Raw genomic sequence first — 72089 nt, 5'->3', positions numbered from 1 at the left:
TTCAACAAAAAGTTAATGAGTTTTAAGAAGCCTTGTTACAGCGAAATATAGAGCAACCAGGGAGCCATTTCTGAACACAATTAGTATATGCAGCACAGCAAGACACATCGCCCACAGTATAATTTAAAGCAAAAACATTCATTATGCAACAATTACAATTTCGAAATACAGGCTCAGTTGTGGAAACGAAAGGCGCACACGTAGAAACATGCACCTCATAAAACTAAAACGAATTAAGAATTAATTGAATATTAAACTAAGGGGTTTATCAATTAAAAGAACGTATGGTATAGGTTGCATAAACACTTGTGCTACGTTAATCCGATCCCGCCGACCTCCCCAGCGTTGGGACGAATGCTCTCCTGCTTCCCACAGCTGTCTGCAATGTTCACGGAGTATCCAGCTGAAGGAGAACTCAAGTGATGCCAGACCACCTTAGGGTAAGTGGCGAGAGGCTCCGTGGCCATAGCTTCAATGTATCTAATTACATAGGCTAGGGTAGCACTGTCGATACAGGCGTTTGACACGCGCCATCCCGAATGAAAAACTTGCGTACGATCCTTAATTTGTCTTATCAACCTGAACGAAATTGAATACTCAAGTAGGAAAACTTTGATCACTTGACAGCGCCTAAGAAAACGTACACTTTGCGTGTCATTGATCATTAAATATTGATTTTTGCCAATTTGTTGATTAACTGTGTATCAATGTCCGAGAAATATATCGCCTGTTGATTCTGGTAGCTTCGCGACCTTCTTGAATTCCAATCAAAGAGGTCCGAAACCTTCCAACGCGGCACGTGAATTGGCCCTCCCATGGGTGATGCGAGCGAGATATTAAGTCAGTTTCCTCGTGAGAAAAGAACGCTGGGGTTCGAACTCCGACACACGGCAAGTGGCCAATCAAAGCTATCTCAGGGCTCAATCAGAACAATATACATCGCCAAATCACGCAACCCAGAGCTTTTTTCACATGGTGTTGGCTGTGCTAAGATACAAAGCGAAGCTTGCGGGATTTAATTCCTGCCACCATGGACTTGGGTGAGAAGCCACGTTTGTCGTTAATAATTCACAATAACACTTTTTCGAACCCAAGGTCTAGTGTCACTGGGGGTAAACACTCCGCCTTGGAGCGGAAGCACTTGAACTAGCTCTCGTAGCTACTGTTGCAGTATTTATATAAAACATATCAAGTTGTTCTAAGCTCTATCTTGATCGTAAGGTCAAAAATACAATTTCGATACCTGATTGTTGATTACAAATTAATCTTTAATTTACTGAGTGCTATTTACATGACCACAATACCGATAAGAAATAGGACTATAAGGGGGAGGTAATACATGTCGCCCAAATTACCTTTGGCGCAAATAGGTAAGGTTGTGGCAATAAATTGCCCCAATTTCAACTGCTAACTATGTTGTACAGCGCGCCTAGAGACCATCTATAAGCTGTTATCGCTACTTCTTCACGGCTGCAACTGCGGGTAAATTGATGGTTGCTGTAGGCAATAGATGACATGAAAGGAAATTTTACGATCGGTGAATTGAATGATTATCGTTGGTTGATTGTCGATTATCGTTCGTTATTCTGGTGTTGTAAAATGATGCCTTTTGTGGCTAAAAGATGACGTAAAAGGATTTTTTTTACAATCGGTGAAGTGGATGCTTGTCGTTGCTTAATTGTCGATTATCGTTTGTTATTTTTGTAAAATGATGAATGCTGGGGCGTAAAAGTAATTTTATGATCGGAAAATTGGATGAGTATCGTTTGCTGATTTTCGATTATCGTTCATTCCATCTTCTCGGGGCCGCTGTTCATATTATCGATCAGTGATTTGTCATGTCCGTAGACTATTATTTACGGCAAATGTCGTGTAACTGAAATATTGCCCGTGCATACTGTAACATCAACAAAAAACAACTAATGTGAGCCTGAAGATCATCGATAAGATGTTAAAAAGGGATATGTATCGTGGCATTTGTCACTTGTACCCAGAGTTGTTTGGTGTCGAAGCAGTTATTGTTTGTTTGCTTGTTATTTAACGCGGCATTCAAAAATATTCCAGCTGGATAGTGGTGGTCTGTAAATAAGCGGATGTGGGCGAGACAATCCAGTGATCAACAGCGATTGACATACGCTTTTGGGATAAGCTGTCAGATATCAACCAAACCACCCAAACCTGTTAATCGAACCATATGACAAGCATTGGTTGCTAAAGATTCAGAATAGCTGTTAATACATTTTTAATATATTGTATATACTATCTAAAATTGTAGAAGATATTGAATTTTCAAGATTGATAAAATGCAAGTGATGAAGCCATGGAGGAAAAAGAGGGTGAAAAGAAAGTAAAGGAAAATGTGACAATGTATTCCATTCCTTTTGAAATGTTTCACCTGAATGGATAAATATTACCTTTTTCCATATGGATTGACATTGGCTTCTGGTATGTTCTGAAAACGGAATATGCCCAACGTTTTATGAATGGTATGAGCGGCTAGCAGACATGACGCTTCTGGATTTTGAAATGCTATTTTGCTAGATACACCCAGCGGACTGAATGCCGTTATGTGCCTATGTGTGCTAGACAGTTTGGAAGCGGATACTGGCGCTGGACAGATGAAAGTGTTACAGCCAACAGATTTGGCGGCATGGCTAGTGCCTAAATCGCGTGACCGTGGGGTTGATTTGCCTTGCTGCAATTTTTCAAACGTTCAGCACATGTCCAAGCTCTTGGACCTAGCTCTATCAGAATGGTAAATGTTTATCTGCCCCTTGCATAAAGCTGACACATCAGGGATGTAAATGTAATATTGTTCAAAACTGCGTTTATCCGAACCCTTTGTTCTTATGCGGTCCATAAATGAGAGTATGTAAAGTGTGAGTGAGTGAGTTATTTTGGTGTTTAGCATTATATCAGTAATATCATGGCGGGAACATCGATGGAATTGGTTGTAAAATACTTTCCAACTCAGTTTGACAATGAATCTCTGAAATAAATACCCTGAGGCGAAAATGCGTCACTCTGACACGTCTAGCTATCTCAACTGACTTTAAATAACTGCGTACTAGTACAAATGTTGTTCAGCAGTGGTCTTGGCTGAAACCCAAATCCTGTTGTCTACAAACATTTAACAGGACAGGAACCTCGGGGTGCTTGAAGATCACTTTGTCATTTAAGGAGCAAATCAAAGGAATGCATCAGTAAAATCCCAGTGTTGACATTTACGACATCGTAAACGTCAACCAGTAGCGTTTCCGGTACCAGCGGAAGTGTGACTTTGCACACGTTTCATTTTAGTGGAGTGTCAAACTGGCAGTCAGCAACACATTTCAAACTGATTTGGCATGTCATGGTTCATTACAAGACTATGAAATGTCCCATTGTATTATGCAATTGCACACGTGAACATTTAATAAGTCTGAGAGTGGCACAGTTGATTGTGACCGTGAAACTTAAAGAAAATTCGCCATACATCATCATTTCAAAGTGCATCTTTGCATGTTTAATGCTAGTATCAGACATTTGTTCGCTAAAGCAGAGGAGAATCGTGAGCTCGTTATTCAATCTGTGTCTTGGGGTGATTTAAGACATTATATAATACGGGAGTTTCATGAAAATTTTAAATGATGTCATAGCATGTGTTTCCATACGTGTGGCGATTAGGGTTGACAATATCCAACGCCAACATTAAATGTATAAAATGACTGGTTTGATTTAGTACAAAGTGGCTGACGTGAAAATGGGAAACACTACTGTCGTATTTTTCTATAGCACAACAAGAATTTTATTACCTGACAAAGACACAATAGCACCTTGTGTATTTCATGCATGTTAATACAGATTTAAACTTCAAAATAGAGCGTAGACTATGAACCAGGGATGCATAATCATCACCAAAGATTTATTCAAGTGTTAATAATTTCTTAAGTTTGTGTTAAATGTCGCTGACGCATATCAAAATATCCGAATATATTGCACCAGGATCATGCAACAAATTAATGAAAAGCATGTGCACATATCGTGCATGTGAACACCTACATTGCACGTTCCGTGTACTTTTGTTAAGAATTCGCCAATTTTCACTGAATTTCATCATTTACTGAACTCATGACAATGTGCTTATCAACGTTACGAATTTGTTTTACAATCCATCCGGTCATGTGTAAACAGTACTTTTTATAACTATGGAATATTTTGCAAGATTTAGAACTAGAGCCTAAATAAGACACTAAATTCACACTAGTGAGTCTGTTCGTTTGTGGGTAGTATATATACATGTTGATATTAATGTGAACTTTGGGTATACAGTCTCAGTGCACAGTACCCCGAGTCACCATGGTTCTGAAATCGAACGTTACATCTCCTTTCTGAGTGAGTGAGTGAATTTGGTTCAAAGCTGCTTTGGGCACTTTTTCGTTTTTTTTCACGGGTGTGTCAAATGTGACAGAAACATAAAGTGATGCACTTAAGTTAAACCCAAGATCACAGATTTGGTGCTAACATTCGGAAAACACTTTGGGATTTTTTTTAGCATTCGAACTAACGAATGAAACGTCTAACCACTGAATACTTCATTGATCAACTACTAATTACTGGATATGAACATAAAAAAATAAATTGGCGTTTAGTTTAAAATTGTCTTTCTTTGGCATTTACAACACACATTCAAGGCATTAAAACAAAAAGTACCTGTACAATTAACATGAATAAAAAATGGCGAATTACTCAGAATTGATGTTTTCTGTGACATTATAAAAGATTATCATGTTCCATTGGCTCCTGGTTTCAGGATACTGGATCCGGCACTCAAAGGACACAACGGCGGCCGATATTGAGCAATTGCGCTGTTATGTTGAATATATGGTTTGACATAGTCTCTCGATGCACAAACCTTCGCCTGTTCACATTTGATTACGAGGCTCATGTTTCCGGAATATTACGAGGCATCACTTAATGGCCGCCATTAAGCAGGTACATCAGCAATCAGGGTCGGTTTAATTACTGCGCGTACTGTCAGCGCTTTCATTGTGCACTGGGATTGTCATATATTGTACCTGTGCACCTGGCTGTGGATGTCGGTACAACGTCAATACAACGCCAGAGGACCGTCGGTGCAGCATCGTGCACTGATGAAACTATTGGAAAACTGCCAAAATTCACGAAACGAAGCGTTGATTCGTTTGAAGAAACTTTGGTTACTTTTGTTTGTTTGTTTGTTTGTTTGTTTGTTTGTTTGTTTGTTTGTTTGTTTGTATACTATCAGATTCACCACTAAAAATATCCAGCACAATATTTTTTATATTTCGAGCTTCTCGAATAATTAGTTTGTTCGTAAGGCAGAGGTTGGGTGCCTGTCACATGTCCATTGTTGGGTGGTTCGGTTGAATGTCACTCTGCGACGGGGTTGACTGTGTTGAAACAGTCAGGATGTGACCTGTCACCATCCGACTGGGTTGATTTTGTGTTACCGGCGGTTAGAGTGCCTCTGTCACAACACATTTATCGTTCATAATGTGAAAAAGCATTGATAAGGACATATGGGATACACGTGTAATAGTTTCATATTTGGACCTTAATTGTGTATCGGTTTGACTAGTTTCAAACTGTGATGTACAGACGTCTGTTATCAGTCATTATAGTTCCAGTTGTGCATTTTTGTACATGTATGCTGAGAATGTATGAAAGAATGTTCCTACATACCCGATGAAAGATCTAAGTTGAAATCTATAACAATTTCACAAATAACAGGGATTTTACTATATCCTATCCAAGGACATGCATATTGTAATGTTCCAGTTCTGTACTTGACCCAAACAAAATATCCTGATTTACTTGTTCGGGGAATTTTAAATTTCACAAAGTGTACTATTTATATACGTGAGTGAATACACTTACATGGCATTGGAAATGTCATTGTGTTTGTGAATGTAAGGATAAACATTTAAGGCGTATAAACGTGTTCTGATTTTGTGCTTCTACGGACAAACTTCTGAGGCGTTTGAAAGTGTAATTATAATTCACTTAACTTGGCTGTTAGGAAGCACATATGTGCTCCTCAAGTTTCAGGTTTCGCTGTATTCATGGTCTGGTAGGTATTCTCAGCCCGAAACAGTTACCACTATGCTCATTAATTCTGAAAGAGAAATTTGAGAAATAGGTTGGCAAGCAACACTCTGACATATTCACAATGACGCAACTAAAACACGTGTTTGTGTTGACGTCACGTGTCGTCCAGGCCACGTGGGGGGTAAGGGGGAAATAAGATGTAAACCACTGATTTCGACTCACGCGTTCCGCATTTTTGAGAAAACTAACAAATTAATCTGATATGAAAAACTCATCAAGTGTTTTTCTACACAAATCTGAGACATTTCGACCGATCTTTATCGGGCGTGTGCCTCCAGTCGACTGAATTCTTTTCTCGATGGTCGCCATTGTTCTTGTTACGTCACACGCGTGTCGATTACGATAGCTTCCGCTTCCTGCCAATGGGGCCGCGTGCAGTTCTCGCGCCGCGACATTTCGCGAGATTCGGTCTGGTGGACACCTCGCGGTAATTGTTCATAAAGCAACTTGGCAAGCATCTGATTTTATCAATTATTTCTCCATTTTCCTTCTTACAAAGAAATACGTCGAGACTCTGAAGGTGGTGCATTTCAGGGTATTCATTTTTCAGAAGCGGGTAAAATGAAATTAGAATTCAACAAAGGATTCAATTGTGTCTAAGGTGATGTAGAAATTAGGCATTCAAACTCCTCTAGACGTTTAACAGAACTAGCCGTCTGACTGATTTTACGGGCCATGAGTAATTTATGTCTTTCGTAAAATCAGAAGCAATTTTATTTTAATAGCTCCGTTACACAATATCGGGCCAGTGCTTTTTTCACAAAGGGAGGTAACTAGATTAAGATTGTTCGTGTCACAACAAAAGCATTCTTGGCTAAGCAAATACTTTGTATAAATGTTATAAAAGGATATGACAAGCCGATCTGTAAGTAAACAAAGAGACCGTCTATACTCACTAATTGAAACTGGTCGTTAACTGTGATAGAACTGTGATTTTGAAGCATCGATTTTGGATTTGAATGTTATGTTTTCATTAGTTATTCGCAGAAAAAATAGAGATAATTGTTTTCACATCCTTCAATCAGCAGGTTGCAATGTCAGGAATGGACTGTATGAACCTTGAATGTTTTTATGTGAAAACTTTGTAACAGGGTTCATTGAACGTTGCTATGAAATTGAAAGGTGAAAGTTATCAATTAATCAAATGTATTTCAAACCGATTCAGAATTTTCTTTAATATTAATACTCTACTTTACGAAAAGTATTTTAGGAAATATTCAGCTGTTAGAAAATACGAAAGACATATTATGTCCACTAATAAACAATTGTGCATGTCCAAGATTATGTATTTTGTATGCTTGTTTTACTAACGTTTCTGACAATAGCTGTCTGTGCACATTCTGCGTAACAAATATTTATGTTTTGCTAATTGTTCCAAGCCTTGAGGTAAAACAAGTGATATCATATTGCCTGTGAGTGCTCACAAGTTGCTCGTCTGTTGCATTCAAAGAATGTAAGGCTGCCTTCGGAGTCAACATGTTATTCAGTCTCTTCCCGGTGGGGTAGCCTAGTGGTTAACGTGTTCACTCGTCACACATGAGCGCTATGTACAAAACTGGTTCCTTGAGTCCTTCGCCGAGCTCTTGCCTGAATATTGCTAAAAGCGGCGCAAGACTAAACGCAGTCACTCCTGTTGTTGTAATGCTTGAATCTGGTTTAACATGGCTTAGAAAATGTCTTTCCAGTCTTTCACAAGTGGGAGGAAATCACAGTGATGTGTGCGTGAGACATTCTATAGACGCACAATTGAACTTCAAATATCAGATTCGCTTAATAGCTAGCGTTGGACGTCGGTTCTAATATTTTCCCTGCAACTATGATCAATGCATTCCGATGAAATAATTTACGTTGCAATCAATGATGTTTAACAAATATGCCGAACCGCTTGTTATGAAGGGAGCGAGGCATTGGGGAATGAGGGTGGAAGGTAATGCGTACGTAAGACATTCACCAAGATGGCGCACTGATGTAATCTACCCACCCACACTTCAACACATCCATCCATCTAATCTTTGTCAAGCAGCTATGGTTTAATACATTTCAGGCATTGGCTGTAGTAGTTATTGTTTATGGCCTTCGTTACACGGACCCATGAAGGTCCGGGTGAGAATATTGGCTTTCAGTAACCCATCATGGTCGTAAGGGGGGGGGGGGGGGGGGGGGGGGTGATCAGCTTCGTTGATTTGGTTGACACTAGTCATCGGTTTCCAAGTGCTGCTAATTACCGGATTGTCTGGTCCAGACTCGATTATGTACAGACCGTCCCCATACAGATGGAATATTGCTAAGTGCGGCGTAAAAATAAAATCACTCACTAACTGAGTTACCCGAATTTGGTAAGGCGGTTATACCAGTGTCTGTTTGCTCGTGTTAGCATTATTCATTGTCAGTTTACATGTAGTTGTAAGCTGGTTTCGTCTGAGGCTGTTAGACTGTGTTTAGCAGAGGTCGTATAATTGATTAAACAGAGGTCGTAAAGTGGATTTACCAGTAGTTGTATACATGACACATTTTATGGGTGACATTTTCTGTTTATTCTTTTCAGACCTCATTATATATTCTTGTTCTTTCACCAGTAGAATGCTAAGTCAGTACAAAGTGTGAATATATATATACAATTATTACCCATAACACAAATTTGCCGAATTCTGATTGGCGGATTTGCCAGGGTGTACGGCAATGTTATATTTATTATATAATAAATATCTAACAAAAGATACAAATGTAAACATACTGATAAATAATAACAGAAAAGTGAACCACTTTTTAAGGGTTATGGCAGACTAGATTGTAATATTACACAATATATCACAAACACTAAACCGCAATAATGATATAGTTATTTACAGTATGAAATCTATCCGTTTATTATTTGTTTTCTTCTTTGTAAGCCATAAAACAGGTTTGGGCACTAAAACATACATGGTGTTTAAAGAATTCAGCTAATTTATCATCATCTAAGAAATCTAAAAGGTTAAGATAGATAACACAGACATTTGAACTTTCACGTAAATCATAATACACAAGGCAATGTAACAGGACATGATTTCATCCTGAGCACTCTCACTGTACTGAAGACATAACCTCTAATTCACATTTAGATGTGCGTATCTGCAGGTTTCCAAATGCAGAGGAGCAGTACTAAGGAAGTGCGTTCTCATCTCCTGCCTCCAGAGTTGAGTCCGTCCTCGCAGATTGATTTATTGAAGCAACATGAACAACTGAAGGTAAAGACACTGAGGGAACCTGCTTTAGTTTACATCGTTTTTGTACATTGCATTACGATGTTGAAGCATCACAGTGAAAACCTTAAAGGACATATGCAACCAAAATTTAAAACATAAGTAAAACACAGTTATCGCTTGTTCATGATATATAAAATGTATTGGCGATTGTGAAAAATAATCAAAATTATAAGCGTATAATCGCAAATCGAAAGTGCAATATTTTGTATTCGGTGTCGACTTTAAACTGTCTCTCCACAGCTGGTCGTAAGAAAAGATGTACCTGGATCGACTTTAAACTGTCTCTCCTCAGCTGGTTGTAAGGAAAGATGTAACTGGATCGACTTTAAACTGTCTCTCTACAGCTGGTCGTAAGAAAAGATGCAACAGGATCGACTTTAAACTGTCTTTCCTCAGCTGGTCGTAAGAAAAGATGTAACTGGATCGACTTTAAAATGTCTCTCCTCAGCTGGTTGTAAGGAAAGATGTAACTGGATCGACTTTAAACTGTCTCTCCTCAGCTGGTCGTAAGAAAAGATGTAACCAGATATGTGGTTGCTGCGCGCCATCTCACCACTGCCACGTGCGACGACGGTCATAGTATCAACTACTATTTCGTCTCGTCCAGAATTCTTGCAGAAAGTCTGAGAGACCCAAGAGACCCAATGTAAAACAATAAACAAATATGTTTTCGTGATAAGTAAGAATAGGCACTTGATGATTGCAATGTGAGCTGTGCTGTAGGGACAGGGTGGCCTAGAGGTGTGCGTATTTGCCTGTCATACCAGTACCACGAGTTCGATTCCCAACACGATGTCTGAAGCGTTTTCGAGCTGGGTTCAAAGTGAATGTTCTTTGTCTTGTTGCACGTTTTATTCGCACCAGTCACGGTATCAGACTTGGACGAGGTTATTTGCATAATGCTATATAATGCAGGTTATTTCTGCACAGCCAGTTCCGGGGACTTAAGACATGGAACCCGAGTTCGTTAGGAAAGAACTCTAACTTTCAAATCTTGCCTGGTATGAAAGAATATTATTTTTATTTTGTTTCCTATGTGAAGGTGTCTGTTTGTTAACCTAGTTTTGGAAATGTTCGGTATATTTCCATCTTCTATAGATAATTGAACTTCAAATATCAGATTCGCTTAATAGCTAGTGTTGGACGTCGGTTCTAATATTTTCCCTGCGACTATGATCAATGCATTCCGATGAAATAATTTACGTTGCAATCAATGATGTTTAACAAATATGCCGAACCGCTTGTTATGAAGGGGAGGGAGGCGTTAAGAACGATGAGGGAGGAGGGGTACTGTAACTGCATGCAAACACTATCCTGACTCCAGGCAATTTGCTGGAAAGGCTGTAACGCATAACGGCACCAATTGTCCTATCAAAACAAAATTCCTCTTCAAATCAAAGTCATTTGTTCATTTAATGGGCTTTCGCAATCACCTAAGCTGTATTAAACATTAATGCAATTTTCTCGTGTAGGCTTTTTGCTGCTAGACTAGTCTTGTGAGCGCTCAGTAGAAAGTTCCCCCTTCGTTTGAACACAGCGTTCAATACTCCGAGCCTCTGCTGCCTTCTTCCGCTTCTTGACAGACCGCCTAACAGTGAAAATAGCCTTCCGCTAAAGAAAATAATCCCATCAAAACAAAAACTACACAGTCTTGTCAGGTGACGTGAATTGTAATCAAGGGAGAGAATTGGGAACAATCACCTGTTGGCGGCGTCTTTGATCTTCGCTCAGGTAATAACGAACGAGACAGTGAAATTGCCGCCTTGCTTGTCACAGAGGACAATAGAACCAGGGCCAAATCAATGGATTTCGCGTGTAATAGAATCACCGGATTAATGGAGCGGTTAACATGGTTAGCGTCGGGATTTGACCACTGATGTTCAATGTATACAGACACGGTTATAAATGGCTTTGGCCTACCACGTTACAACGACCAGATTTAGACACCAAGGTGCCGTCGACGTCCACCCTACGCTGTTATACCTCTCGCGATATCATTTTCAAATTCTTTGCAAATTTTCCCAGGCCGAAAATCGTTTGAAGATGCATCGCATTAAACCCACGGAGGCAGTAAAACAGTGTTAAATTATTCGGATGAATTTATGTAACGCGTCCATAAATGTTTGGAAAGCATTAACGATCAATTAGTCGCGGGGGAATGTGTTTCATATCGAATTTAACTCTGTGTTTGATTATCACGGGGAAATAAATACGCGACAGATACGGAAATATTTATTTCAGGTGTTCGGTTAAGTCATTAGAAGCGTTGAATGTTGGTAAACTGGGTAATAATGGGGTAGAATAATCACAACATGGACACTGACTTGAAGAATGTGTGTACCTTTGGCAAATTAGGAAACCTAATACACTGAAATTATGGAAGGTATTCTCGGAATGGTTCAGCTGTTTAGAAGTTATTCAGTATACTTTGGAAGCTGCCTAAACCTGCACTTGTCAGTAGTAGTAATCGGTCTGTGACGTTTAATAATTCAAGGTAATACTGAAAGTTGAAGGAAGACAATATGCAAAATAAGATCTTTGTAATCTCCAAGAATTTTTGAAACGATATTAAAATTTGATATGAAGATGGAGTGACTATTTCGAGGTTATATAAACTTAATTAGAGTCTGAATTTAATTATTGACGATAATATTACACAAGAGACATTCTGAGTGAACCTGAAAGAGGCAATATGCAAATCTGTAACGATTGTCGAAACGATATTAGAATATCATTGAAATATATCGTTTCAATTTGAATTAACGAGTTTAGTGGAGCCACACGGGACGTTAACGGGAGGTGTCTGAATATGTTGAGTGAGTGAGTGTAGTTTTGGAACCATTCCAGCAATATCACGACCGGAGACAACGAAAATTGGCTTCACAGATTGTCTCCATTGGGGTAATCGAACCCGAGTCTTCAGCGTGACGAGCTGACGCTTTAACCATGAGGCTACCCCACAAGCTCTTGAAAAAAACCATGATACTAAGCGGGGAAAGGGTATTACTTCACAATTAATTGCAAAATATGGCCATCCCATCATTACCATGGCGTCTTTCTTTCTACCACTGAAGTTTATGTTATGCTTTTAATATTTAAGAAAAATTCGTGGTTAACTGTTTCAACTGTTTTACAAATGGTAGAAAAAATTGTGAAAATGGCCCACATGACACAAAGACTTCCTCTGCTGTGTAACTCGACAGTGGAAACAAATCGAATAGAGGGAAAATGGTCTCTAACACGAATCCATTAAAAATGAATGGGTTGTCAGTAAATTAATCCCGATTTATAGCAAGCATATACCGGTGTCAAATGTCGACATTACATTGTAAGTATATAATGAGTAAATGTCTTGACGGCCGACTCTTGTAGAGGTGGTATGCATAAAAGTCAGATGTACACAATGGCTCGCACTACTGTGACCTCGTGTCACCGTTACCTGTCGAAGTTGTCAGTTTAAACCTGCCACGCGGTCAATAAACACTGGGAGTGGATCCTACTCTCGTGCAATGTGATTGTTTCTCTGAGGTCCGCGCGATCGTTTTACGGAAGCCCGTTCGGGCAAGAAGTTAAAGCCTCTTGAAATCAGACAACGTGTATTTCTGTTCCAAGATCTGTTAACTTCGCGAGACCAGCGTTTAACATAACCCGTTTAGACATGCTTAATTAACAACATTTTCGAAAATGATTAATACTTTATCAGCAGGTTAATTGGTGATTTTTTTCCACGCATATTTCAACTTGTACAAGGAATTCTAACTTAGGGATAGTTTCACTGATGTAAACAAGACGTTTTCATTTTTTTCGTGCGGCCAATTTGTTTGTGATACTTCACCTGCGAACTGTCTTTTACACGTAGTAAACCTCGATCAGAACAAAATATGCACCATCTCTTATTTCAAGTGAAATAGACTCTATCACACAGAACTGTGCAATTTCGTCTCCGCCTGTCATTGATCTTCTTCTAAATTTTCATGTGATTGAACTGACCTTTATTCACACATTGACAGCTGAAGAGCTGGAGCATTGTATCATCATATACGTCTCCAAATGTAGGTAGATCATAAAATATATGTATCAATATTTTCTCCTAACAGGCAGTGCAAATACCAGAGTCCACTTGTGAAACATGCTGTTTGGGTTAGATAATGTTGTTTTTCACACATTTTAGATACTTTTCATAGAGTTGTTCGTTTTCGGGTATTGGGAAGTAGTTAAAGAGACGTTTGCTTCAATGTAAATATATTTACTCTAATATTTACATGACGATGAGTTTGAAAAAAGTGCAAACTACTAACAGTTTATCTAAAGTCTAGTTACATATATGTGTGTATGTAAATACCCACTTTTATATTCAAAACTGTTATATTTGTTGTGCAATCAATGCATGGACCAAGTGGAATTAATAATTAAATAAAGGAGTGTGTTGGTGAGTGAGTGAGTGAGTGATTGAGTGAGTGAGTGAGCGTTGTTACACCACAGTCAGGAAAAACTGTAGCACGAATCAAACCAAACAACGATGCTGAATAACACGAACAACTATCCACACCTTCGCGAAAAACTAACGACCAATGCGATCAATTCTGTTACCACCGATCTGTTCAGCCGCTTGCATATGCACGCATTACTTGCACCAGGACATCGTTTCACAAAGCAATCGTAGCGCTAACACAAAGGTAACCGGAATTCCTCTGAGGACCAAATCTTATGAAAATGCACTACTTTTAATTTGGTAGTTTTCAAACGTAATTTCGAAAACGACCTGTTAACTGGTCTACGTTTGAAAATTACAAAAGAGTACGAACGGAGGTGCGAGAACTACAAACAAAACCTATGTGTTATCATAACCTGCTTTGACATACATTTGTGGAAGGAATAAAAACACGGAAGGTGATTTAAAGTTACCTTATAGTGCATCATAATCAACTATATAAGTTTAGACACAGTTTACCCACGTTTTTTGTGAGCGTTGAGTACACGCTCAACGATCCTAACACGAGAGTAAGCCAATTCTTCCGGGACTAGATTTTCGAAACTCTCTTAGCGATAAGATAGTCGTAAGTGACATACATTAATTTTAATTATACGACTATATTAGCGCTAAGAAAGCTTTGAAAATACCGGCCCAGGATTCTTATACATGCTAAGGCGCCGTGATTAGCTGAGCAGCTTACTGCTCTTGATATGATCCTGTTTTGTTTCCATCAGCGTCTAACTCGCACACACCCCACACATACACACAAATACAAACACCCTCACATCCCTCCCTACACACGTAAGCTGATTCTGTGTGACAAAACTGAATGTACTGTTTATAACTGTCTCAAAGCTACGTTACTAATTATTATCAACGTTTAAATAAGTCACAGTTGCAAGGAAGAGTTTTAGCTATCACCGAACATGTCATATCTATGCATGAAAATCCAAATTTCATATAAACTGGTTGCATCGACATCTCGCAGCTGACCTCAAATCATCGAAATTTCCAAACTCACGAAATTCCTATAGAAACAGAACCCCGTACATTTGTATTACGTCGCGTGGTGCACTGTTGTCTAGATCCTTGGTATGTATTTATGAAGAAAGGGAAAGAAAAAGAAGAAAGGGAAAGAAAAAGAAGAAAGGGAAAGAAAAAGAAAGTCGGATTACGTATTAATGAGGATTTAAGTGTTTTTCCACAAAACTCAGAGCACAATACTGGGTCGGACAGAGTCAGCTGACGGTCACGGACACACAAGTCGTTTTTGTTTCGCTCAACGCCATGTTCATTAATTTTCCAGCCATATGACAGTAACCTGAAGACTAGTTACGACTAGATTTTTTAAAGGGTCTTTTCGTGAGTATGGGTGATTCTACTCGCAAACAGAAGTGTGAAATATATATTTGATTTATTGGCACAATTTGTACAAACACTATCCTCATACACGGTGCCACAAGTTGTTTCTATGAACATTGATGTGCATATGGAACGTGTAATGAGAAATATACTCGTGTGTTATCGAATCATAAATATCCAATCTCTGACAGGAAAAAATACATAACACAAAGGATTGCACTTTACACTTCATTAAATTAGAAAGAGAGAGAGGGGCGGAGGGTTTGTTGGGATGGAGCGTGGTGACCAGGTACATACTAGTATATGTAGACAAGCGCTAGTGGAAACCAGCTTCAGACCTTCAATAAACTCAAATACGGAAACCAGTTGGATCCTGTTTGGAGGAGTGGGTAACGAAACGATCTGGAAACCGTCCAGAAATGGTGCACAATTCAGTTCCAGTTTTCATGGAACCCTGTAGTAAATTTAAAACATTGAAACCAGCTTGATCCTGCTTGGAGGTGTGGGTAATGAATCGTACTGGAAACCATCCGGAAATGGTGCAAAATTCAGTTTCAGTTTTCATGGAAACCACATTGAAACTATAGGAAACAACTTGGATACCAACTGGAAATGTTGATTTCCATGACATTTCTTCTCGGTTTCAAACCAACTTATCGTTGTAGTGTACTATATCTGAGGACGGTGTAGTATATTTCTCCATAGTTTTGATTTCATGATATATTTATACATATACTTGTACATATAACGATGGATAATCAATGGTCAATTAACAGCCACACTGTAGTATAACTTGAAACAGTCAATTAGATTCTTTTAAACGACGAGACAAAAACACCCTTCTAACTATCTCTTTATCACTAATGACAGTGTTTGAATTGCCAATATCATTTCAAAATAATCACTAAGACAAGAAACTATTAACATATCTATCAAATTACCCCCACCCGTATATTTCTGTACCGATCAATAACAAAGCAGAGCCTTTTTGTCGACAAATACAATTAACAAACCTATATCTCACTCAACGAATCTGTCACTTAAACGCATTCTAGTATCAGACGATTTAAACACTTAATAAAGCCAGCTATTAACTCTTCCTCTTATCACTGCTAATAATGTGTTTTATGAATCGGATTACAGGCTCAAACCTGCATTTGATCCTTCTCCCATCTGATAGACAGATAAGGTCTTTACTAGGGCTATTGGATACCTTAAAGTAGTAATGAGATAAAAGGGTAGCTCTATTAAAATCCGGACAACGAAAACGAAACCGGGAGCTTGCATCATCTCTTTGTTCGGGGCAATCGAAGCGTCTACCTTTCTTTATTTTGTGCCTGTTTAATGGCGTAACTTTCTTCAGGTTAATCCATCTACCCCTCCCGCTTCATTCTAAACTGCAATTTGTTACGATCTGGAAACCTTTTGATACTTAACTCGTAACTTTAAGTAACCGGGTTTACATTTATTGAGATCAGTCCTATCTATTCCCAATTAACTTATCACGAGTTGTTTTGACCAGTGTTATAAATGGAAGATGTGGCCAAATTGGGTGTGACTCGATAGACCTAAAACTGAAGAGATATTTGTAACATGTATATGGGCATTTTTGGGTATATCACATGCAAGCAAGTTAAATTGGTATCCAGTACACAAATGGTGTGATTTACATTTAAAATTAATTAAAACAGTAAGCATTTTATGTATGAAAGATTAATATACAATATGCCTTGGTTTACCAGAAAGGCTAAATAAAACTGGTATCCTGTAAGTTGTGGTATATGAAAATATTATACACCATATTGTGATGTACATGAACGGTTAAATTAAGCTGGTATCCTGTAACTTGTTGTATGTGAAAAGATTATACAACGTAACGTGGTTTACCTTAAAGGCATCCCGCAGCTGTACAGATTTTGTCTATGAAAAGATTTTTCAATATGATGCGTTTCTCATGAAAGGCAAAATAAATCTGGTATTCTGTTCGTATTTTGTGTATGAAAGGTGTTACATAATACAATGTGTTTCATGATCACATGACATGGTAAATAAAACTAGTGTTCTGTTTGCATTTTGTATATGAAAGGTATTACATGATAGAATGTGTTTCAAATGAAAGATTATACAATATAATGCGTTTTACACAAGGGGTTTAAAAAACAGGTTACCACTTCATATATCGGGTTGGAACGGATTACACAGTATGATGCGTTTCTGATAGAACTACCATACGTGTAAAGGCTTGAAAATGTACATTTCCCTTGTTTGTGGATTTCCATCATGATTAATAGTCACAATTATTTGACAATATTTCAGGGAACGACTTCTACAGTGTATAACAATGACAATGGTGTGGTAATGTACTGCTGGAATCGTATCTGAAAATGATATGTTTGTTATTTATTTCCACTGTGTAGTAACTCGTTATATCAGGCGCAATAACACCAGTGATTGATTACAACCATTGTGATAAAGGAGGTGATTCTTAGGATTATAATTATAGAAATGATTCGCTATGAACATGGACCTTAGAGGGTTTATAATCATGTTAGTGTACAAGGTCAAGTACGGAAATGAACATAATTATGTGACTTTTGTATCAGTTTTCTATTTCTTGATTCCCATGGTTAGGTGCTCTATTGAAATATGTATACAATGGAAGCTGCCCAAACCGGCATCTGTCCAATCCGGCAAGTTGTCAACACTGGCACAAAATCTCAGTGCCATCCACGGCTTGTGCATTTCTCATCAGCTCTACAAACCGGCACATTGTCTAAACAACCTTATTTCTTCAGTCCCAGTGAGTGCCGGTTTTGACAGCTTCCACTGTATAACTATCGTCGGATAGGGGCTAAGGCAGAACCGAATTCCATTTTCAGGGGACATTGGGGATTTGGGTCTGAGATAACATTTTATACACATGTATGTATAATTTTACTTGCAACAAACAGGTGCTAAATTGTAATTTTTCGTTAATGCCGATTGAAATAATATCGTGTTTCATTGATGACAGAGTTAAGTTTTAATAAGAGACTTTTTGACATTTCCTTAAATATACAGGCAAGAAAAGGGGTCAGCCATTTGTCTTGATTTCCTGGAATCGTAAGCTGTATATATTTAGAAACCATATTATTGACTGAAGAGAATCCATTTCAAACACACTGCATGATGCACCATCTTTAATCCAAAATGTGATAATTCCTTTTCAACAAGGGGAACAACTCGTGACAGAGCATCCTCGAGAAGCTTCTTACGCCGGTGCTATCAGATAATAGACCATTTTTCGGCAGAAAATCGAGACTGGGTATTCCTTAACACTGAACTTTTTTACATTCGGTGTTCATAGCTACCAAAATGAAGTATCCAATGAATTTACAGAGAATTGAGTCGGAAAATCTTCGTCATACAGTGGCTTAAGTCCGGAGAGTTCTAAAGTTTCAGCCTGTTCAGATGCATCTGGAATCTGTACAAGTAAATGAACAAGCAGACCCGTGCAAAGATCCAAAGCGGGCGTGTTCTAGCACTAACCGCTCGACTACCAATCTAACATCTTAATGCGTGAGACTTGTAAAGAATTTGAATAATTTATAGACTTTTAAACTGGCTATCGTAGCAATTATCAAAACAGGCATTTGGCGACAAAGAATCTCTAGGTCCCAGGCCGTCTCTCTGAAATACCGATGCAGCTTAAAACAGAGAGTTGTAAACCAGAGGTGACACATTTGATGAATAGTCCTGTCAGTCTCAACCAGCACAATTTGCGTCTAAACCTGCTCATCTTTTCAAAACAATCGAAGTTCCCCTGAAATTCCCGAGTTAAAGAGTCATGAAATCCGACTCCCCGTCCCAAACGACGACTCAATCAGGCTTCATTGAATAGCCTCTTTGTCACCCGACACCGGTAGTTTACGAAAACATGATTTTTGGCAGATTTTCCACAAGGCACTTTTCATAGTTGTCACCGGTTGACAGGGAGTTGTGCCTATGCCTCTCACCTTCTCTGACTCAACTAGCGAAAGTTTATAATCAATCTAGGGTGGGTTTCAGCGTCCTGACATTACAGGGTAATTTGAGATGGCTTTTAAAGAGGGACTATTGTTCTTCGCGGATGAAGCCCTTTCACAAGAGTGGCTACACCTGGATATCATTACGCTAACGTCTCACCTGGGCGGACGAGTGTCTATAGCTGCGATTGGTGTGACCTTCGATTCATGGGAAACTTTAACGTGCATAATATGAGCAACTGGTCGTGGCATTTTAGTGATGGGTGGCACTGGCGTGTAAATACCTAACGGAATTCCTGTATGAAGATGATTAGGGGTGTGGTCACTTAGGCTATTTGTCACCGAGAAAGCGTAGCTGTGGTCAGTTTTAGTAACGTCGATCACGTCGACAGGTACGACGTGGGGTATTCATTTGGTGATGACGTAACGTTGTACGTTATCAGGGTACGACAATATAACTGAACAGATAGGGTGTATCAAAAACTTCAACCAACCGTTCTGAAATAAATTTGAACGACAAATGAATTCGAAAGTGCAGGTGGCATGCATCTAAGGTATTTTTCAAATTAGTTTTTTAAATTACTCAATTTCATCGTAGTACTTTTACAATTACAAACTGTATTCAGTACTCCCAAATTAGAATATATTCTCAGAGCCTGCCAAGTGCGGAACTAAAATATTTGAATTAAGTAATGCATTTTATTACATCTTTACGATGAGTTATTGCTTTATTCAAAAATGCATTACACAAGTGCGTGTAGAGACAGCCTTTTAAAAAACAGGACAATAAACCATTTCATTGTCCGGGGCAGTCTGGTCTGAGGTCAACATTTATCTATCTGAGTGTTAATCTTTAGTAGACAATTCTGTTTGCACAGTGTTAAAGTTGTCTGGCTTTTGCGCCAAACTAACAGGCACAGCCTGCAAGCAAAGGCACTAGGCTTACAATGTCAGTCATGTGTTTTCTTTACATAGAAGATGTTTAGTTGGAAACTACTAATTATATTAACGTACTGCAGGAAATTCATTTCAAATAAATCGCGTTGCCCTTTGGTTGACTGGTTTGCTGTTTAACGTCGCGTTTCAGCTAAATGGTGTCGGTTTGTAAAACAATCGAATCTGGACCAGACAATCCAGTGACAAGCAACACGAGCATCGATCTACTCAGCTGGGATACGGCGCATGTGTTCACAGAGTCAGCGATCCTGACCACCCGATCCCATAAGTAGCCTCTTTCAAAGCATGGGTTGCAGAAGAGCGATTCTAACCCCGATCTTGTTGTTGCGATCTTGGGGTTGCTGTGCGTGCTCTCATGCAAAATGCTAATATTGCTATAAGGGGATTACTCGTCGCCGCGTAGTCCCTGACAACCTTTATTCAGTAATCATGACTCCAAATGACATGTCAATGAATGTAATTCAAATATTTTGTACAAATTGTAAACAAATTGTTTCAGGTTGTAAACGGTAAGGCCAGAGCAGAATGTTCCCAGGACGTGATATGTAAGGCGACGAATTGGTTGAGTGATAATGTAGCCAAAGTACCTGTTCGCAATGTTTCACTTATACCACACCACTCATCCCTTCAATCACCACCACCACCACCCACACACAGACGTGTCTTACCGTAAAGTATTCGACCCAAAGTTGTCCTTCAACTATTAATGAAACAATGCTGTGTGCAGCAGTGCCTCATGGTGCCTGATAACAGATTGGCGCAATCAAGCAAACACTAAGATTTGTTTCATAAATTGTACTACAAATTAAAAGCTGTCTGTTCGCCATCCCCCAGCTATCAGTACAGTCGTGATATTTATTGACTATCTGCCTTTACTACCATCCCCATGACGCTAAACTTCGCTCAAACATAATGGCGGCTTGGAATAAATGTTGTCCTGTGGGTAAGGGAAGTTGTGTATATCTTTAAAGAAAACATTAACCCAAACTTAAACATTATTAATTGGATCAAAAAAGAAAAAGAAAAAAACAACAACCCAGATTACCTATTTGTATATGTTTTCCTAGTTTGTATTTACGTTTACTGGGAAACATATCTACTGGATCACGGCTGAAGCAAGGTTTGATTTGGGATCAAGAGTAAAAAGGGTGACAGATCCAATACGGATCCTCCCCAGCTGGCGTGTCCCCTATGGTGTGTGCAGTCAGCAGTGTAGAGTGTTGCATGCCGTCGTAAAATCACTGCAGTCTGTTAACTTCGCCGCGTGCCTGCACGTACACGAAAGGGTGAGACGGGGCGCCGTTCAACATTATTGAAGTTAAAAAGCGGCATGCATGTTTGTTTGCGACCGTATGGGATCAGGTTAGACATACTATATCCATTACCGTATTACTGGTTCAACTGATTTGTGACCTGAGCTCTATGTACAGGACCACACTCCGCCACAACATCATGTGTGTGTTGAAGAGTGAGTGAGTGAGTTTAGTTTTACGCTGCACCCAGCAATATTTCAGCTATATGGCGGCGGTCTGTAAATAATCGAGTCTGGACCAGACAATCCAGTGATCAACAACATGAGCATCGATCTGCGCAATTGGGAACCGATGACATGTGCCAACCAAGCCAGCAAGCCTGGCCACCCGATCCCGTTGCTCGCCTCTTACGACAAGCATAGTCGCCTTTTATAGCAAGCATGGGTTGCTGAAGGCCTATTCTACCCCGGGACCTTCACGTGTGTGTGTTGAAGAACTGATGAATGTGAATTTGACACGTGATTTGATTGTTTCTTGTTTAACGCCCCACTCAGCAATACAACGCATCGATCTGTAAAATAATCGAATCTGAACCTACCAATCCAGTGATCAACATCATGAGCATCAATCTTCTCAGCTGGGATATAATCACATGTGTCAACCAAGTCAGCGATTTCCACCACCGATGTCGTCCGTCGCCTCAAGTGACAGGCATGGACTGTTTAACGACTAATTCTTATCCGGGCCTTCACTGGAAGAGACATGTGAAGATGTGGAGAACTGATCCAATATGACCAGGATGCACGTATAGGCGTCATGAGCCAGGCCTGTCATTGGGATGAGTGTCGGTGGTTCGATCCCTAGGCCGTGTCATAACACAGGACGTTAAAATGTTACTTGTTGCTACTCTGCCTGATCCTCGGCATTAAAGGATAAAACAAAGTCTGGTCGCCTTAGCGTATACTATGCAAGAAGTGCGATGGCCATAAATAGCGGAACCCATGGCATCGCAGGCGGTTACTGCTTCAAAACAGGTTTTACTGCAGGCGAGCCCGCACATGCACACGCACACGCACACGCACGCGCACACATTTTCGCATAGCGCATACACCCGCACTCGCACACGCTGACGACACAAACATACAACCGATCATATTCTTTCAAGTCTCTTTCCATTTGCTAATTTTAATTTCAGGTTTTTAGATTCTTCATGAGGTTAATTTGTTTCATTTAAATTAGTCACAAGGGAAAGAGTGGGCACCGGGTTTCAGGTACCCCTTGAAAATATTTACATAATTATTTCCATATAATATCATAACTCACGCTTTCCACAAATATACAGATAGAAATCTTTACTGTTTCTTGAAAATCTTCCTCATACATCTTTGCTTCCTTTAAATTGAATGAAAAATCATATAAAGCATGTCCGAGAAAGTATTCAACCGTGTGTTATGTTTTATACTTAACACATAATGGGCTGTACATTCCAATCAGAAAATAGCTTCTGACACATGGCGGTAGGGGTAGTGTACTTCAGTGCGAGAGGTTGCCTGTGCCCGTGTTCGTTAAGGTTCTTTGTCCGTTTGTTGTTGGCGATACCAAAAGTCGCACTCAGCTATATGGGGACGGTTTATAAATAATCGAGTCTGGAACGGACAATCCAAGGATAAACATCATGAGCATTAATCTACGCAATAAGGATACGGCATGCGTCAAATGAGCCTGACAACCCATTATCTACGCTGAGATAACTCCCACACTTTAACACAGACTGACGACAGTCATAGCGTTAAGATAGCCTTGAGGAACCATGCCTGAATCTTAGCGGATCTGTTCGGAATGGCGAACAGTGGGTTCATTTTGGAAATGTACTGCTCAGTTAATTATGTTAAATTATCTAATTACATCAGCTCACCGCAAATGACAAATATGTTATCACTAAACGAAGACCCAAGTGCGCTGCATGTTGTTTTATCTATTGCATGGACATGGTCAGCGCTGGCCACAGCTGCGTCTACACGAGGACAACATGTAGCCAGGGTTCTGTCCACACTCCCCACTCTTTGCCCAGCTGCTGCAGTTGGGGTCCGTGTCCTCACAAGATACACCTTGAAACATCAAAGAAGAAGCGCTTACTAGCTTCTTGACGTGCATTGGTTCTACACCGAAGATGATATCAAAAATAGCAAAACTGACACGTGGTATTTCGGTATTTGGGGTAGTCATCGAAAGAGATCGAGTGTCGAATACTACCTTTCAAGGAGTAAGGGAATGGTTGAGAGTGCTACATAATTATGGTATCATACATTTGTATACTAAATGTACAATAATATATTGTATCCTATTTCCTGCATACCTCGTTCAACTGCTGTTGGGAGAATGTCATTACAAAATACGCATGAATCTTGATCTCGTCACTATATGGCTGGAATAACGCTCATGTGACGTAAAGCTAAACTCAGGACGAAAATGGAAGGTAGGTACTGGACTGTTAAACAAGTGAGTGAGTGTGTTTAGTTTTACGCCGCACTCAGCAATATTCCAACTATATGGCGGCGGTCTGTAAATAATCGAGTCTGGACCAGACAATCCAGGGATCAACAATATGAGCATCGATCATCGTAACTGGGAACCGATGACATGTGTCAACCAAGTCAACGAGCCTGACCAACCGTTCCCGTTAGTCGCCTCTTACGACAAGCACAGTCGCCTTTCATGGCAAGCATTGATTGCTGAAGGCCTATTCTACCCCGGGACCTTCACGGGTTGAACTGTTAAACAAAGGATCATAATCTTAATAAGAGTAGATAAATACAAACAATCAAAGAATTCTTATAGCTGTTGTCCTGACGTGTGCCTGAAATGAAGAGATCGTATTTTCTCAAGGAGACACTTTGTGCAATATTGTTGCCTTGCAGTATGATGTGTATTAGTGAATTGGACATATGCCCCTCTCAGGACTTTCCATACCCGAACCTGTTCCACTTCCAGATCCACTTCCGGATCCACTTCCATTTCCGGATCCGGTTTCGCTTCCAGTCTCATTGATTCCTCCCTCGAGGTTACAGTTCATCCTCAGATGCTGGCCTCTCTCAGTATCTGAGACATTACAAGTGTAGGGGAAGTTCATACACCATGGAACGTAGTCTACAGCGTGGCTGCAGAGGGAATTAGCAGCACATGTTCCACAAAGACTTCGTAGTTACAGCGGTCCTCAAAACTTCCCCTCATTTTACAAGCTCATACACCATTAAATACATCATTCACCGTGGCTACATAGGGACCTGTAAACGTCTTTCAAAAGTAGTGACACATACACCATAAGAAACTAACCTAACTAACCTGATTACAGAGAGACTAGGACACGGTTTACATTAGCAGCACGTACATCTTAGAAGACGAAAATACTAAACCAGACATGGCCCAGGCCGATCCTGAGGTACGCAACTCATCGAACAGTTTAGACGAGACCACTCGCACCATTGTAAAGGAAACGAACGATAAATATGGCAGGTTGCTTACATCTGGATGTACTGCATCTCTCCAGGTATGTGTTACCGCAGGGAAATACCTCCTGTATCAGAGAGAACAGGTCGGGGTCGTACTCTCGTAGTTTCTCGCGGGTGTTGATGTCATTGTGGATGCCGTTGGGGACGGCGGAGTAAGCGTTGACGTTGAAGTAGCTTTGTGTCCCTTCCGCCTAGGGACAGAGGGTGACGAATGTTCACAGGTAACAGACTTACAACTTATTCAGCTTGACCTGGTCAAGTGAATATTAATACATTGCGTGATTGGTTGAGTCTATTATTGTGCGGGGGCGCACATGTGTCAGTTGATTGTCAACATGTCCGAACAGCAAAGACAAGATCGCCGTTTGACATCTCGTCGTCGTGAAATAGTCAGCAATGTCAAACCTTCTTTCAACAAGAAGCTATAGATGTTTTAATGCTTCCGATTCGGGCTTTTAGGCAGCGATCAACACTCACCAGCAGCAACTGGTGTTTCCAGTGATAATTTAAATGGATGTAAAGAGTCACAGCCAGTACATCGGATTCCTGATGTCTGCACGTTGTAAAGTTAAAGACTCAGAAACAACTCAGTTAATACATGAAATGATTGTGTTTTGAGAAATGTTTTCCGGACAAGTTCTGTAACGAATCGCACGAACACCACATTAATAACATTTTCTGCTCCCCTGTTTGATGAAGTAAACTCGACCTGCCTGCGTGCCATTTGACCTCCCGGATCCTGCATTTAACTGTCAAGGATGAAGCTACGTACAGTGGCAGTAACAGTCAAGGTCATGGCCACAAATACAGCCGTGGTCAAGTCCTACTATCTGCTGCCAAGGATGCATGACTTGTTGAGTTTATGATCATTTTGTCAAAGATATTTTGCGATTAAGACAGTGAATCGAAGAGACCCCTTTAGCTAGAGCTATTGTTTTCTCGTGTGTACAAAATGGGCATTCTAGGGCAACGCCATTTGTCTCCTGTAAGATGTGGCTGAAATGGCGATAAGGATGTAGACAGGGTGACATTCTAGGTGATATCAAAACCTTTTGTCTGGTACAGTTGATTTAATCCGTCGAAATTATCAGAACGTTAATGAAAGTTCTGAGAAACCACACATACCAACATACCATACATACACAGGTACACACGCAATCACAACCACTCTCAAACCAATTGTAATATCTCTACTTACGAAATATTCCTCCATTGTAGTCATAGCGTAGGTGTTTCGCCATCTACCGGCAGACTTGGCCTGGTCGTACAGCGACTGTAGGCGACTCTGCCAGCCTGGAATGGCATACTTGGCGCCCAGTAGATGGATGCCATGGGAGAACTCGTGCAGGAAGATATCCTCGTCCCCATACCTAGGCGTGTATTACATGCAGACAAGCATTTGGCGTAAATTCAGTCTTTCTTACTTTCAAATTCAGCCATCACATTTTTATATTAGTAGCTGTAGTAGAAAACTGTGGTATTATGTCACCTGTCATTGGTGTAACACAGGATGTTTTCCTCGCCTCCTGTTGATACTGGGGCGTGCTCCGTAGCCCCAAGTCCACGTGCTCGGTCGTTCCAGGCGGGACCAAGCCAGGCGTGTTCAGGAATGGACACCGTCCCTTCCCGAGCTCCGATCACTGCCACCCTCCCCGACAGTCTGTAGTAGGACTGCCGCACACCGCTGTGATCGGCGAGGAGGAAACGAAGGACGTAACAGGCGCGGCGAAGAGCGTTGTCGGGGACGTTGTCGGAACCTGTTGCACTTAAAAGTTATAGTCGCAAATAGATATGAAAATGAATACATCTAAAACAGATATACTCTTTAAAAACATAGGTAATAATTAACTTTCAATTTGGATAGAAAATGTAAACATTAACAAATGTTTCAATGATAGACATCTTATGAACGCACCACCATTTCCCTCTATTACCACCCCACAACGCATGATATGCACGTGCACAACGCAGTAGCCCCATACAAGTGCATGGGATCCCATTCTTGATTTTCACGTTATTTTTCAAGAAGGTCGAGAAATCACTTAGACCATTTATTTTGAGACTCACGTGATCATCTTGCATCACACATTTGTTAGTGCTTGTTTCTAGTCGTTTGTTTTAAAATGAAAATCGTATTACATGCCATACACCAGTCATCTTTCAAAAGCGACTACATTCCAAATAACTATGGTTGTAAATGGTGCAAATGGTGATGCACTCTCAAAAAATTCAATATCATATCCAAATTGATTGACTCCGATAAATCTCCCAAATATTTTAATCGTAAATAAAAAAAATGAAGACCCCCTACTTTTTTAAGCGTATATTTCTTCAGACAATTTCCAGGACAAGCATCAAGTGATGAAAAAAAATCAGTCTCAACCGTCACCCCAGCGAAATATATTATTCCTTCCTATTAAGTTGGCTATTTTCAGTGCGGTGTACCTCTAGTGCAAGGTCGTCAATGGCGGTCAGACCCGATGAAACGACGGCAAATTCATTATGGCTATATAAGTCTTGTAATTGGTCCACTGAAGCATATTGGCCATTTAGTGTTGTGATACGTTTGTGTACATAATACAATAAACAAGAAAATCGATAAGTACAAATACTGCACAGTGATAGCAATATATTGGTTTGTTACGACATCGACAGTGACAAAATACACACTGTTGCTAGTTTTAAAAGTCCCCGTGTTCAACACAAGCAAATGAGATGTTCCAGTCGGCAAGCAGCATTTAACTGGGAATTCATTCAAACCCTGATTTCTTTCTACCAAGCAGTGAGGCATACCAGTACTGTAGGTAATACAGACCGCCGCAAAATAACAATTCAGTGCGACATTAGTAACAAACAAAGGATCACCTAATACGGGTATCCCATACGCCTCTGTATACTTCTGGTAGAAATCTTACAATCCACTTGGTCCGATGATTTTTGCGCGCCTTAATCGAGCAGGAACTCGCCGGATTTTGCTGCACGTGTTGGTAGTGGTGGACTGACCTGGTCGTTCTCTAGCTGCCCTCCTGTGACGAACATCTTAACAAAGCGTAAATTTAAGCCTCAGTGGCATGTAAAAGAACTATTGCATTACTTTTAATAGCATACAATATAATACAATCGCAAATTTCTTAGTACTTGAGAAATTGGAAATCCCATTCATTGCATTACAGATTAATGACAGAATTTCGCCAAAATTTAAGTATATTCCCTTTAATTTCGAGATATCTGTATTTGTCATGAACACTCGTTGGATATGACAAGGATTGAGACGTGCTAAAACGGGCAGAAAACGGTCCCTGGAAATCGAAGACTTTGAAATCAGTAACGAAAACATCACCCAAGAAACTCTTCAATCTAAAATAAAATGTGATGTACTTTTCTTTCTCCTCCAGGGTGTGATTTTCTATGAACAATTCCCAGTTGAGGTGCATTCCTTTACATATAAGGTGGCTGCAATAGGGTAGTGGGGGATTTCTGTCCAGTCTCTCATCCAAATTACACTTATGATTCCCGTATCAAATACGTGAGCACCTCATACCCATCACGTGGCCATAACCTCTTTTGTCGGGCATTTGATTTAGCCATGAACACCTCCCTTTTGACATGCATTCTCTTGTGTAGAAGGTTCTTACAAGCTGATTGTCGGGGATTTTGTCCAGTCCCCATGGCATACCTTTGACCGCGGGTTTGAATCTAGGTTCGGCCCGTCATGTTTCTGGGTTTGGCCACAGCATACTTAAATATCCCCCTGTCCTCTCCACTTTTCGACGTTCTCCTATTTTCGAGAAAATATGTTTTTTTTAGCAACTGTGCAAGTTTGACATTTGTTAAATTGGCCGACTGTGTGGCATGTGGAAAATGAGTGCATTTGAAGCTCTGCTCGTACGTGTTACGAGACATGCTGTCTTCTTATGTCCGCATTGTCGGTCTGAAATTGAGGAAGATTAGCGATGATTTACCTACTGGAACGTATGTTGGATTTTACTGATGTTATCACCTTCAGTTTTCACGAAGACGTTCGAACTATTTGTGGAATTTACCGAATTATGATATGGTCAGTAAAACCTGTTACGCCTCCTAACATTGTTTCCCATATTTCCTGAGCATCACGTGACCGTCGAAAAATGGCGTCGTCACCATTTGTTTACACAACGAAGGGTCCTCTATTATCGATCGTCGTAACGGTAGATCCAATACAAATAAAACAAAACCGGCTGTAGTCAATAATAACTTAAAAAATGAATTTTATTTCTCGTGTACAAGAATACATCTGTTTCTTCCGGATTTCCCGTATGTAGACATTATTCTCTTACACCGTCGAAAATAGGAGATACCAGGATACACGCGTTTCAAGTACTAAACCTGTGAAACCTGCATCATTATGGTTTTACGTCGCTTTAGCGATCCTAAAGCAATATTACGCTGGCAGGGGGGGTCGCTTGGAATGCGCTTCACTCATTGTAACTATCGCATCGAGCACTGGTCTCCGGCGTGACGAGTCAAAATGTTCTCCTGTGTTAACATAATTATGAAAATGGAAAACATAATGAGAGAGTGAGTGAGTGGGTTTAGTTTTACGCCGCATTCAGCTGTATTCCAGCTATATGGCTTGGAAATCATAATGAGTGAAAGGGATTTCAACTTTGTTGATCTACTACTTGTGCTTGTAGGTAGCGTAGCAGATCACAAACCGGTCATGAATTTGGTACTCACTGGATGAACAAAACACTCACATTGCCAGCACATCCTCACGGGTACCCATTTTATACGTGGGTGAACTGAGACAATGCGTATCTAAGTACCTTGTCCAAGGATAATACGCAAATGTGCCAACCTCGGGACCCGAACCAAGGTGCCTCCACAGGGGACCAAACCGGGGCCTTCAGTGTGATAGGCAGACGCTTTAACACTGCACACCTGCGATCCACTGTCCAAAGCGTCCAAACTCTAACTAGGTCACTCCCACGTATAATCAAAGAAACATCTGGTATTTAGGTTGTAGCTAAACAAATATCCAGTCTCTATAAAATCTATACACTTCACTGTACATCCTTCTATTTCTCATGTTAACAAATAGCAGTTTCAAATCCATGGCAATTGTTTCATCTTACATGAGTTTAAATGCTAGGAGGTTCCCTCAGTTCACAAACTGTTAAACACTTTCTTCCCATAGTAATTGTACATCCTTCTATGGCATTGTCTAGCCCAATCTGTCTCCAGGTTCAGTGGGTTTGCCATGTTTTTCATCTTACATGCGTTTGTATATTATGAGATTCCCTCGCACACCTTAATATGCGTCCTTTGTTACACAATGTCTTTTGACAGTAATTAGTAGAAGAGATTTCAGGCCCTGTCATGGCATCACATTCACGTTGTTATTGGCAAGATATCTCCATGGTTACACGTGCAGTAAACGATCTGGCGCTCTGGCGTTGTCTTGCTGGAAAATCCCTCTTCCGACGTCAATGGTGAAGTTGGAGGATTTCATGATGGTAGCGTACACCAGTTAAATTTCCCTGTACGTGCACCAGATCCGTCCTACCATTCAAGGATATGTTGCCCACATCATGACACCATCATCGCCATATCTTCCAACTTCACGAATACAGTGTCGAGTGTAGCATTTATTTCTCGGCCGGTAGGCACGTATCCTACCGTCATGGGGATACAACAAGAACCGCGACTCATCACTAAAAATGATCCTACTCCAGTGCACGAGGGTCCATGGTCGAACGTTTCTGCACCATTGCTGCTGATGATGCCGCAGAACAGATGCTGTATATGGCCGCACTGGTCGTATCCCATACTGTAGCAGGCGACTTTTGATGGTTTGCGCTTTTTCTCTACGAAGTCCAGGAAGATTGTTGGCTGTGTATGTTGCACTGGTTGTCCGGTTGAGCAAACGCAATGCCGGATGAAGCAGTCCTGCGCCGGAGTTGTTGGCCTACTCTCTTGCAGAGTAGAGGAGTCTGTAGCGCTACCACTTTGTTTCTACACTCTTCATTCAGTCTTGGCATCTTGTCGCAAATACGGAACAGCTTAGAGTGATTCGCAACGGGACTGTCACATTTTTATACCCGTCGGTATGCAGCCTAGTACTCGTATTTGCATGTGCAAAATGCTTACAGCGTTTCTCCAAGTTTTAATTCAAAGTGCTGAATTTTGGCGACGGTTTCTCAAATGTTGAGTTCGTGTGCAGTACATTGGTGTACGGGTTGTATTCACAATTAGCAATGACATTTTTATGGATTTCAAGCGTTTTAAGTATTCTACTTTGAAAAACAGATTTTAGGGGCCTTTTGCCCAGTATACTTGTAGCGATAGGTGGACAAGTTGTTTTGCGGGTTACGAAATGGTGAGTCTAGATCTAGTGACGAATAACAAAAACAGTCTTACCAGAGTCATCGCTCGTATGATAATAATCTGCCTCTGTTGGAGGTCGCTGAGGATCTTCCCACTCAAAGGTCAAGGTCAGATCACTGCCTGGAACGTTGTGTTTGATCCGACCTATATAAAATTATAACTGTCATTAAATGATAAAAATAAATAATGAAAATAAGACATATGTCCCTTCAGTAAAACGGTTCAAGACATAAGCGTCTCCTTCTAGGTTCCTGTGGTATCATTTATAATTTTAAGTATTTTGGGGGACTTTGAGTGTGAGTTTGATTTTACGTAATTTGGAGCACTGAACCACCTATATCACTGCGAACGACACCAGAAATGGGCTTCACAGAGGCGACCCTCAGGGCCAAAGCTACATAAACTCAAGGACGTAACAAAAGCTTCTAGACAAAATCTCCTTAATTTGATTTAATTTTAATTTTTCAAAAGCGCGACTGTTACCACCAGGGCGTCCCTCAAGGCAGCATCAAAATTAACAGCCTCACTAAAGTTTTAAATAGTTGATGGGTCCCTTTTCGGAGATGACTTCCATATTTCATGTCGTGGCAAGAATATGCTGTAGAAGAGGGCACATTCCACACATAAAATATTTGAAAACAAAGTGTTTAAAGGCCTTTGACTTACTCAAAGTAATAAATGAGTAATAAATGCAAACTTGACCTTGTCACTATATGGCTGGAATAAAGCCGATGTGACGTAAAGCCCTACTCGGTTGAACCCTACAACTCAACTCAAAAATTTAGGTACACATGTATTTCATAATAAGTGAGCATTTCTCACTGCTCATACAGTTTGTATATTAACTTAAGTAGGAACACGTATTTCACATTTTTTAAAGTATGATGAACTTTTGTCATTGCTTTTACATTTTTTATAAAGTATTTGAAGCATTTTATCGTATCATTATCAAGGAAATGGAGAAAATATATAACTTCTTACTTGGAAAATCTGCAACCTATAAAGGAAATTGGTACTTTGCGAAAAAAATATTCTCACAGTCGAGTTCGGCTTCCTCAAGGTGTACATACATTTCTGTGAAAAGATATGTGACTAGACGTCAAATACTTGACGTGATCAAACTAAAGTCATTTGCTAATTACATATTTATTAATTGGTCATTACGATATGAAGCAATACAAGTTGTCATGTCATTAATCAGTTCTTGTGTTCAATCTACCCGTTATACAGCTGGAATATTGCTGAATGCGGTGTAAAACTAAACTCACTCCCTCACTTTAATCTAAATTTCCCATTAATGCATATAGTGAACGGCGTTTGGTTATTTGTCGAGGTGCCTTTGTTGTTAGGACCTTTGACCGAGACTCACATAATGTGTCCGTGTTTCGAATCAAGCTCGTTAATAACTAACTAAGACTTTGAACCTACCGGAGTTAGCAACCCTATGTCCGACCAGAAGGAAGACCAACACGCCTGTATGCAGATCCATGGTGCCTGTATGTCATTGCGTTTGAAATTGAAGCTCTTATATACACGCACGTGGCTTCACAGGTGGTGAGAAAATAAACATTGTCTTTCGTGTTTTTCACAAGATCGACCATGTTGCAGCCGTTTTCACTTGATAACCGTGACGTCACACAGAAATTGGAAAATGACATAAAATTCCCGAACAAATGTGGATTTGTGATGGCACCATAATCGGGCTCCTTAGCGATATCCGATTCTGTGCAATGCATTGGATTCGGCGTGTTCAGACCAAGTGTTGTTTAAAACATTAGTGTGACTTTGAAGGCATTTTGTTGTAATGTTTCCAAAAAGGTTTGTTTATGAACGAATTACTGTCTGATCAAACCCCTCACTCTGAAAATGCCTGACACGAATCCTTCGTATGTACGTGTGCTGGACTTTTGTCATAACACTCAAAAGTCCAAAAACGAATTAACTTTATAAAAATCTGCTTGAATTCTGATATGTTGTGAACAAGTGTACAATGGCACTAAAGCTCAACAATCCCAACACAACTTAACTCTATTTATTGCCACCTTCAAGGGCAAACATAGGGTTCCTATTTTCCATACAATGCCCTAGGGCAAAATGTCACGTTGTCATGGTAAGGTGACGTCATGAACAGTGCCATGACGCCACGGTTCTTATGTGACGTTGCGTTCTAAATGCGACGACGGCGGGTAGCGAGCTCGTGTTTGAAAACAGATTGTGGTTTATTTTCCTCAATTTTGACGACTTTGGTAATGAACAGAATATTATATCCGTACCCATAACATGCTATGTTTACTCGCTCTCACTCGGGAAATACCAACATTTAGGCACTCTTGTGGTAAACATAGTATGACATGGGCACTCATACGATATCCTCTCTATAAGTCTGCCAGACTTTGTGACAAACATCCCATATAGGATGGATTTACATACTGACAATCTCAATTATGAAATGTGCCAATTGTAACAGATTGTCGATTGTTCGTTAACGAACATAATAATGACATTTCAAGGGCCTGGTGGATCTACTATTGGTAGGTATGTAAATAATCCCAGTGTGTGTGTGTGTGTGTGTGTGTGTGTGTGTGTGTGTGTGTGTGTGTGTGTGTGTGTGTGTGTGTTAACCAAAAACGATTTAACGATTTTACAGCTTTTAAGAAAAAGCGTTACCAATAGCTTGGCTCTTCATTAATGACGCCGAGCATACAATAACATTCAATTCAGGTCACATGGTTTTCTTTTCATACTCTGACGGTGACATTGACCTTCGTCTCAAGACCTAAGGGATACACTTCACAAACGGTTGATGTTCACGTTTTCCTTACACAGTTAACATGACCGTCTTTTGAGAGGAGTCGGGTTTCCATCTGTCAAACAAAACGGACATACTGAAGAACCCTGCTTATCCTGACCCTAGCAATCCACAAACCCCGCCTAAAGGACGATAGTTATGGTTGGGGTAACTGACGAGATTCACTGTAGCAAATATTCATGAACGTGCGGAACCAAATGTGTTGGTTTGTTCCGGTAAAAAATGACAGTTGTTCCAATAATTTGTTTAAATTTGAAAACGTGGTTTTGTCGGCTTAAAAACCATCAAACTCATCCTTGGTAAGTGCCCTTACTTCAAACTCGTCAACTTTATATGTTGTGTGTTTCAGATAGCAAATTGGTTACCACATCTTGTGTGTGCCGCTGGGCTTGAAATGACTGACCCCTGATAGTGCTGAGGGAATGTCCGTCTTGACCAAAGACATGCCGTAGGTTGAGTGATAGGGATGGGGAATGTTTTGGCATTAGGTCAAGCGTTACCTGTCGAATATTATCAACCGTCACGCTTATGGGCATGTTGTGTTTATCAGCAGTTAAACATTTTAATAGTGTATATTTGTCAACATGCGAGCCTTGGAAGCTTAACTCTCCGCAAATGACAAATATTTCATCACTAAATGAAGACTCAAGTCAAGTGCGTGTTGTTTGATTTATTGCACGGACATTGTCAGCACTGACCGCAGCTGCGTCTACACGAGGACAACATGTAGGCGGGGTTCCGTCCACACTCCCCACTCTTTGCCCAGCTGCTGCAGTAGACGTTTGTATCCGCACAAGACGCACCTTCAAAAATGAAATAAAAAGTAATCATTACAAACTTCACTTCAACACCGAAGATGGCACCAAAAGCAGCCACACTGACACGTTTATTTATTAAAATTTTTATTTTTTATTTTTTTTATTTTTTATTTATTTAATATTTTTTGTATTTAGAAATAAGAAATAATTACAAACCGAGTGCAACTGAGATGATACCAAAAAGGAGCAAAACTGGCATGTGGTAATTTGTAATAGAAAATTTACGGTGCTGATCGGAAAAAAACGCAACTGTGAAACACTAACACATAAGGTGTTACGGATTGATCGAGAAATCTTCATAATAATGTTGGCATGCATCTGCACGCTAAATGTACAATAATATGTTTATCGTCTTCTCTACAAGACCGCGAAGATCAGGGTTTGAAATGATCTTCATTAACCCAAGCTTGTCGTAAGAGGCGACTGACGGGTCCGGCTGGTCAGGTTCGCTGACTTGATTGACACATGTCATATGTTCCCAATTGAGAAGATTGATGCTCATGCTGTTAATCACTGGAATGTCCGGTCTAGACTCGATAATGTACAAACTGCCTCCATATTATGGAATAGTGCTGAGTGCGGCAGAAAACGTTACTCACTCACTCACTCACTATCGCGCTCGCTCACTCACTCTTACCTACATAAATATACTCCTCATCAACAGTTTACACTCACTTAAAACACACATTACATGTTATGTGTGTTCGTATAGTTACATCGAAGATGAATTTCTCCATTAATTTGGGAGAACCAACTGCAGACCTTATGCAGATGAACCATACCATGCATCAGATTACTGGGTCCATGCATCAGATTACTGGGTCCATGCATCAGATTACTGGGTCCAGGCATCAAATTACTGGGTCCAGGCATCAGATTACTGGGTCCATGCATCAGATTACTGGGTCCATGCATCAGATTACTGGGACCATGCATCAGATTACTGAAAAGCATGTGCAGATACTGTGCATGCGAACAGCTGCGTTTTGGTTTACCGATAGGAATTCGCCAATTTTCACGGAGCTTCACCATTCCAACATTTCTTTTCAACGTTACGAATTTGTTTTACATTACATCAGTACTTTTAAACAGTATAGAATAGTTTACAAAATGTAGGTTAGAACAGTTGACTGAAGTAAGTTGCCATATTGTCATATATACACTAGTGAGTCTAAACGTTTGATAGGTCGCAGAGTACAATTATAATTCAGTGTGTGAATGTCCGTAACAGTTTTCCTGTCAAATTCAAGCGTCAAATTTACCAAAGATGAGCATAGGTGAATGAATGTCGATATTTTTACAAACAAAGGATTCTGGCTCATCTAAGGCACGCAGTCCTGTGAGCATCTAATGCGTCTCAGGTCTTGTTGCTTTTACTATAAAACAAAGACCCGAAGATGAAAGGACCCTCAGTTATCATGCCTCCCGCATGTAAATAGTGTCCCAAGAAGAGAAACCAAGAAAAGGTGTCGAACCTTCGCACTTGTTGCAGCTTTGTTTACACTGAACATGCATGTAGGCTGGGTTAGCGTCACATTCTCCTCGAGCCGCCCACGACTTACAGTTGGCGTTGTTATCCTGACATGTTCCTGAAATAAACACCAGTGGTATTCACTCCAGACAGATCATTTGCGCAAAGGTCTTTAGTCTTTTTATCGGATGGGTGTCCCTTCGAGCTTCCATACCTGTATCAGTGCCACTTCCCGATCCGGTTCCATCTGCCCCGCATTTACTGCAACTTCTTCTACAGTGCACGTGCATATAGCCGAGGTTGGAGCCGCACTCCCCCTGAGACGCCCACGACCTGCATTTGGAGTTGTTGTCCTGACAGGTTCCTAAAATGAAGAGCTCGTATTCACTTTGACAGATCTTTAGTGTAAGTAATGTCTTACAACTAAATAGGTCTAAGCGAATTATAAAAAATACAAAAATATATTTAAAAAATGTCCCGTTAAGGACTTTCCATACCTGAACCTGTTTCACTTCCGCTTCCACTTCCAGATCCACTTGCGGATCCAGCTCCAGATTCGCTTCCAGTTCCGGATCCGCTATCTGTGTCGCCCCCATCACTCTGGTTACAGTTCATCTTCAGTTGTTGGTTTCTTTCGGCATCTGCGACAGTGGAAGTGTATACGCCATAGTAAGCGGTTCATACAATCGTAGAATAGTAAAACATACCATGGGTAGAGAGGGACTGTGAAACGTCTTCAACATCGGAGACTCACACACCACAGAACACGGCCATACGCCTGCTCCTTGAAAACAGTTAAATATAGAACAACATGGCGTTACCTTTCTGAAAATACACACGCTAGCCTTAAAGATCCCATATAATGTAAGGGGGCACAAATACATAAATCATTTGTTAGTGCCGTTATACGTGAAACCCGTCATTAACACTACTCATTTCAACGTTTAATTACCGTTACGTTGACCTTTCTATCACAATTCTCTCCCGCGATCGAAATGTCAACCAATCAGAGGTGTGCCAGTATGGGTGGGCCTCTAAAGACTTCATGTACATTTTAGGGGGTAAATTGTCATACTTATTGGTTCGTCTACGCCAGAAATCGCGGCAGTTGTGTCAAATGAAAGCTTTATGTTTTCACAATATAATGCCATTTAATATTGTCGCCTGTTTTGCCTAGCTTCCGAGTTTCAACTTATTTTCCATGACGATTCTGAAAGCAAACCATAATCTATTTATTAATTGATTACAGAACTGACTTTAAGTGACATTTCGATTTCTGGCTCGCTGCAATCCTCTGGCGACAGAGTTCCTTACCTCTGTGTTGGCGGGCAAGATTGAAGCAAACGGCTTTGGGGTAACTTTCAATCGCTTGATATGATTCTTTGAGAATGCATTTGGTGTTCTGCTTAAGACTAACACCAAGTCCTTCATATGCCATAGTTAAAAGAGTACAAAAAGACAAACGTTTATTGGTTCCTTAAGGGTCCATTCGATCGATCATCAATAAACATGCAAGTCCTTGATATACACATATCATTCATGAAGAGATTGAAACGGGATTGATACGATGAAATGAGACGAGCTAGTTCATGCGGTTTGGCTGACTTGTCACTGAATCATAGCGAAAATTATGTTCTATAATCAGGAACACATTATTGGAGTTTCTTCACTGGTAGTCTTACCAATTTTGGATTTGAACCATAGAAAGCGTGTCTGAAAAAATTAATGGTCAAGCAGTTGCTGTTTTGTCGATTTACACGTTTAGCGGTCCAAGAGACGAGATGGTACCATGCCTTCATCAATGCATGAGGGGACAAACCGCAGGCTGTTGTGGCTTGTTGGCAAATGGTGTGCTTAAGAATGAAGATTTTTATGGATATCAACTTCTTTATGAGAGAACACAACGTTTCGGAGTTAATGCTTACTCCTTCATCAGGTGAAGGAGTAAGCATTAACTCCGAAACGTTGTGTTCTCTCATAAAGAAGTTGATATCCATAAAAATCTTCATTCTTATGTATTTTCACTTCTAAATGACATTCAAAGACAAGAAATGGTGTGCTGTTCTTATGGACCTTGACACATTTGTCTGTCTATGTAATAACATTTATTGGTGGTAGTGAAAATGTAACAGTGATTTTGTAGTTTGTGTGACATTAAACTTTGCCGTTCAGTTATTTGCTTATCTGAGGGAGAAGAAAAAGTGATGTAAGTCTTGATGAAAACGTGAATAAAAATTTAGCACCAGCCTTCCAAAAAGACGATCCAGGATCGTAACCAACGACCACGAGATCATACCAAAGTTATGATGCGTAACTCTTTATAAGACCCTTTATAGAGCATGCCCAGTCGCGTCATTGTGAAGGGGAAAACAATACATATGGCATGTTGCTTACCTCTGGATGTATTGCATCTTTTCAGGTACGTATTACCGCAGGGAAATACTTCTTGTATCAGAGAATACAGCTGGGGATCGTATGGTCGAAGTCTCTCTCGGGTGTTCACGTCGTTGTGGATGCCGTTGGGGACGGCAGAGTAAGCGTTGACGTTGAAGTAGCTTTGTGTCCCTTCCGCCTAAGGATTGAAGTTAACAGTCAGGGTCAGGGTCAGGGTCAGGGTCAGGGTTACAGGCAAGGTCATAGTCAAAGTCATAATGTGGATTGCCGTGATTCACAAAGGATATATCTGTCAAAGACACATTAAGATAAAGAAACGTCACTGAACTGAAACGACTGAGACAACAATCCAACCAGGACATTGATGAATGTTGCTAGAAACAACACTTCCGAAAATCACATAGGACACATGCACACGCGCACTGTCACATTTTACTTACAAAATATTCCTCCACTGTAGTAATGGCGTATGTGTTTCGCCATCTACCGGCAGACTTGGCCTGGTCGTACAGCGACTGTAGGCGACTCTGCCAACCTGGAATGGCATACTTGGCGCCCAGTAGGTGGATGCCATGGGCGAACTCGTGAAGGAAGATGTCTTCATCCCGATACCTGATTGTATATGATACTTTGTACGTACAATAAGTGAGTCGCATTAGCAGATGTTTTAATTTTATCAGTTTCTTCTGTCAAAAGCATAGCTTTTTGTCTTCAAATGATGTCATTATAGTAGTACCGATATCGCTTTCTCATTTTCGTAACATTTGCAGTCCGGAGTAGTAGCAGTAGCTGCAGCAGTAGTAGGAGTCTTTGCATTGCATTCGTATTTTTTCAAATTCTCACCTAAAAATGTTTTCAATTATTGCTCTGATAGAAATTATTACTTATCTATACAATCACAATTGATACTTGAAATATATTCGATTATTTAACAAAGGATGTCAACGTTTTTATGCGGATCACAGCCATGGATAGGTGGGATATTTTTATGAATACAAGTGTTTTCATGGTGCAAGCGAAAATATTCATTTAATCCCACTCTCATAAATTTACCATTATTAACATTTACAGGCAGCCTAGACGGTGACTTCGGTTAATGTGCTAAACAGTCTCATGTCAAATTCATCTACAATTTCATCTATGAAGAAAGTGCTTCTGGTCAGCATACAGAAAACCCTCTTTGGCATTTTTCATCCCAGCTGACTTAGTCCAAACAAAGGACACCTGAGGCTCTTGTTTTTCACATCAACAAAAATCATCATTAACGTCCAACATCCTCGGTTCTTTCAAGAAACTGTGGTATTTCACCTGTCACCAGTGTAACACAGGATGTTTTCCTCGCCTCCTGTTGATACTGGGGCGTGTTCTGTCGCCCCAAGTCCACGTGCTCGGTCGTTCCAGGCGGGGCCAAGCCAGGCGTGTTCAGGAATGGACACCGTCCCTTCCCGAGCTCCGATCACTGCCACCCTCCCCGACAGTCGGTAGTAGGACTGTCGCACACCGCTGTGGTCGGCGAGGAGGAAGCGAAGGACGTAACAGGCACGGCGAAGAGCGTCGTCGGGGACGTTGACGGAACCTGCAACAAAGGCGTTTATTTACTTATTTACGAATGTAATATTTCAGTCTGCCCTTACGACAAGCAATACATAGCCGGGAATACCTTCAAACCCTGGTTTCTTAGTATTTTGAAGATGTTAAGATCTTTCAGTACGTATTCTATCACCTAATACGGGTATCCCATATGCCTCTGTATATTTCTGATAGAAATACGCCAGTCCACTCGGCCTGATGTTGCTTGCGCTCCTCAACTGCACAGGAACTCCCCGGATGTTGCTGCACGTGTTGGTGGAGGTGGAATGGCCAGGACGACCTCCAGTTGCCCTCTTGGGACGAAAACCTGAAACCAATAGCAGTTCTGTTTCGGATTTGGATAAATAAATAAATCACCAATTCTTTACTCCTGCCTGCTGTCGAAAGTCTCATTTAGTTTGTTAATGATTAGTAACAACATTTGCAAAACATTCCCTTTCATTTTCAGACAGCTGTATTCATTGTTTAGGTAAATATCTTTGATACATGTGTACATGTATACAGATGACATCTGAATGTTGATCGCAACAGGACATGAAGGTTTAAGACGTTACTGGGCAGAAACTTGAATTGATACAGATTAAGCACAGAGAACATTTCCCTTTCTTTATTGTTTGGAGGGCACTCTAGAAGTCGGTGGATGGAAAAATGAGAGATGAAAGAATTTATGGATGATCACCTTCTCCATTTTCGCAAATACCGACTTCTGAACAGCACATAAGACACACGCACACACGCACACACGCACACACGCACACACGCACTGTCATATTTTCAGCTTCTTGCACAGTTTTCAAGGCAACGGCTGGGTACACCAGTTTATATAAGAGATACATACCATTCCCCCACATGCTTGCCATAGAATAATTCCAATCAAATATATCATATACTTTCTTTTCTCCGGGGTTTGAATTATCCATCAAAAGTGCCAAGTTAACATGCATTCTGCATAGGATCCTACAGTTTGGTAGTCGGGGATTTCCGTCTGTCTTGTAAATGAGAGGAGCGGTGACGCAATAAAAAACAACAGTCTTACCAGCGCCATCTCTCATGTGATAATAATCTGCCTCTGTTGGAGGTAGCTGAGGATCTTCCCACTCAAAGGTCAAGGTCAGATCACTGCCGGGAACGTGGTGTTTGATTCGACCTGTGTAAAATCATAACTGTCATTTAATTACCATAACAATATAACATAAATGTATGTGTCTTTCGTACAAAGGTTTAAATCATGTGGGTGCCTTTCTTGCATATTTCCTAAAAGTATTACCTTAAAGTAAGTTAGTGAGTGAGTGAGTGTAGCTTTACACTGTTTGCAACAACATCTAAGAAATCCATTCCAACATCGTCAACCACATGTGGAAGAAAACCCGGGTCTTTGGCGTAGCAAGCGAGCGTTAGCATCATGGCTCTTTGCCTTTAGGAACAGGCCATTGTTGTGTTGGTATTTTCCTAAATATACATAGCATGACACCAAATACTTTGAGCCTTGTGTTTTTGTACAAAATAGAACAAGCGTCGTAAAACTAAACTCGCACACTCACTACTCCGTAACAACAACGCTGTTTCACCCAGTGCACAAACTTTCGTCGTGTATCTGTTCTCTTTTGTGTTGTTAATGTTATGGTAGCATTATGATTGAACTACATACTGTAGATAAAACAAACAATTTGACATCACACCTCATCGCTTGGAAACTGAAAACACGCTGAAATTTCAACTGCCTGATATATTTGGGGGTGTGTATGTCAGTGTTTCAAAGACGATTCGATTCTGCTTTGTCTAAGGGAGGCAACTCTGCCAGCATCAGAAATTAATTAAGCCAGCGTTAATTAAGGCTTCGGTAAGTAGGAACAGCTTTCTGTCAGGCTTCAAAACCCGAGGAAAATACAGTGTATGTTGTACAGTGTTACAATGCGATCAATATCAGTGAAATTTCAACTACCTGATATATATAATTATTTTGGGGTGTGTATGTCAGTGTTTCAAAGACAAGTCATAGAGGAACGACACCTGATAATGTAGCGTAAAGGTATCAGAGTTGTGTGCTAAAATCGAGGACATGCTCCAGATAAATATATGATATTCACAGAGTAAAATCATAACAACCTACCAGCATTTGCGATACACAGTAAGACGACAAGAAAGACCAACACGCCAATGTGCAGATCCATGGTGACCGGTATCTCTGGCTGGACAAGATCTCACGTGACCAAACACGTGGTGAGATTTAATAACGATGTCGTATGTGTTTACAAGACTTACCTCGTTGACGTCATTTGATTATCGCGACCCCGAAAAAGGGCACACTGAATCTACAAAACTGGCTTACCTGTTTGTCACCTGTAAGGTCTTGTTGATTATTGCCTCATTACTCAAGCTATCTCGACCGTTACCCATGTAAGCCCACAGGCCCTCGTGTCATTGCGAGGATAAAAGATGTTTTTTTAGGAATGAAAACAGGAAACGTGTGCATATCAAAGTGTAAACGACATTGAGAATCTTCTACATGGTCTACTGATATCAGTGTTAAAGTTGCAAATAGCCGAGGCATACCGATTATATTAATTTTTCACTTTGCCAACCAGTGTTTATATTTATATCATAACAACCTACCTATATATCAGAATACACGAGGGTAAGATTCTATTTATTATGTGCAATCACTCCTCGTTTGTTTCAATGAAAAATGTACATATCTGAACACGACACTCCTATTAGACTTGCAGTGAGGTGATGTCATAGGATTGTGACATCATCAAGTTAATGACGTCATAGCATTGCCAGGGAATTGCAAAAAATCTGTCAAAGCGATATTTCTTAGGAGATTGGGATTAGTTAGTAATGTCTTGTTGGCTTCCGTATCGTTTCCAAAACATATCAAAACAGAATGATTCCCTACACTGTAAGGATTATATGTTTAGATTAGGCAATTACCTGTTTCGAGGTATACACTACTCCAGGTTTGGTAAGGATCAGCTTAGAATGAAATCGGACATTGAAAACATATATCTACCTATGTGGTTGCTATTTAATCGGCCAGGCCATTTTAGCGTCTTTTAATGTACGTTACATGACTTTTTAAAGTTTGCAAATAATTCTCTACGTTGTGGCAACTGTATACTGCGGAGCCTCGTTCATCCTGGAGCTGAAAACGCGGGAACCTCGTCTAAAGGACATTTACTTCACAATATTTACGAATGAGGTAAATAGAGACTTTTAGATATCCTGAAATTCCTTTAGCCGGACAAAGTGAGAGAGTTTCTATATATGCGACATTCGACTGTTTACAAATGGCAACCATACCTACGTTAGGGCATGCATTCACACCCAGTTTTCGTTTTGCATGTTGCAATTTCATTGTAATAGCAAATTAGTCCCAGGTAATTAGGTTTTTCGTTAACTCTTTCAGACATTGTAACAACTTGTCAACGGTAGTGTATGGTTGTGTGTTGATTGGCTCATGATTTTGATGAAGATTACGTTGACTAAGACAAATGAATACGTTGATGAAGACGAAGGCATAGTTTAGTTCGAACTTCCTTAGTAGGTTTCACAAGACATGTCAAACAAATATACATGAATGAGGTGAGCGGACTTCCAGCTCAACCCCCAAGGCTTTTCCTGGGAGCGGCATTATCCTGCTCGCGGTCGACCCTACACAGACAGGCGGAATACAGTACTCCACATTCAGTATACATGTGAGCATGCACATATGTACAGTTTTTAACAACAATGGACAGGCAAAGATTCAACAGAGAAACAATAGCACTTCCCTCTACAGTTGTTGTGATGACAGACACAGACAAGGGGGATGACAAAACAAAATACTCTGCGGTAGTGATAACGATTAAGAATGCAGATTGAATAATAATAATTAAACATCATATGGCCTGGCTACCTAGTTTTTGGTCTTTAGAAATATTTGGACATGGCTGTCCAGAAGTAGACACTATAACAAACCTATGCAGCTGGGATACAATGGCATGTGTCGACCAAGTTTGCAAGTCTGACCACACGATCATGTTAGTCACCTCTTATGTCAAGCAAGGATTGCTTAAGATCACTTCTTAACCGGATCTCCACAGGTGGGTTGTCACGACTTACTATGGCTTCCTGTTGGAAATTTCTGCCCACTTAATTATATTCAAAACTTTAACTTTCAACAATTGAGAAATGTATTGTCGCTATAAGAAAACCCAATTCAAATGCATGTTGTTTGAATTATTGCCCGGATATGTCAGCAACGACCGTAGTTGCGTCTACACAGGACAACATGTAGCCGGGGTCACGCCCACACGACCTTGGCGTCTGTGAATACATGAAAACATCCATAAACGAGGATAGACATCGGATGTGACTAAACAGCACAATTTGAAAGTTACTTTAGCGATTTAAACAATAAACATCTACAGAGATTCCTAACAACATTAGTGTTACTTACACACTTTACATAAACTTTCTTCCTTTGGAACAGAATGCCTTCGACCGGGTTCAGTTTTTAGGTTATTGTCGCAGATTCTTACTTTTAATATGATAAAATATATACATCGCTAAGTAAGTAAAAGTAAATTCAAAAACAACATAGTTCAACTTTAAAACATGTATGAAATTCATCTTTAGAACCAGTTTCTATATATTAGCTCTGCCAATGTTGCACAAATTGATCTTTTAAAGTAGTTTCAACTTTTAGGACCCGTCATAACATGGGGAAATTGTGGGGTTTGACAGAAACTCTGAGAAACCACAGGTATTAAGGACATTTTGTAACGAAAGATATCCAACGAAATTGACAACCAAGCTTTTTAATCGGCAATTTGCAGCAGTGATTGAAAAATGCAACTGGAAACATTATACACTTCATCAATAATGGTATGGTAGAGGGAGCTACATAATCATAGTGGCGTCAGTTGTATACTAAGTGTACATTTATGTAGTTTATATTCTTTCCTACATGATAAATGTAAAATAAAAGCTCTTATTTAGAGAGAATGTCTGTAACAGTTTTCCTGTCAAATTCAAGCCTCATTGTGACCGCAGACGAACAAAGAAGGCGTAGGCGTCGAAACCAAGGATGTCGATTCTGCTTTGTCTAAGGGAGGCAACTCTGCCAGCATCAGAAATTGATTAAGCCAGCGTTAATTAAGGCTTCGGTAAGTAGGAACAGCTTTCTGTCAGGCTTCAAAACCCGAGGAAAATACAGTGTGTGCTGTACAGTGTTACAATGCGATCAATATCGGTGAAATGTCAACTACCTGATATATTTTTTTTTATTATATTGGGGTGTGTATGTCAGTGTTTCAAAGACAAATCAAAGAGGAACGACACCTGACTCATGGCAAAATGTAGCGTAGAGCTATCAAAGACAAGCTCTAGATAAATGACACGTCTAAATGATATTCAAAGAGCAAAATCATAACAACTTACCCGCATGTGCAACACGCAGTCCGACGACAAGAAAGACCAACACGCCAATGTGCAGATCCATGGTGACTGGCATCTATGTCAGGTCGAGATCGCACGTGACCAGACAGGTGTTGAGATTAAGAGGAAGTGATATGTGTGTTGTACAAGATCTTGCTGCCGTCGTTTTCTGTTGATTATCGCGACCCCGAAAAAGGTCACACTGAGACTTTAATCTTCAAAACTGATTGACCTGCGTGTCACCTGTAAGGTCTAGTTGATCATATCCTGAGTACTTATCTCGACCGTTACTCATGTAAGCCATGATATCCCAGTTATTATGACTGGTTCCCGACCTATGTATCGTGACATGAAGGCACATTCTTGTTATGTTAATAATATAAGGAAACATCATCACACTGACCAACGGGAAAGGAGGAAAGGGTTTTGTCTTAAAAAAATAATGAGAACATTTGTTTCCGTAAAATACCATGATTTTATTTTAACTCGTTAAAGATTTAGTATCAAACTTGTTTCCATTCGCTTGATACCAGATCATTAACTCGTTTAATAAAAATGTTACTACCCGGAAGGTCGTTTAGTATCCACTATATCTCACACAAGCAGTGGAACACGGTTTGGGATGATACGATAATGCCTTATTGTCTTCCGTCTCGTACCTAAAACTTTCTTACTTAACAAAACAGAATGATTCGCTTTGCTTCAACAACAAATCAAACTTCAAGGTCAAAGTGTTTATTGATCAAACAGCATCATGCAAATATTGTAAATGCAACTGCAATATTCGACAACTACCTTTTTGGAGGTGTTTACTACTCAAGGTTTGGTAAGGAACAGCTTCGGATTAAATCAAACATTCGTTGAACAAATACGGGATCTGTGTGGTTGGATTATACTCGGTCACTTTTGGGACTTTCATATGTACGTTTTTCGAATATTGTAAACCAAAAGTCACTGTGCTCTGTAATCTGATTGGTTGAAAAACATGATCAAATGGCGTTAGATTCCCGGAAACTGCAAGACTATTCACTGCGTTTTGACACGTAGAAACATCGCAAACAATTGTTTTGTTGTGTCATCAACAGTGGTGGCGTCATTCAAATCATATTGTGACGTAGCGTTTTTGCTTGACACGCATTATATGAGCCTGCGCATTAAACGCGTTTGTGACAAGTAGGCTGGGCAAGGAATGTAGACGAATACACTCGACTACTACAGGTACATGAGGTAGGTCGGGGAGGGTGGCGTGAAATCAATACCGCTGTTTATCACGTGTCTCGTAGAGAGATTTCGTTAAGCAAGACACGATTCGCACGAGGAAATTGAACATTGTAATATTTAGACGACAACCTGTTTCCCTCTTGTTTCAAATGGAATGTTCTGGAGGACGTTCCCATATATGCAAATTGGGGTCATTTGTCAGGTCGTGGCTCATGTAATACTTGTCAAGCAGTAGAATGACGTATCCGTGCTCGATGTAAACGAGTGCAGACAGTAAAACCCTTTGGTTTACTTTTATCGGTTCCAAATGCATTCCCGTGCTTCAAATACTCAACAACACCCGGAAATTGGCCAACACATGATGTTTATCTCATAATTTAAAGTTTTAAAATAACCTTTTTTCTATGCAACAACTGTATACTGTGAAATTTCGATGATCCGGACCCGCGAAACTCGCGAGCCTTGTCTAAAGGACGGTATTTACGAATGAGGTAACTGACGAGGTTCTGATATCCTGAAATTCGTTTATCCGGATAAAATGAGAAGCGCATGTGTCTGGATATGTGAGATTCGACTGGACATAAATGCCAACCATGCCTGCATTACAGCATGCATTCACATTCTTGCAAGCCGGTTTTCGTTTTGCCTGACTGTTGCAATTACATCGTTAATATCAAACTAGTTCTAGGTAATTGCGTCTTTCATGAACCATTCAAAGTTCTGTGGTGTCTTTCAGAAATTAAAACAATCTACGCAACTCGGCTATGGCATGTATCAACCAATCCTAATCACTCAATCACGTTGGTCGCATCTGACGAGCGTGGATTGCTGAAGGTCAATGCTAACCCGGATCCTCATGGATTGGTTGCACGGCTTACTATTGATTCATACTGGAAACATTCTGCGCAGTTCACGTTATTCAAAACTTTAACTCTCAACAAATGACAAATATATGGAGACTAAGTCAGTTGTATGAATTTGTATTTATTGCATGATGGTCAGCACTGACCTCTAGCTTCGTCTACACGAGGACAACATGCTGCTGGCCTTCCGCACACAATACCTTGGCATCGGTCAGGTCTCTGAGAACAGTTGAATACATCGCAAGGATCAGGACAGGATCATTTGAAAGGTATATAAGCAATTTCAACAATACATTCAGAAATGCATTTAAGTTCTTTAAATATTTGGTGGTTTTCTTACATAATATCGTGAACATTAAATGTTTTGCAGACCATATATATATATATATATGTGTGTGTGTGTGTGTGTGTGTGTGTGTGCGTGTGTGTGCGTGTGTGCGTGTGTGTGCGTGTGCGTGTGTGCGTGTGTGCGTGCGTGTGTGTGTGTGCGTGTGTGTGCGTGTGTGTGTGTGCGTGTGCGTGTGCGTGTGTGCGTGTGTGTGCGTGTGTGTGTGCGTGTGTGCGTGTGTGTGTGCGTGTGTGTGTGTGTGTGCGTGTGTGTGTGTGTGTGTGTCAGGAGATAGGTATGCCACCGTCTAGTGAAATCGATCTCCAACCACGTGTGTGCTACGTAACCTTTAGATAATCTTTCTTCTTTTGGAATAAAATGTCATCGATCGCGTTCAACTTGTTGGATATTGTTGCAGGTTCTTAGTTTTGATATCGGAACATATATATCGCTGGGTAAACATAAGTAATTTTCAAACCATAGTTCATCTTTAAAAAATGTATAAAACTGACCTTTAAAGTACTTTTTTGGAGCTACTCCAATGTTGCAAAAAGTACCTTCAATTTTTACGACCAGCCATAACATGGGGAAACTGGTGGGAGTGGAAGGGGGTGTTGAAAGAACCTCTGATAACTACAAGTTTTAAGGAATATATGTAACAAAAGGTATCCATTGAAGTTGACAAACAAATGTATTAACAGAAATATTCTTATATAGATAGTGAAGTGTGTTTACAGCATTGGCCATTTGTTGCTACTTTGTGGCAAAAAGATGAATCGTTTGTACGATGTTTGATGTAGATCGGTTTGAGACTTTCCCTACCTGAACACGAACAACTTGGAATTCCACTTCCAAATCCAAATCCCGTTCTGGTCTTTATGCCTCCTCTCCCAAAACTGCCCAAATGGCTCCCGTGGTTATAGGCCGTCCTCCGCTGCTGCCTTCTCTCAGCATCTGCAACAATAGAAGTGCCAACGCCATACTAAGCAGTGCATACAAAAATCAGACCATGGGTAGACAGAGATCGTGAAACGTTGTCAACTTCAGCCTCGCACACATCAGAACGCTAGCATAAGTCTCGTTATGAAGGACCTTGGAGCAGCTACAAAATGGTACATTATGGTATTACCAGTCTGGTTAACATGTTTGAGGGATCACGCCATCCATTTTCAATAAGCTTTCATCACCTTGATAAAGACACATCTACAATGAACAGAACAATGTTAAGACTGAAACAGAAGTTAGTGAATGAGAAAATACAGATGAGGTGGTCAGGCTCGGGTGTGTGCCTAATGGCTTGTTATCGAACCATAGAGAAAAAAAATCATATTGTATAATCAAAGACAAAAAGTACTGGAATTTCTTCACTGGTAATCTGAGCAATGATTTTAACCACAGAAAACGTGAATATAAATGATCAAAGTCCCTAGCCATATTTTTCTGGGATAAAATGGAGTGACGCACATGTTCCCATTCCACTTCCGGTTCCTCCACCTAAAACATGGGCGGTCTTTGTGCCTCCTCCCACGAAACTGGCCAACCCTCCACCGAGGTTATAGATCATCCTCCGTCGCTGCCTTCTCTCGGCATCTACAAAATTAGAAGGGTATACGTCATAGTAAGTAGTGCATAAAATCATCGAACGCTAAAACAAGTCATTAGTAGAGAGGGACTGTGAAATGTCTTCAACTTCAGCTGTACACACATCAAAGAAGTCGCTAATGTCAGACGCTCTATAAATACAACAATATCTTGATCAAAACAAGGTTAAAGAGCCCCTCATTTGTTACCCACTGAATCCGTCTGGGATGAAATGGGGCGACGTACAGGACTTCATTTGAATAATGCAACAACGTTGGATGCATTTCGTCAAACCCTTCCTCCGATACGGAATGGCCTGGACTTTTCTGTTCCCTGGACTTTCATTTAGTGACCTCAAGGAGTACCAGGGATACCCCAGGCTTTCGCTGCTGCGACCGCTATCTTTGTTGACTATTCCTGAAGGTTTCCAAGAAGGCATACGTGCGTTCTGACTGGTATGTCATACTTTAATACAAGTAAAATAATGCTACGCGACTGAATTGTAATCACTGTACGAAGGCTCACATGTTTACGTTTTTGTCTTGTAGCGTCACCCATGTTTCTATATGTGGAAAATAGATGTTCCATAACAACAGACCCATGACGGTCCAAGTTAATACTGATTTTCAGCAACCCATGCTTGTCGTAAGAGACGATCATTTGGTCAGGTTTCCTGTCTTGTGTGACACATGTCATGTTAACCCAATTGGGTAAATTGGTGGTCATGCTACTGATCAATGAATTGCCCAGACTTGATTATTTACAGATCGCCGCCAAATATCTAGACTGTTGCTGAGTGGGACGTTAAACGACAAATCGACAAGAAACAAACCGCAACAACAATGATGTGTTATTTAGCATACAAAGTTTCTTTTCGCATCTGTTCTTTTTTTTTTGCGCTGTTAATGCTATGCTTGTCACTTGGAAGCTGAAACCATGCCGGTAGTATCCAGTAATTTTGGACGTGTATTTTACCCTAGTGTTCCACAGAGAAATCTAAGTAGAATCACTCTTGATGCATGACAGAATGTGTAATAAAGGTATCACGGTTTGGCATAGCTCTGGATAAATGACACGCTTAAAATATATAATAATATTAATATTTAAAACGTCAGCAACCTACCAGCATTTGCCATCGCAAGTCCAACGAGAAGAAAGACCAACACGCTCATGTGCAGATCCATGGCCTCTGCTATAATGTCAGAGCGTTTGGAGCTGTTATATACCCGCAAACCACCTGCCACGTGGTGAGATTAACAAAAGTATATAGTCATGTGTGTTCTGTACAATATTGATCTGATTGCCGTCGTTTTCATTTGACAATCGTGACCTCCAAAAAGGTCAAAGCAAAACTTATTGATGCATGCGTAACCTATAAGGAGTGAGTTTTGTTTTACGGAGCACCCAGCATTATTCCGGCAATATGACGGCGGTCTGTAAGTAATCGTGTCTGGTCCAGATAATCCAGTGATGAAATGAACCTGGACCTACGCAGTTGGGATACGATGACATTGGTGTACCAAGCCAGTGAGCCTGACCAAAAGATCGGTAAACGCCACTTACGACAACTGCAGGCATCGGTTGGTAAAGACCCATTGTAACCCGGATCTTCAAGGGTCCAAGAGAGGTCGGTCTGAGCATTGGGGAAGGGTTGGGGGTCTGACGGAGACATCTCTGCTAAAAGCAAAGTCGATTGTACACCTGTGACTGCACAATATGTTTGTTTCGGTCGTATTACCGGTGCATGAGGTTGTTTCAACGCAAATCAAGTCTGGATCAGACATTCCAGTGGCAATGCAATAAAAAACCCAGCAGCATGGAACCCCTTAGTCTTTCTCAGAGTCAGTCTCACAGCAGTAAAATATACCTGGTCTAATCAAGACTTTTTCGGCCTGCTGTTTCCATGTGACAGGAAGTCCCATTCAAATGAAAGTGAGTTCCCTGCTTCAAAACAATATATTATTCAGTGTCAGAAATGTCTTCAGATTAACAAGATTCATAGTATCTGTATAGATCATAGATCTATCCGGATCATAGAGATCGATAATCGTTAACTTAACAAATGTGAGAGATAAAACTTGAAAAAATTAATATTTTTCACATCACTGGTGAGAGATGAAAATGTTTTGCATGGACTATTAAGAAAGCAAGTGTCCTTAACAATTTGAAAACAGACCATGTCCTATAAAGTCCTATATTTGTACATTCTATGAGAAAATTTTGATATTGTTTCACGAAATTATGAACGATATTGTCATGTCGGTAATCATTAATGATCTTTCCGATTATCGATAATTTTAGCTAGCCCCAAATGTATAAAACAAACTTAATTATAACGACCAAGTTTGCCTGTGTAAAGCTTTCACCTTTACACCCTTACACCATCAACAATTCTACCATCAAAAAGACATGCATTTATTAGAATAAATTTTACAATAGGAATTTTAATGGTTCGGTAAAGTGGGAATGCTTCATACCACACAGCATGCATGTATATATATGACAGAAATCTCGTTATTCCTGATTCTGAAGACTCGTTTATGTTTTATTTATGATATTTGTGAAGTTTAGTGCCAGTCCCATAAAATACATGAGTTATCGACAATCTGCTAAATATATAATGACTGTATAAACCATGGATCAGAAAACACCAATATGTTGGGCAGTATGCCTTTGTTGTATAATAATGTTTCGGATCCAATATCACCAATGAAGTGACATGTAAGCTCAGTATCTATGATAAGTGTTGATAACTAGTTATATGAGATTTGTTGTGTTGAAGGCCGTGAGAATATCTATCTGCTCTTATAGCTTTGATTTCAAACAGGATGTTAAACAGACGGATATGAATGTAGACAGACTGATAAACCGAGTGAATACACAACAGCAAAACAAGGGAGCCTGTATGTAAGCAAACGAACGTGCGTGGGTTTGATTCGCATGTCTCAAATCACGATTTCAATTCTGCGTCACAAACATTTGTAACCACTTGGTGAGAGCATATTTTAATCTTGTCATATCAGATTCAAGAACTCCTATCAAAACACTTCAACTACTCCCCGGTTGGCTTGTATTTTCGCACGTATCCATCATCAGTGGTGACGAGACTTGTTGCAGGCACTGAAAGATGGAGTAGTCCAGTGGCTAAATCTTTCGCTCGTCTGGGTTCGAATACCCACAATGGTACCATGTGTGGTGACCATTTCTGGTGGCCCCGTCGTGATATTATTGGAGCATTGCTTACAGCGGCGTAAAACTAAATTTATACTCTGAACCGTCATTTTCTATCGATACGGTTACGGCTTTGCATTGACACACTATCCAACACTCATTAAACCAATTAATCAAGTTTATCTGAACAATGTGCAAGCCATTGCTACACCTCCGAAATTCAAACCAATTGTTTGGTGGTCCCATGTTGGGAATCAAACCCGGGTCTTAGGCGAGATGAGCGAATGCTTCAGCCGCCAGACTACCCCCACCGCCCATTGAACTGTAAGTGTTCTGGTGTACGGACGTAGCAATGCATGACAATTGATGCAAGGTGTGGGGAACATCGGCGATCAGTTAGCAACCGTCGAAAGTGGAACTGGACTAAGGACAGTATATATACCTTCAGATTCAACGCCCTAAGTTTGTGTTTTCCATGCTTAGAAACGCTCATAAACTTTGTACAGTAAGAAGGCAATATTGGCCATTCAGAAAACAGCTTACCGATGAATATCGATTCAAAATTGGAAATATGAAAAAAATTCTTAAATGTCTATTAGAGGGCAGGTACTCTATGTCAGTAAAGTTCCCTTGCTTTCGAAGTGCGTATATAACAGAAGCCAGAAATAGCCGTGATTATTTTCACATAATCTGGCGTAGTGCAGTAACTATCGTCCAGAAAACCTCAACCTAACATTGTTGGAGGTTTCATTATTGAAACACTTACTCCACCCGTCACCTTCCGTATCTTGACCGGGTTGTTATTTAACGGCGTCCTGAGCAACATTAAAGCTATGTGACCATATGGAACGGTGTGTTAAAATCAGGTCTGGACAAGACAATCCAGTGGCGAACAACATGAGCATCGATCTACGCAACTGGGATACGATCACGTGTCAATGAAGTCAGCTAGTCTGACCACCCGATCAGGTGAGTCGCCTCTTACGTCGAGCATGGGTTGCCCGGATGGTCACAGGTTAATCCTTACGCGTTACTGTTGCTTCATAAGAGATATGGTGTGCTATACTTCGCTGTTGAAAAACTTATTTCTCAGCAAATGACAAATATCTTATTACAGGCGGACAGACAAATAGGCAGACAGACAGGCAAACAGACAGACATATCTCATTACAAAATGAAGACTCAAGACTGCCGCAAGACTGCAGCACTGACCGCAGTTGCGTCTACTCGAGGACAACATGTAGCCGGGGTTCCGCGAGCACTCCCCTCTCTTTGACCAGCTGCAGTTGTTCGTATCCTCTCAAGACGCACATTCAATTACGAAATAAAAACTAATTACTGACTTCGCTTCATGTGCATTTTCCACACCGAAGATGGCACCAGACGTATAACACCTACACGTGTGTTTTCGATTCGTAATTGCCAAATTGCAGTAGTGATCGGAAAATGCAACTGGAAACATTATACACGTCATCAGTAACGGATTGGTAGAGAGCTATATAATCATGATGGCGTCTTTTTATATACTTTTTATATACTATATAGTTCAGCTGGTATTTAGGGAGAACGTCTGTAACAGTTTTCCTGTCAAATTCAAGCGTCATATTGACCGCGGACGAACAAAGAAGACAAAGGTGTCGAAACCAAGGATGCCGATTCTGCTTTGTCTAAGGGAGGCAACCCTACCACCATCTGCGGCATCTCAAGTCTTGGTTCTCCCTACCATAAAACAACAATCTGTGGTGTCTTCTGTAGATACACAGCACACTATAAAGAGAACACTAACTCAATTTCGAACTTCTGCACTTGTTGCAACTTGAACGCAATGAACGCTCATGAAAGCTGGGTGAACGTCACAGTCTCATCGATACGCCCACGACCTGCAGATGGAGTTGTCCCGACAGGTTCCTGAAATAGACACAAGTGACATTCACTCCAGACAGATCATTTCTGAGCAATGCCAGTGTCGTTGCATCTTGTTTGAAACATGCACGATTCGCGGGAAGTTTTCTGACCGTTGAGTCGTTATCTGGACCATGTTGCATATGGCGAATGTTTTCTGCTTGGGTTCAAACCTGTGCCAGCGGTTAGTGTTTTATTCAGTTACTTTAAAAGAGATACGTTTCCTTTGCCCGGCAGTTTTTCATCCATTCGAGGCATACCTGAAATTGTTCCACTTCCAGATCCACTTCCGGATTCTCTTTCAGATCCACTTCCGGTTCCAGTCCATTCTCAGATTCTGGTTTGCTTCAGCAGCTGCAAACATTAGAGATATATACGTCAAAGTAAGCATTACAAACGTCCTAGATTTGGCTGATTTCTTCTTGTCGTATCATCGTGGGAATCAATATTTATGCCTTCAGTTCCTTCCTTCTCTGCATCTTTTCGAATACGCGTTACCGCAGGGAAATACTTCCTGTATCAGAGAGTACAGCTGGGATCGTTCCTCGCGGGTGTTGTCGACGGCGGGGTAAGCGTTGACGTTGAAGTTGCTTTGTGTCCCTTCAGGCTGAAGAGTGAAATTCATTGTCAAGGGTATACTGTGGATTGCTGTGATTTACAATGACAATTTTGTCAAAAAGATATTAGGATTGAGAAAGGGTGCTAAACTGAAAGGAATACAGCTAATGCTTGTTATGACGATATGGATATTGAGGGTCAACAACCCAGCCTACATGTAAGATATGTCTGAAATTACGACCGGGATGCCTTCCTGGTGACATTGTCGCCATAACGGCTTTAAGCAATGTTCCAGCAACATCAAGCACACCAGAATAGGGCTTGCCACACTGTACAGAGAGAACATTGAGTCCGTTAAGTAGATTTTATTCATCTTGTCTTCATGTAATACTTTAAAAATGTCAGCTGTCGTCAGGATCCAGCTCAATAAATAGTAGAAGTAGTGGTAGTGGTAGTAGTGGTAGTGGTAGTGGTAGTGGTAGTGGTAGTGGTAGTGGTAGTAGTAGTAGTAGTTGTTGTTGTTGTTCTAGTAGTACACAATGCCATTTAGAATGTGGTCAAATGCAACATATGTCATATTTCGGATTTGTGATTCTTTTTGGGGTTGAGTCTCATCCGGGATTTGGACCCGCACCCTCAGAGTCAGGCACCTAATCGCCAGCACACAAAGTCAGCCGCCTAACCCGCTCAGCCGTGGCCACATCAGTGAATGTGAACAAACAAGATGAGTGATCTTTCAGCAATATTCCAGCAATACACCAGAAATGGGTTTCACACACTATAACCAAGTAGGGAATTGAACCCAGGTCTTCAGCGTGACGAAAGGACGCTTAACCACTAAACTACACCACCGTTCCCACACCAGGCGACCAGTCCGGAGGACCAGTTCAGGAAAACGAACAACGACCCCCTGCACTGCAGCTCTTGATTTTGTTCATCTTGTGCATCTTCCGTGTGACCTGAAGTCCTTTTCAATTGAGTGGGTTACTTAGTTCCAAGTGGTGTATTTTTCAGTGACTTCGGATTAGCAAGGTTCCGGATTAATGTATCCATAGTATATCTGTCTATCCATACAGATCACAGGGATCGATATTCCTTAATTAAATATCAATCGAAGATCGATAAATATCGAAGACCTTACTTCTGCTTTCAGCAAAAAGTTCTGAATGAAATGAATATATTTTCCATTACTGGTGAGTGGTTACATGTCTCAGCAGGGATTATTAAAATGAAAATCATTTTGTAGCATGAATAAAGTCCTAAATTCGTCTATTCTATGAGAAAAAATGTAAAGCCTAATGTACGATATTATCAGTAACACAATGATCACATCGATTATCATTAATGATCCATCCTAACGACGATATTTTCGATAAGCGACAATTTTAACTAGCCATGATCTATTGAATGTATCAAAGTTCATGATGTAATATTTTACATTGAATGTGCAAATACATTGATACGTTTTACGTATAAAACACGTATAAAGCATCTTGATTGTAACTTCAGCTTGGTTGTGTAAAGCTTTCAGTTTTACCGCATGTCCAGCACACTTCTGTCAACATTTATACCTTTTTTCTGAAAGAGCTATGTTTATCCGTATAGATTTTACGATTAGAGTCTTGAGTGTTGGGAACAACGGGAATGTTTCAGATCACATGTATAATATATAAATGTATCAAGACAGTAATCTCATCATTCCTCACTGGGGAGATTCGTTCCATAATATATCTGTATTTATAATATATTTAAAGGTTTAGTGAAGGAACGCTGCATGTCCCATAAAATGTTTGTTATCTGCAATATGTTATTGATATAATAGCTGTATCAGTTTATGGTGATAAATACTGGAATGTTGCTTAAAGCAGCCTAAAAACTAAACTCACTCACGGTTGCAGGCACCAGTATACATATATGGAGACGATCCTCGCTGTGATGTTCCGAATGATCTCCGTCCCATTATAATCATGTGTCAGCGTATTATTGTTCATACATTGTAATGCTCTTGTCAACCAGAGAACTATACATGTATCCATATTTCTTGGGGACCATGGTTAAAGCGTTCCCTTTTCATGCCCAGTACCCGGGTTTGATTCCCTAAGTGTGAAGCCCATTTGTGGAGTCACCCCTCCTTGATACTGCAGGAACATTGATTAATACGACGTAAGATGACGTCAAACGACGTAAAATCACATTCATCCACTCCATATTGTGAAAACGGTCCATGGCTATGGTTGCCTTTCACAAGTGGAAGAATATGCTTTCAGCAATCCATGCTTGCCATAAAAGGCAACTATGCTCTTCTTAAGAGGCGACTAACGGGATCGGGTGATCAGGCTCGCTGACTTGGTTGACACGTCATCGGTTCGCAACTGCGCAGATCGATGTTCATGCTGTTGATCACTGGATGGTCTGATCCATCCTCGATTATTTATAGACCTCCGCCACACAGCTGGGATATTGCTGAGTGGGGCGTAAAATTAAACTCACTCACTTACTCATGGTTGCCTTTTGACATCAAAATTCGGGATCAGTTTGTGGGCATCTAGTGCACATGCCCTTGTATCTTTGATTGAAGTATTGAAAGAATAATTTTTGAGATGACAACTTGAAATGCTTCATAGTTCAACGCATCATGACTAAGACTAAGACTTTGCTGTTCGCTGGCTTACCACTGCATGCGATCGATTAAAACTCAATGCAAACATATTTACGGATGATTGGTCTCTCGACCACCACTTATGACACCAACCAATTCTTCATTGCTACACGTGTAATTCGACCGATTTTGACCTTCAGCTAAACGATCTTGTGTGTCAGAAACGGAAACATGGCTTATCTGATTCCGCATACTTTGATCAAGAGTGTAGTTGTATCTGGTTGGAGTTAGCGTGTAGCTGGTGTGGAAGGATGGATACACTTGATTTGGGAGTATAGCTGTATTCTGTCGGGAGTATGGCAGCACCTGGTTCTGTGTACTGTGATCGAGTGTAAGGATATACTTGGATTGGGAGTAAGGATGTACTTGGATCAGAAGTAAGGAGGTAAGGTAAGGATGTGGGTAAGAATGTACCTGAATAGTACTTGACTATAGTTATATCTGGTTCAAGTTTTTTTGTTTTTTTGTTTTGGGTTGTTGTTTTTTGTTTGTTTTTTTTGTTTTTGTTTTGGTTTGGTTTTTGTTTGTTTGTTCGTTTGTTTGTTTTTGTTTTTGTTTTTCGGGTTTTTTTTTTATTTTGGGTTTTTTTATCCTCTTTATTTCCACAATTTACATGATACATGTAACACAGTATATAGTTAGTTACATGATGTTTGCTTGATACACTTTTAATACACTTTTACAAATCCCAGTCATGAAGTAGATGAACATTTTTGGGTATGTTTACCACAGTGTACACGGATTATGGCTATAGTATAGTATATTCTTTGGGGTAGTACACATAAACAGATTATGAAAACATGACCAAGTGATAGAGTGTATTCCTGCATTGTACCAACTATTTATGAAAAGTGTCTCGTTGCCTACATTGAACACGTAATTAAACCAAATACTCTGGCTTAGTATCCCTTGAATTTAGCGTTATGTATTGCTTTTGTAAATATGATCCCCCTGCAGAGATGACATCTCGCCAGAAGGGATTTCTTATGTAAGGTTTTATGTGTTTTTTCCATATATTCTGGGTCTACTAACCAAAGTCTCGTGTAGGTAAGTATACAATTTTCAGCTTGTGCTCATTTGCAGGTAGTAGAATATAATCTCTTTATCCGTGATATTTTACATGCATAAATAATGTTCTTGATAAGTGGAACACTAATTAAACCGGTTTCATAGTGAATTTCCCTTCTAATTTTATCAAGTTTATTTTTCCATACAAATTTGAAAGATGCCTGTTGAAATTTATTCATTGTTTCATCTGGGGTGATGGAATTGAAGAAAATGAATGGTTTAGTTTTGCTAGTAATAGTGATTTCAAAGTACTATTTCTACCAATAGGTGTACATGTTCTTGTTGACCTTAAGTTCATTTATCTGGTTATGTGATGTACGAGGATCGGGCTAAGAATGTACTTGAATCGGATCAAAGATGCACTTGGATCAGAGGTACTGATATTCTTGGTTCGGGGGTAAGGATGTAGTTGGATCCGGGGTAAGGATATACTTGTATCAGAAGGTAACGGAGGTTCTTTGATCGTGGGTAAGAATGTATTTGAATAGTATTTGACTATAGTATATCTGGTTCAAGTGTGCTTGGTGGCGGAATGTCGGTGTACATTGGCCTTTTCCTTCTGCAGCTTTGAACCTTTTCACATAGTTTCTTTGCACATTCAATATCTGAATAGTATATCAATAATACTGATTTCAACACTGCTTTTGGCATCGTTACTTCAGTATCTCCTGCGCGGGGTGTCGTAACACTCTGCGTGATGGGCGTACGAACATGACGTCATCTCATTATAAAGCGACCGATATGACAGCCAGTTGACACTAGCCATTTAGAAAGCCGCCTGTTGCTAAAGATCGCTTCAAAATTTGAAAACACGAAAATAACGTTCTGGTATGCCATTTGAATAGCCCAAACTCTCTCTCAGTAAAGTCTCTTCCGTTTCAAAATGTTCATTGACATCTGTTATAACTAAAACCAGAAACAGTCGTCATTAATTTCACGGGATGAAGTTAACGTTGTTCGGAATAACTCCGTTAAACTTTTTTGAGGTGTTGTCCTGATTGAAATACATATTCCGACCTTCACATTCCATATCTTGTGGGCATGGCCAGGTGAACGTTCCACAGTGGGAATTCCTCATATCTGTGCATAGCACAAGAGTCGGTAGGTAGCTCTGTGGTTCAAACGTTCACTAGTCTGGCCGCAGATATTGGTTCGATTCCAAACCAGGGGATACAATGTGTGAATCCCGCACTGATAGTCCTAGATTATTGTTGAAAGCATAAAACATTACACACTCGCTCTTTAGTGACATTGAGATCTGGCCACGATTTCTTGCAACAAACAATTCGAGACAGTTGAATGTTTAAATCAATTGCATTTTAAGATACGAAAGCCCAAACAACAAATCTATCCACCAAACTCAAATTTTCAGCTATGTTTAGGTATAAATATTAATTTCAGTTCATTCTGGAAAATGCGAGTAACTTCTAACGCAAGTCAAAACTCATACTTAAGCGTTTTTTTTTTGAGAAATGAGAACCTGATTTTAAGCAACCGTGCAATTATACTATTTTATTGAATGACAAGTCCACTGCATGTTGTTTGGTTTATTGCACGGACATGGTCAGCACTGACCGCAGCTGCGCCTACACGAGGACAACATGTAGCCGGGGTTCCGTCCACACTCCCCCATCAACGACCAGTTCCTGCAGTTGGTATTCGCATCTACACAGGATCCGCCTTCAAACACAACAATGGAAATGTATAGCACGTTTTGACACCTATAAGGACACCTGAGATTACAAACGAGTATAACGACCACTAAGATATAAAACTCGACAAATTCCAGTAACCACTGATATTCATTTGTAAAAAACAATGTTATAATGTAAAACAGTCACTGAGTTAAATAGTTGTGATGACCAAATTTGTAAAATCGCTGTATACAATTAATGTTATATCTCCTCTTTGTGGAAACTAAAATAAACGATCTACTGGTGAGTGAGTGATATTTATTTACATGTTTAGAAGCTTATTTCAGTATATTTAAAAGACGAAGGCGAATGAGGACATGCTACGAGAATGATGGTTCATAGTCAGAATGTTTAGAGACATGGTACCAACGGCTAGGATGTATAAAAAACATAATGTTTTTCGGACACATTTGACGAGGACGATAGGGCTTAATTAGTTAAGTTTTGATAAAAAAATGTGACGATGGAGGAACACATTTTCGTTATTTTCGCCCAGCTATACAGCTTGGAAAGTTCAGCCCGTGTTAAAGAGTTGTAGGTTCAGGCACTCTCGTTCTTACAGACATTCATTCTTAAAGTGGACAAATGGATGATCGCGACGCAGCCAAGTCAACGTTTTTTAAATGGCAATAAAAAATGTTATGTGCACAAATAAAAGTGACGCTCCGATGTCCGAGAAACATTTGACTTATATTAGTTAGTCCTATCGGACTGAGTTACACCAAAGGGACGTAATCCTGCCCATACCGTCCTCACCAACAAATACCCCCACCCACCCCGAAACCCACCCACCCACCCCCACCTCCCCCTCTACCTCCGCCCCCTTCTGCTGACATACTCGACGCCTTGTAACTATACGGCCAAACGTCATGGGCAAAGATTATATATCGAACCTCCTCCCACGCATCTGTTACAGCTTCGTCTGCAGTACACATGCATGTAGCGAGGGTTGGAGCCACATTCCCCTCGAGACGCCCATGGCCTGCAATTGCGGTTCCTGTCCCGACACGTGCCTGAAACAGCAATAATTAGTGATATTCAGAACAATTATGGCTTCATTGGGCTTCATGTGTTTCTTCTTGTCTTTCGTCATGGAGTACCGAAGCATACACACACCCTTACGCAGCGACGGCTTTAGATAACATCACTGCCACAGATTAATCTGCATATAATGTGGCCGGATTTTTCTCATGTTTTTAAACAAACGCAGATATTCGTTATTCAGATCTTACGATGCGTTCTTCATGTTGTGTTGTATTGTTATGTAGATATTCTTCTACACCTGCGACAATAGTTTCACTGAGTTTAGCCTTTTGACTTCAAACACTGTCCCCAAGTGGGGAATCGAACCCGGCGTGACGAGGGGCCATTTTGATGACTAGGCTACCCAACCGCCCCGTTGAGACAGTATGGTCTGTGTCAATACATATTTATGTATGAAAGGGACTGCTTTGTTGACTTTCCGTAGGACTTCGAACAGCACAAGCTATCAAAATCACTACCCAAAAGATACCATTTATAATTTTGGTTGTGCAAAATGACATTACACAATATGTTGAATGGACTGACGACTCCTCTGGCCTGTGGCAGTTCTAGGTACACCATGCGCGTTTCATGGTGAGAGTGTGGTTCATACCTGAACCAGTTCCAGTGCCAGTGCCAGTGCCAGTGCCAGTGCCAGTGCCAGTGCCAGTTCCAGTGCCAGTGCCAGTGCCGGTTCCGGTTCCGGTTCCGGTGCCAGTTCCAGTTTCGGTTTCGTTTCCACTGCCACCACCCCCAGAGTTGCAGTCCATCATCAGGCGCTGGTCTCTCTCAACATCTGCAACATTAGCAGAAAGCACGTCGCATTTAACTATCCCAAGCAGGAGTTATTCTACTAGTATATATCACAATAATGGAAACTGGTAGACAAGTTCTGATTGCTAGCCATTTTGACTAATTACTTGGATTTTAATGTGCGGCAAAGATAACTGGGTTTCGGCTGAAATACAGTAATCACTAATCAGGACTAGTCGCGCCCATGTGAAACAAAAGACAAATTGTGAATATATATTACATACCTCTCGTTGCCATACACCTTCTGAGGTATGTGTTCCCGCAGGGAAATACTTCCTGTATCAGAGAATACAACTGCGGGTCGTACTCTCGCAGTTTCTCGCGGGTGTTGACGTCGTTGTGGATGCCGTTGGGGACGGCGGAGTAAGCGTTGACGTTGAAGTAGCTTTGTGTTCCTTCTGCCTGAAGAGAGATGGTGACAAACTGTGAACTCAGATGTCAATAAAATACGTCAATGCCTGGATATATCCAGTCTCGGTAATAACATTAACCGAAAGTGACTTCATCGAGTACAACAAGCAAACAAGCAAAAAAAAGTGGTGAAACGTGTGTGAATGAATAACTGAAATATGACAGACTATCAAATGAACAGAAACATATAATATACACCGACACTGGCATTCTTCCTTTGATACGATTTTTCTTGGTTTACAATTTGTGATATGACGGCAGTCACAGTCATATCACAACCATCTCTCTCACCCTACTTGATTAGCCCAAATGTGAGAATTTTACGCTAATATTAGCCTGAAAACTGTCTACAAGGCATTCGCAGCAATACGTCATTCGTAAGCCATTGGTGTAGCAGAGAGTTACGATACATCGCAACGTTACGAACGCTATGTGGAAGTGGTCACAAAGTGTGAAGTCGTTCATTTTGACAGATGGTATAAAAATGATGCAGAACCATAATTTCACTGATTCGAAAGGAAACGTCTTGTACCGCGTGTTTAGAAAACAAGGGGTATCCTGGGTCAGCAATCGGCACAGTTGTAAGATCTAGCTGAAATGAGGGTCAGATGGACGAAGGCGTTGCCATAACCTGACAAGCATTCGATCATATGTGGCTAGAAAGCTACTGTAAACTCATTCTCTCACACTCACGCGTGCGCGCACACATCACAAAAACATGCCAGCACGCACGCACACGCACACGCACACGCACACGCACGCTCGTTATGTTTGTACTTACAAAGTATTCTTCCACAGTAGTCATGGCGTAGGTCCTGCGCCACCTACCGGCAGACTTGGCCTGGTAGAAAAGCGACTGTAGGCGACTCTGCCAGCCTGGAATGGCATACTTGGCGCCCAGTAGATGGATGCCATGGGCGAACTCGTGAAGGAAGATGTCCTCAAACCGATACCTGATGCCATATCATGGAAAATACATGAATCATTCACATTTGTATATAGTTCATGAAGTGCAATCGCACGTTTTCAAAATCTTTGCCGTCTGTTCTCAACTTATTTACAGGCCAGCAACAGCAACAGAAGCACCCACTTAGAACAGTAGAATATGAAGAGTTATGTCCCTTCTTTATGAGTCCCAGCAATACAGCTGGAATTTTGCTGAGTACGGCGTAAAAATAAACTCACTCATTCACTCTTTATGGGTCTTCTTGGCGTTTGTTTAGCTGCGAAAGCTCTCCAGCATATTTGTCGGGTAGAAATCCAATTTTTATTCATAATTATACCTGTCCGTATTGTAACACAAGATGTTTTCCTCGCCTCCTGTTGACACTGGGGAGTGTTCCGTCGCCCCAAGTCCACGTGCTCGGGCGTTCCAGGCGGGACCAAGCCAGGCGTGTTCAGGAATGGACACTGTTCCTTCCCGAACTCCGATCACTGCCACCCTCCCCGACAGTCGGTAGTAGGACTGTCGCACACCGCTGTGGTCGGCGAGGAGGAAGCGAAGGACGTAACAGGCGCGGCGAAGAGCGTCGTCGGGGACGTTGACGGAACCTGCGGTACATAAAGTCATCATTCTTGAATCCATTTCTTCAAAACCGTAAACAAGGATTAAAAAATAGATAGCATACAGAATTACATATAAAAGGATTTTTCATTCACATGACGTCCCACTTATCACCACCTGTTCACCTGTTTTAATCACTGACATGTTTTTGTACTCCCGGAGGAAAACAAATTTGACGGTTTCAATTTTGACCAAAGGTTTTCAATTGCATTCGCCAAATCAAGTCTTAGAGACAGCATGCTGAAGCATAACAGTAAAAGCAAAGTATTTGTTTGTATTTTCGAGTGTCATGTTCTTTTTTTTTATTTGCATCGCATCGCAATATTTCACCTATGTGAGAGGTACATGATGGAATCTTGACAAAGAAACCAGTGATTCATGTTTTGGGTATCGTTCTACCGTTGGGATACGTGAGCCAAGTCACCATGTCGTAACAGAATCGGGTAGTCAGGCTCGCTGACTTGGTTGACAAATGTTAACTTAACCCTATTGCTTAGATCTCATGACGTTGAACGCTAGATTGTCTGGTCCAGACTATTATTTACAGACAGCAGCCATAAAACTGGAATATTGCTAATTACGTTGTTAGTAGCAAACAACAGGTCACCTAATACGGGTATCCCATATGCCTCTGTATATTTCTGGTAGAAATACGACAATCCACTCGGCCTGATGTTGCGTGCGCTTCTCAACGGCTCAGGAACTCCCCGGATGTTGCTGCAAGTGTTGGTAGAGGTGGAAGTGCCTGGCCGCCCTCCAAGCGCATTCAATAGGGCAAAACCTTCATCAAAAGAGTATAAGAAAAGTTCAAGCTTGAATGTCAAACAAGTTTTGTATCACACTGGAGACAAACATTAGCGAATACTTTACCACTGTAGTGAGGCAATCCCCATAATAATCATTTTGATCGGAGATAAACTGCCTCAGTTTCTGTGCCTACAAACCTTTAGATGGCCACCGGGATCATGGACTAGGAATGTGATGTCGTCCGACCAGTGGGTGGTTCTCCGATACAAAGTGCTGTGATACCATGTTCCCAAACGGAAACGACAACCATTTTCCCAAACGGAATCTACTACCATGATGCCAAACGGAATCTACCACAATGATGCCCAACGGAATATATTATCATGGTACCAAACGGAATCTGCTACCCTGATCCCAAATAGAATCTACCACAATGATGTCAGTTTACTACCATGATCCCAAACAGAACCTATCACAATGATGGCAATCTACTACCATGATGCCAAACAGAACCTACCACAATGATGCCAATAGGAACCAACCACCATGATGCCAAACGGAACATACTACATGTACCATGGGCCATGATACTGAAGAGAATTCACTACCATGATGCCAAAGAGAATCCACTACCATGATGCCAAACGGAACCTACCACAATGATGAAAACAGAACGCCTAAATACTTTCTCAGTTAACAAACATCTTTTGGACAGCCATAGTCGCTTCAGGACGCGACATATGGCAAATGTGAATACACTAATCGAGCCAGTGCGTTATTTTCAAGTTGATGTCATAAGAAAATCCTTCCCACCGTTTACTTAGTCATGTTTTCTACTCTCCAAACTAATTACTATGGAATGGTGTCTCATTTGGCACTAGATATCATTACAAGTTATTCCCTGGTCATGAGGGGTGGGGGAGGGGGGCGGGGATGGGGGTGGGTGGGGGTGGGGGGCATGGATTGATGTACCGTCAATGTGTGTTTACATAACACAAACATAACAAACATCGAGGGGACATCAACATATGGGCCCAAAGGCACCAGTGAACAACGTATATATCTTACCGAACACCTCAATGGTAATTTGGAACAGTTCCAAGCCCAGGTATCGGATCGTACACTTAAGCCAACCTGTGTGAATCAAACGATTCGAATCTTGCATCTTGCAGGGTTTTTTCCCCACATGTATTGTCTTAGTCACCGCGGTGTAATTCCCCTTTTTAATATTCACAGGGACTACATTTGAACGTTCTGTCAAAATTTATGTATTGAAATGGGAGGTAAATCGTTTTGTAGACATCCCTAGATATTGGAGACGACACAGGAAAAACAAAATTAGAGTTATCTCCCCTCCATTGAGTTGCATTAGCAAGATATCGGTAATTTCCGTGCATCATGCGTAGTTCAATGTTAATTCCAGATAAGGAAGTACTCCCACGAAGTACCGAATGAGTTGCCATTGGCTGCAGGGTACATTACAGTGTACTTCGCTTGACAATATTCTTGAACGGATTCTGTAGACGGATGGGAACAGACAAGGTAAACATGAAGACGCTGTCATTTATTATGCATCACACCTCTCTTATTATCTAAAATGCGAATCAAACAGAACTGTTCATAGTGATTCTACACACGGAACTTCAACGTGGATGAAACAGCCTACCTGCATCTGTGGAGTGATAGTAGTCAGCTTCCGTTAAAGGTCGCAGAGGGTCATCCCAGTCAAAGGTCAATGCAAAATCACTGCCTGGAACTTGTCGTCTGATTCGACCTGTGATCAAATTATAACAAGTCTCATTAATATTCAGATCTTAGTTCTTGTTGTAGCTAAACAAGAATCCGAGGATATCATAATACAGGTGACGCTAGAACAACATTTTGCGACCTTTTATCGACCAATGAAATCATTTTCAATGAGAGAACGTTAGCCAGTCAGCAAGCAGCTTTCAGTTGTAGTGTGGCACTAGTTTCGAACTGGCGGCTTCCATTTCACGCTAGCTACATGTCTGTTTGAAAAATGCCATGGGCTTTGAAACTTCCCGTTTAAATTGTTTATCCAACTGTCGCAAGCGATAGGCCATTAGTTTGACGGAATCTGTCGCCCAGCCCGTTAGAAATAATCGTGTTGACCTTTTCGAAGTTGCATGTTTGGAAAGCATGCATTTTTCATGTAACTGATGACGGGCTCTGATACATGCTTCACTGTAAATCGCTTTCCACGAGTTGTTTTTATGAACATATTATGATGGGACAATCATCTTTAAGTTTGAAAAACCTTTAAACTCATACACACAATACTTGTTATTGACAAATTATGAAACTTCATCATATTCATATTTGCTTACTTTAGTTAAGGTCTAAGATCTTTTGTGTCTATTGACTTGTCGCCTTCCTGTACAATATGGTATACACTGTAGTTTAGACTTACTAGCGTAAATACAGCCACTTACTTAAGGCTTACTGTTTTAAACTAAATATTGGAAAAAATAGCTATTCTGTTTAAAGGTAATGTTTACATATGAATTGATATATTGTAAAACGAATTCCTAAAGTTGAAAAGATTATTTTCATGAGTTCAGTAAATGACAAAAATCAGTGAAAATGGGCGAATTCTTAAAAAACTATACACCTCTCCGCAGCTGTTCACATGCAGGATGTTTACACATGCTTTTCTGCAATTTGATGCATGTCGAACTGTGTGAAGCTTGCGGTTGGTTCCCCCAAGTTAGTGGAGAAATCAATCTTCGACGTAACCACATATTATACATATTACATATTCAATGCAGCATATACCGAGGAAAAAAATGATTTTTTTGTCCGAGGCTTTCTCACAAACTTTGTGTCGCATAGCTTGTGAAGAAACCTGGGAAAAAGTGAGTGAAGGAGTACTTGTGCTTTCATATGATCCCTTATTTATTTACTTCATGACAAATACACACACACACACACACACACACACACACACACACACACACACACACACACACACACACACACACACACACACACACACACACATACATACATACATACATACATATGCATAACATATAGTGAGCGTTGTACATGAGTGTAAACCTTTGAAGAGAAGTATATTATGTTTTTGAGTGTTAGTTATCTGTACTGACCCTGTACCACCGCTCGGGGGATGAGTGGATGATGGTTATTGGGTGTGTTTGCATTTGTTAGCGAAAACTAAGATATCATGTTCATTATAACCGTAACGATCCGGGTTAGTACTGATCTTCATTAACCCATGGCCATGCTTGTCGTAAGATGCTATTAACGGGATCGTACCTGTGAAGGTCCGAGGTAGAACAGGCTTTCAGCACCCCATGCTTGCTATATAAAGGCGAATATACTTGTCATAAGAGGCGATTAACGGGATCGGGTGGTCAGGCTCGCTGACCTGGTTGACACATGTCATCGGTTCCCATTTGCGCAGATCGATGCTCATGCTGTTGATCAGTGGATTGTCCAGACTCGATTATTTACAGACCGCCGCCATATAGCTGGAATATTGCTGAGTGCGGCGTAAAACTAAACTCCTTCTCTCACTTTTCACTGGATCGGGTGGTCGGGCTTGCGATCTTGGTTGATGCAGATCGATACTTGCGATGTTGATCACTGGATTGTCTGGTCGATTATTCACAGACCTATATTCCATATAGCTGGAATTTTGCAGAGTGCTCCGTTAAACCACAAGCAAATACATTGGTCTGTCACTGACCATCATGAGATTGTGATTACAGTGAACATATGTTTTGTTTTTTTATGTTTAAAGGTTCAAAACATGCGTGTATGTTTGTTAAAATGTCAATTTTTAGGTTTTGGAATAATATTTTGTTGTAGACTCCCTCAACTGTCGTTGTTTATTTAATGTTTTACCCCTAAATATTAAGAACATGACATAAAACCTTCGCTACGGTTACATCATTGACTGAAAGCGATAAAAGTCTAGAGGCGGACAGTCTAGATGAGCTGTGCTATGATACCGGCATGGCATGACCGCTTCACATCGTATATTTAGACATTAATAGGAAAGGGCCTTAGAGGAGTTGAAAAATATAGGCCCATTTGTCATATCTGCCTTAAAGCAATTTGAAAAATAAAGCCCATTTGTCATATTTGAAAAATATTCAAAGAATCAGATGTTACTGACTTACCTGAATGAGCGATCTGGATCCCGGCGAGTAAAATCACCAACAGGGCAATGTGTAGATTCATAATGACTGTTACTGATGTCACCGTGTTCCTAGGCAAATGACACATGCACTTATCTAGTGGCAGTCCCGGGTGTCATGCACTGACAGGCTTGTCACATGTAATTGGTTCTCAAACAGGATGTAATTATAATAATCTGCTCTTTATCGGGGCTCAAAATTTTGCTATTCGATAGAAATTCAACTTTAGCAGGAGTGTACCAACGAAATGCAGTATGCCCAATTACAAATATACAAATTACCCGTGAAGATCAGGGTTAAAATCGGTCTTCATAAACCCATGTTTGTGGAAAGAGGTGACGAACAGGGACTACATTTTTAAGCTCTCTTAAAAACATGTCAACCTATCCCAACTGCATAGATCGGTACTCATGTTGTTGATCACTGGACTGCCTCGTCCTGAATCGATTACTGACAGACCGCCGCCATAGCTGGAATAGTGCTGTGTGAGGCGTTAAACAATAAGCGAACAAACCTTACCCTTGACTTGTATGCTATAAGCGACAAATTTCACAAACTGGTTCCATGGGTATGCACTGACGCTCCATTCTCCGGGAACCACGTTCAGATTTCTTGGTAAAGATAACTTCCGGTGCGACCCCACCCCAGTCCCTTACAACAGGTTACATATCTCCACGTGAAGAAACGGGTTAGAATCGATATTCATGTATCCATGCTCAGCGCTTCCTGTTAAGGCGTAGCTCAAACATATAACGCCTCTCTGAAAACAATCTCTGTGAAGGTCTGGCTCTCCGTGTCAAGCTGACATATTCCAGCATGGGCGGTTAGGTAGCTTTGTGGTTAAAGCATTTGCTCATCAAGCTGCAGACCCGGGTTCGATTCCCCTCATGGGCACAGTGTGTGAAGCCCATTTCTGGTACCCCCGCCGTAATATGGCTTGCATATTGCTATAAGCGGTGTAAAACTGAAATCACTCTGTCACTATTCTATTATCTTCATATGCATTTACTCTTCGTCAGAAAAACGATGAATTTATTTTCGATCCTGTGAGGGGCGACTAACGGGATACTGAGTGACATTGCATCACATGTGTATAGATTTATTTATTATAATTATCTATATTGTGGCGGTGTGTGATCCTGTTTGTAGCGCTCAGGCAACAAATCAGGCAAGTGAGTTTGTTCAAAATTCCCTCAGTTCGCCCAGCAGAAAATGAGTACCCAATCATGTGACTATAACCTTATAGCGCCTAGGAGGCAGCTTGGGTAATTACAATCAGATTCTGATTACAGTGAGCAACAAATCAGATGGATACTAGGCGCCATGTAAATGATTTATTATTATCGTTATCACATTGATAACCCATGAAAACACACGGAAAAACGAATAAGTGAACCGGATAGTGTGGTCCAAACTCAATGTCTGTGTGCTTGTTTTTGTCACAATATTGTATAACACTCAGAAATATTCCTGAATAACATCTGGACCAGCCAGTTCATTGATCAACAGCATGAGCATCGACATAGCCTATCTGGATACGATGACGTTTCAACTAAGGCTTTGAGTCTGACCACTGGTACCTTTTGTGACCTCCCAAGACAAAGTTTGCTAAAGACTATTTTAAACCGGATCTTCACTGTTTGAAATGTATATCAGAGAACATAGTTTATAATGTTGATAGTAGCTTGATGCAAATATTCTACTCATGATCGAAGGTCAAATCCATTAACAGGATAAACAGTTTTAGATCAGTTTTTCTGATTTCGGTATAATTTGGACAACTGCGTGGGTAATGTAAGCACTTACTCCAATTTCAAACGCACCTCGACATTCAATTTTGTCATCTAGGAATCGTTCAAATAGCTGCGGCCTTGTAACCTATGGCAGCTTGAACCAGTCAGTGAAGTAGGAGTTTATTTACATCGGCAAATTTCAGTCAAAGGGTGAAGTATATAAACCTGTGGAAAGTAAAACAACTAGAATATCAAATATATAAATATAAAAATAGAAATTAGGTCTGAAACATTTTACCCATACAGGACAGCACAGAATGAAAACAGGTGTTGTGTGAAAAGTGTGTGAACAGTGTAGCAGAAAAGTGACAGACATTTTGTTTTTATGACGTCACATGTGTGTCACCTATGAATGTGTGTATCCCTTGTGTGACCTAACAGATTTTGACTGTTGAACCCTCAGCCCCACCCCACTGTAGATAAATCCCCTTCCGGAACAGGTGCATGACCTGGATTGACCTGTCACAGTAATATCTACTGGATTGTTTTATCAAACTGAGTGACATTGCATCACATGTGTATAGATTTATTTATTATAATTATCTATATTGTGGCGGTGTGTGATCCTGTGTGTAGCGCTCAGGCAACAAATCAGGCAAGTGAGTTTGTTCAAAATTGCCTCAGTTCGCCCAGCAGAAAATGAGTACCCAATCATGTGACTATAACCTTATAGCGCCTAGGAGGCAGCTTGGGTAATTACAATC

General features: G+C 40.6%; 2 protein-coding genes, 1 long non-coding RNA gene and 1 pseudogene across 4 annotated transcripts; all 4 read right to left on the bottom strand.

Moving 5' to 3' along the window:
* Positions 1–23408: 23408 nt before the first annotated feature.
* Positions 23409–32788, bottom strand: LOC137280776 (uncharacterized; annotated as a pseudogene).
* Positions 32789–34763: 1975 nt separating this feature from the next.
* Positions 34764–42552, bottom strand: LOC137280775 (uncharacterized). Its single transcript, XM_067811988.1, has 10 exons — positions 42492–42552; positions 41418–41528; positions 40515–40688; positions 40100–40367; positions 39232–39403; positions 38792–38969; positions 36895–37038; positions 36612–36761; positions 36402–36515; positions 34764–34911 (listed from the first exon to the last, which is right to left on the bottom strand). The coding sequence occupies exons 1-10, from the start codon at positions 42550–42552 to the stop codon at positions 34796–34798; spliced, it is 1488 nt and encodes a 495-aa protein (XP_067668089.1). The 3' UTR covers positions 34764–34795.
* A 6546-nt stretch (positions 42553–49098) lies between these two features.
* Positions 49099–50978, bottom strand: LOC137282036 (uncharacterized). Its single transcript, XR_010956783.1, has 3 exons — positions 50919–50978; positions 49679–49804; positions 49099–49168 (listed from the first exon to the last, which is right to left on the bottom strand). It is a non-coding gene; the product is annotated as an uncharacterized lncRNA (long non-coding RNA).
* Positions 50979–60645: 9667 nt separating this feature from the next.
* LOC137282279 (uncharacterized) lies at positions 60646–71435 on the bottom strand. Of its 2 annotated transcripts, none has more exons than XM_067814013.1 (10): positions 71399–71435; positions 69575–69663; positions 67072–67179; positions 65266–65439; positions 64378–64645; positions 63876–64047; positions 62908–63085; positions 62484–62666; positions 61741–61860; positions 60646–60833 (listed from the first exon to the last, which is right to left on the bottom strand). In XM_067814013.1, exons 2-10 carry the CDS (start codon positions 69633–69635, stop codon positions 60718–60720), a joined length of 1380 nt encoding a protein of 459 aa, XP_067670114.1. In that variant the 5' UTR covers positions 69636–69663; positions 71399–71435; the 3' UTR covers positions 60646–60717. The 2 variants fall into 2 exon arrangements, with proteins under 2 accessions (XP_067670114.1, XP_067670113.1); XM_067814012.1 differs by lacking the exon at positions 71399–71435 and adding an exon at positions 70112–70354.
* Positions 71436–72089: the final 654 nt, after the last annotated feature.

The sequence above is a fragment of the Haliotis asinina genome, chromosome 4 (genome assembly GCF_037392515.1).
Source record: "Haliotis asinina isolate JCU_RB_2024 chromosome 4, JCU_Hal_asi_v2, whole genome shotgun sequence".
NCBI lineage: Eukaryota > Metazoa > Mollusca > Gastropoda > Lepetellida > Haliotidae > Haliotis > Haliotis asinina.
This window is presented reverse-complemented; position numbering and strand designations above follow the sequence as displayed.

What these genes read in the sequence shown, in the direction of transcription:
- LOC137280775 (XM_067811988.1), bottom strand. Translation starts at nt 42,552, where the DNA reads ATGGATCTGCACATTGGCGTGTTGGTCTTTCTTGTCGTCTTACTGTGT. An exon ending in ACTGTGTATCGCAAATGCTG is followed by an intron (nt 41,529 to 42,491) that starts GTAGGTTGTTAT and finishes GATTTTACACAG; the next exon opens with GTCGAATCAAACACCACGTT. An exon ending in CTACAGTGGAGGAATATTTT is followed by an intron (nt 38,970 to 39,231) that starts GTAAGTAAAATG and finishes TTCAATCCTTAG; the next exon opens with GCGGAAGGGACACAAAGCTA.
- LOC137282279 (XM_067814013.1), bottom strand. Translation starts at nt 69,635, where the DNA reads ATGAATCTACACATTGCCCTGTTGGTGATTTTACTCGCCGGGATCCAG. An exon ending in GATCCAGATCGCTCATTCAG is followed by an intron (nt 67,180 to 69,574) that starts GTAAGTCAGTAA and finishes ATTTGATCACAG; the next exon opens with GTCGAATCAGACGACAAGTT. An exon ending in AAGGTGTATGGCAACGAGAG is followed by an intron (nt 62,667 to 62,907) that starts GTATGTAATATA and finishes CTAATGTTGCAG; the next exon opens with ATGTTGAGAGAGACCAGCGC.